The 72089-nt window shown below is 36.9% G+C and overlaps 6 protein-coding genes across 7 annotated transcripts; 4 read left to right on the top strand and 2 right to left on the bottom strand.

Annotated features, from left to right (window-relative positions):
• The first annotated feature begins 10726 nt into the window (after positions 1 to 10726).
• Positions 10727 to 11205, top strand: LOC125392578 (keratin-associated protein 20-1-like). The gene has a single exon (XM_048422403.3). It carries the CDS (start codon positions 10727 to 10729, stop codon positions 10895 to 10897), a length of 171 nt encoding a protein of 56 aa, XP_048278360.3. The 3' UTR covers positions 10898 to 11205.
• A 16819-nt stretch (positions 11206 to 28024) lies between these two features.
• On the bottom strand, positions 28025 to 28492 carry LOC125392533 (keratin-associated protein 19-7-like). 2 transcript variants are annotated; one of them, XM_085678237.2, is made up of 2 exons: positions 28358 to 28492; positions 28025 to 28315 (listed from the first exon to the last, which is right to left on the bottom strand). In XM_085678237.2, the coding sequence occupies exons 1-2, from the start codon at positions 28413 to 28415 to the stop codon at positions 28206 to 28208; spliced, it is 168 nt and encodes a 55-aa protein (XP_085534363.2). In that variant the 5' UTR covers positions 28416 to 28492; the 3' UTR covers positions 28025 to 28205. The 2 variants fall into 2 exon arrangements, with proteins under 2 accessions (XP_085534363.2, XP_048278278.2); XM_048422321.3 differs by having other exon boundaries at positions 28025 to 28492.
• Positions 28493 to 34041: 5549 nt separating this feature from the next.
• On the bottom strand, positions 34042 to 34209 carry LOC125392534 (keratin-associated protein 20-2-like). Its single transcript, XM_048422322.3, has one exon. The coding sequence runs from the start codon at positions 34207 to 34209 to the stop codon at positions 34042 to 34044; it is 168 nt and encodes a 55-aa protein (XP_048278279.1).
• Positions 34210 to 41603: 7394 nt separating this feature from the next.
• LOC125392584 (keratin-associated protein 20-2-like) lies at positions 41604 to 41774 on the top strand. Its single transcript, XM_048422414.2, has one exon. The coding sequence runs from the start codon at positions 41604 to 41606 to the stop codon at positions 41772 to 41774; it is 171 nt and encodes a 56-aa protein (XP_048278371.2).
• Positions 41775 to 47579: 5805 nt separating this feature from the next.
• On the top strand, positions 47580 to 47741 carry LOC125392598 (keratin-associated protein 20-2-like). Its single transcript, XM_048422446.3, has one exon. It carries the CDS (start codon positions 47580 to 47582, stop codon positions 47739 to 47741), a length of 162 nt encoding a protein of 53 aa, XP_048278403.3.
• Positions 47742 to 63565: 15824 nt separating this feature from the next.
• On the top strand, positions 63566 to 63730 carry LOC125392532 (keratin-associated protein 19-7-like). Its single transcript, XM_048422320.1, has one exon. It carries the CDS (start codon positions 63566 to 63568, stop codon positions 63728 to 63730), a length of 165 nt encoding a protein of 54 aa, XP_048278277.1.
• The last annotated feature ends 8359 nt before the right edge of the window (positions 63731 to 72089 follow it).

Raw genomic sequence — 72089 nt, 5'->3', positions numbered from 1 at the left:
ATAAAAACTCATTAAAACATTCATTCGGGTATGGCTCCTGAGAGCTAAAAAAAAAATCCTGCCAGAGGAGATATGCCCTGTAGCACCACACTGGTATAACTTTTACAGTGGTAACCATCTACTTTTGTACTGACTCAAGGCCCACTTCCTAGGAGGGAAATCATGCCTAGTTCCATACAACCTGATGAAGTACTCAGAACTGGAAATTCAAGGCACTAGAGAACAAACCATTACTGTTTTTGCACAAAGGTCACATTGTCAAACTGCTGCTTGACTTCTATGGTTACTCCTATTTAAGAACATTTAAAAAAAAAAAAAGAACAGAGCCAAAAGTTAGAATCTAGAATCTACATTACATGTGTAAAAGTGCATATTTCTTTCTGGGTCTGGGTTAGCTCACTGATAACATAATAAAAAATTGTATGGTATGGAACTAAACAGAGAGTTCTAAAAAGAAGAAATACAAAGGATCAAAAAATATTTTTTAAAATGTTCAACATCTATAGCTGAGAAAGTGGCTCAGTAGTTAAGAATTCTTGCTGCTCTTGGAACGGACTCAGGGTGAGATCTCACAGTGACATGGTGACTTACAGCTGCCTACAATCACAGTTCCAACAGCCCCGACACCATCTTTTACCTATGACTTCTGCTGTCTTATAAGCATGAGGTCCACATACATTCATTCAGACACACACATACGCACACAGATGTGTGCATGCACACACATATGCACAAATACATAAAATAAATAAATGTTTGTAAGTTTTCAACAACCCTAGCCATTAGAAAAATACAAATACTAATTTAAGATTGCACCTTATCTCAGTAAGAATGATTAACAGATAAATGACAACAATGCTGACGCAGGTGGGGGAAAGAAGCACACATGCACTGGTTGTGGGTTGCAAACTGATGCTGCCAGTATGAGAATTAGCATAATCTAGAGGCTCCTAAAAATTTAGAAGTAGATCTACCATATGAACCAGATATACCCTAAATATTCTATATCCAACCACAGATACACCTGCTTATTCATGTCCATTGCCTGTCTATTCACAATAGCCAGGAAATAGGGAAAGAAGTCTAGATGTCTATTCTCTAATACACGGATAGCGAAATTTGGTATGTTTACCCAGTAGCATATTATTCAGATGTCAAGAGAAATAAAATTTGCAGAGAAATGAATGGAACTGGAAACAATTATTTTGGGTCAGGTAGTCCCTACCTTGTCTTACTTCCCTCCCACTTCTGTCACCACCCTCTCTTTCCTACAAGGCCCCTTCTCACCCCCCCCCCTCTCTCTCTCTCTCTCTCTCTCTCTCTCTCTCTCTCTTTCAATTTGATTTTAATGAAGTTCATCTGTGTGACAAGGCTTTAGGAACTATCTGTCTGAACTTGATGGACTCAGTATTAAATACAGGAAGGAAGACAATGGCCAACATTCCTCTAGGAACCATCAATAGCCAATGGTTCATCAGGGAATAAGCATCCCACAGATTATTACAACTCTAAAAAGAATATAAAGATATATCTAAATGCAATATAAGTCCTATCCAATATAAAACCCTACAAAATATGTTTCTGAAACATTTGAGGAAAGTTGAACATGAATTAAATTGTATAGGATGCCAAGATTTGTTAAACATCATTGGTGTGGAAATGGAATTATGGCTATACATATATATGAAACTTCTTCTGTAATAAAACACTTATAAAAGTTCTGTCATGAAAAGCATTGATTTTAAAAATTTATACAGGAATATGGAAAGCATATGGCAGAATAGTGACACTTATTAAATCCTTAGGATATGTTTGTGAAGCTCCACAGTTTAATATACTGTTATGCATGCATGAAAGGGTTTTTAATAAAACAAATAATGGTACAAAGAAAGTCTGCAGTGTATAAGTATATGTGCATGTTTGTGCATACACATATATATAATTCAATGAGAAATATTAAAACTAATATATGTAGTGTTTATATTATCTTTTACCTCAAGGCCTTTTAGCAGTAACTTTCTGAAAAACCTTTCTTTCAAAGATACACAATCTAATCCTGTGAAGATAGTAGGCTCACAATAAAATATTAATAAATGCCTTAAAATCTTAATCTTTATGCTATATAATATGCAATATAATATGCTTTCAATAATAAACACTTATTGAATAAATTATGGTCTATCACAATGAAAACTTTTTCAGTTGAGATGATGGGTGAATTAGATTTCATTGATATAATTCATATAATTCACATAATTTATGAATTTATATTTATGAAATTAAATTTAATTTTATGAATTTCATTTATGTAATTCATATAATTCATATAATTCCTTTATATGCTTACAAAACCAGAACAGAATTTTACTCTAACACACAATGAAATGTATCTGTTTGATGTATACATTTGATGATATTGTGTGTCTGTTTGAGTGGTGATATTTATTCATCTAATTCAAGATTTCACAAAAATAATTTGGTGTGCCCTCTTTTGTTCATGGCATGCCTGGCCTTTGATGTGTAGGTCTAGAGAGGTTTCCGCAGAGGTTGTCTATAGTGGATTCATCTGGCACAGAACCTGGAGCATAGTTTTGTGGATAGAAGTTTCTGTCGTTCCCATTCCCTCAGCTGTTCAGTCCCAAAGATCCATACAGAGGCCTATATTATAAACTAGTTGGCCTATTATCTCAGGCTTTCTTATTAACTAATACTTACATCTTACATTGACCCATAATTCTTGTCTGTCTTAGCCATCTGGTTTGTTTGGTACCTTTATCAGTGAGGCATTCTCATCTTGCTTCCCCTGTGTCTGGGTTACAACTGCAGACTGAGTCTTTCCTCTTCCCAGAATTTTCCTATTCTGGTCACCCTGCCTATACTTTCTGCCTGGCTACTGGCCAATCAGCATTTTATTAGACAAATACAAGTGACAAATATGTACAACAGTGGGTTTGTATCTAAGTTAAGATTTGCCTTCACGGGACACAGTCTTCTTAGATAATATTGAGAAAGATCAAAAGAGGTCCACAGTCTTTCTGTGCCACCATCACACACATGAGCATACATGTGACAGTCAGAACAGCACAACTACTGTAAAGTCAAGATAGTGCCATAAAATACAGCAGAATCTCAACATCTATAACCTCAATTTGGCTTGTGATTTGAGAATTAGCTACAGACACAAGCACCTACAAGGAAAGGCTACATAATTTGAAGTTACTAACCTGAAGAAATTCATTTTTGTTTTATTTTATTATAGAAAAACTAGTTATATGTCTCAGATTAGGTTCTTTGGGAATAGCTTACACTTGTCCAATTTTGTGTATATTTGTGCTTTTTTTGTAACAACTCCTCCTTTTATATCTTCTCTAAAATTTATCATGAGAATTTGGATAGGTGTTAGTGAATTTCTCATTTGAATACTATTTATCATTTAATATATAAACAATTATCTTAATATATACTAGGCATTTGGAAGGTTTGGTTGAGCTAGAAATTATCATGAAGGACATGCCTTTGGAGGTCCTAATAGACTCCAGGTCTATTTCTCTTTTTTGGCTTCCTGCCTGCAATGAGATAAACAGCCTCTGCATAATTGTGCTTCTAGAACATTCTACTGGTGTAGCAGGTTCTTCTGTCTATGTGTTGCTTTCATTGGTTGAATAAAGAGACTGCCTTGGCCTTTTGATAGGGCAACACTTAGGTAGGCGGAATAGTCAGAACTGAATGCTGGGAAGAGAGTCACCAAAGTCAGACAAGCTGAATCTTTCCCGGTAAGCCACAACCTCATGGTGACACACAGATTACTAGAAATGGGTTGAATCAAGATGTGAGAGTTAGCCAATAAGAGGCTAGAACTAATGGGCCAGGTAGAATTTAAATTAATACAATTTCTGTGTGATTGTTTCGATTATTTCGGGTGTAAGCTAGTGGGGTGGCTGGGATGACAAGTAGCCCACTCGTTCATGTTACATTCTACCTAATGTCATATGGGCCACATGGCCATGTGCTGAATCATCTAAAAAATGTGATATACAATAAAAAAGTTCTTGAGATAGAGAAAGCTCTGCAATTAAGAGCAGATAATAGTTACTTCCCACCACCCACACTGGGCAGCTCTCAACTACTTATACCTCCAGTTCCATGGGGTCCTATGTTTCCTTCCAAGCACTGCAGGCAAATGCACATACTGACAGACACTCACAAAACCACACAATTGTACACAGAATAAAAATTAGAAAAAAACATATCCTCAACACAATGAGTTCCCTTTATTAAGTTGTTCTGTTAGGTATTTGGTCAAAAAAAAAGAGAAATTTAGCATTTAATAGTTTCTGCTTCAAATATCTCATGAAGAATACAAGCACTTCATTGTTGGTTTCTAACCTTTTTGTGCATTTCAGGTTCTAGGAGAATTAAGATTCTGTTCTTGTAATGCAAATATATTCGTGGCATCCATTCTTTTCCTTAACTTTGCATGTTTCTAATTAAATCATTTTAATATATACCTTGATATTTTTAAATGGCTATGTGACTTAGCTAAAATTTCTAACATATAGTGCAAGAGATAAAGCAAAACAATAAGAAACATAATCCTAGTGATAAATGTAAACAAACATATATTAAAGGTGACTGGCTTATCTTCAACATCAGTAAGTGCCACTGCTGAGAGAAAATGTGATCCATGATAGGTTGATCCCTCCCCACTTGGCACAACCAAGAATCCTTGGACAGCACAAAATTTGATTTGATAGCCTTTAATATTATTTTTTATCTTATTGAAAATATTTTATACAATATATCCACAATATGGTTTACCCTCCCCTCTCTCCTAATGCCCAGAGTTTATTGCTAAAGAAAGAATTCTTTCCAGTTATTCCCATGTCTCCTCTCATCTAGATCCACATCTTAGTCTCTCATTAGAAAACAAGCAGAAATATGAAGAAGAATAAGATAAAATAAAAGAAGATAAAAGAAGAAAACTCAAATTTGAGAAGATAAGAGAGGAGAAGAATTGAGGAGTAGATGGTAGAGATAGGTAAATTTTGACAAAGGTTTCTGTTCAGCAGTGTCCCGCAGACATTCAGTTCCAAAGAAACACACAGAAAGAAACTGTTTGGCCTATTAGCTCAGGATTCTTATTAACTCTTATATCTTATGTTAATATATAATCTTTGTCTGTGTTAGCCACATGGCTTGGTACCTTTATCAGTGATGCATTCTCATCTTGCTTCCTCTGTGTCCAGGTTACAACTGCAGACTAACCCTTCTTTTTTCCCAGGTTTCTCATATTCTGGTCACCCTGCCTCTACTTCTTGCCTGGCTACTGGTCAATCAGTGTTTTATTAAACCAATACAAGTGACAAATCTTTACCAGGGTATAAGACTATTGTCCCAGTGTCTGCCCCTCTTTTTTTCAAAATAAGAACTCTGAATCTATTCTTTATTTAGCTTTTTTTTTCCTGACCATTATTTATTACAACTTTTAAGCAACACTCTAAACAAAGACAAATATCTATAATCTATTTTTTGGGAATGTGGGCATAGTTTTGTAAGCTACTTTCTGCTGATTTGTGAGCAGTTATAATCTTAAAGGGACCTAAAAAATTATGATTATGGTCATGTTCTGACTTGAATATTCTAGGAGACTTTATCATCTCAGCCAGCAATCTAGAGGCTGTTCTGGATACAGAACTCAGAAGAAACTCCAATAGGTGTTCTCTGAAATGTTGGATCATCTGAGCCATCTTCTCTTATTGGAGACTTTTTCAGGGGGTCTTCCTTGATCAAACCTGATTTTTCTTAACATAGAATGAATCCACAGCCTCTTGTTTCCTGTGGAAAGAAAATCAAAACCTCTTCTCCAAAGTAATGTTTCTTTTGACTTTAATTTTGAAGTCAAGTCATTTTCAAAATATATAAATTGGATTAATCCATCAGCATTTATAATCAAATGTCTTTTAGCAACTATTGTTCTTTCCTCAGCCATAAAACAATTCAAATACAACACAATAACATACAGTATCAAGATTCTCTGTGTATTTTCCATCTTTACATGGAAGCTAAGCCAGGGCATATGGGAGCTGGGAGTGTTGATTTTTCTCCCAAACCCAGGTGGCTAGGTTTGGGTCTAGTTCTTATAGTTGTAATTCCAATCCCAATTCTGACCTGAGCTGGTGGCTAAAGAACCTCAAACAAATGGCATTTTTGTGAATTTATACCCCAAATTGTTGGGTGCCACAAGATGTACAATTAACAACAACAACAAAAAAAAAAAAACCAGAGAGAGAAATTGGGGCTCAACCTAAAACTCTGAGAAGCAAAACAGCCAGTCACTGGATCTTACCTTGTCATCAGTCTGAAAATGATGATTCTGCCTTCAGGAATCTCATAATGAGACTGTGTGTCTGAGAGCTATTTACCCCATCTTATATTCCACTCTGGGGCTGAGATAAAGGTGTGCACCTGATGTGGGATTCCCCTCTATATGCTGTGAATACCATTGGCTAATAAAGAAACTGCTTTGGACCTATAGCAAAGCTATAGGGGAACAGAACTGGGGGCAGGGGACTAAACTGAATGCTGGGAGAAGGGAGGCGGAGTCAGAGAGAAGCTATGGAGTCGCTGCCAGAGACAAATGTGCTGAAACTTTGCTGGAAGGCCATGTCCTCATAGTAATGCACAGATTAATAAAATGGGTTAAATAAAGATGTAAGAGTTGACCAATAAGCTAGAGCTAATGGGCCAAGCAGTGACTTAAATAATAGAGTTTCTGTGTGATTATTTTGGGGCTGAGCTGATGAGCAAACAGGAACCAACAAACAGGCCTCCTTCAACATGCACCACTGGGATTAAAGGTGCTTGTCACTGTGGCTACTGGGATTAAAGGTGTGTGTTAACATAACCTCATCTATAAGGCTGATTAGTGGGACTGTTTTACTTTTGGGACTTCAGGCAGCCTTTATTTATTAAAATACAATTGAAATGTTGCTATGGGTAAATATGATCAAAATATATTGTATGGAATTCCAAAAAACTAACAAATTTTAAAAGGGCCATTTATTTTCTAAAGGTTGAAATAACAGAGATTAAATGACATGACTAAAAAATACACACCAGCTAGGCTGTGGTGATGCACCACTTTAATCCCAGCACTCAGGAGGTAGAGGCAGATGGAACTTTGTGAGTTTGAGGCCAACCTGGTCTACAATAGCTAGTTCCAGGACATGCACCAAAGTTACAGAGAAATCCTGTCCAAAAAAAAAAAAAGAAGAGAAAAAAATACACACCAAACAAATATACACAGAACAGTAATTACTACTTTAAAAAACTCATCCATACCTCATCCATTCTGCATCAGGAAGGCACAAGAGACATTCATCCACATAAGACTCATCTTATAAAGCAGCATAAGCAAAAAGAAAAGAAAAGAAAGGAAGGAAGGAAGGAAGGAAGGAAGGAAGGAAGGAAAGAAAGAAAGAAAGGGAACAACGGAAGGAGAGAAGGAAGACAAAATCCTTCCAGTGGAACAGTGAAAAGCAAAACAATATGTGAAGGGAAAATATTAGTTTAATGATTGTAAGGTATGAGAGAACCAGGTCATATGTCTTCAATAAACAAAATGTAGAGTAATAAAGGATTAGACAGGCTCTCAAAAAGCCAGACATTTCATTATTTGGCCATAGAATTGTGACACAGAAGCACAATTATTTTATTTCTGTTCATTCACAAGTTTATAACACCTGTGTGCTAGTAGCTCTATGTCACTGGAAAGGAAGGAATCTCAGTTGAGAAAGGCCTGTGTACGATTCATCTGCAAGGTCTTTTCTTAATCAGTGATTTAAAAGGCAGGGCCACCCCATGGTGGGTGATGCTCTCCATCAGCTGGTAGGTTTACATTATGCAAACGTGGCTGTGCAGGCCACGGAGAGCAATCAAGTAATCAGCTCCCCTCCATGTCACTGCCTCAGCTTCCGCCTCCAGGTTCCTGTCCTGTATGAGTTCCTGTCCTTACCTCCTTTGGGGATGAATGCTGATGTAGAAGTACAAGTCAAATAAAACCTTTCTCTTCAAGTTGCTTTTGGTCATGGTATTTCATCACAGTAATAGAAACCATAACTAAGAAAACCCCCATTTTCTCTCTATAGCTGTTTACTTAACAGCTGCTGGGGACAGTCTCATTGTAATTTTGATTTGCAAAAGTGGTAAAGTAGAACTTTACCATTTGGCTATCTAAAGGTTTTCTTTTAAAAAATTAATCTAAAACTTGCCTTTTACTACTGGGTTTTCATCATTCTTACTAATACTCCATCCAGCAGCTACAAAGAGAGAGACAGAGGACATGTGCATGGCTTATCTGGTCTCTTTAAAGATCATATACAACATGACTTTATGAGGAGAGCACATTCAGGTTAGTAACTAATATTTTGTGCATAATTGACAAAGATTCTACCACAAAGCATAATTCAAGACCCTAAACCCTGTGTTTGTGTATGTACGTGTACGAATTTGCATGCAGTATGTCTGTGATGTAGGCACACTGTTGATAGAGGGCACGTAAGCTTGTGTAAAGTCAGAGTAAAACACTGAGTTCCTTGCCCTACGCTCTGTCTACCACCTAATTTTTTGACATAGGGTCTCACACTCGACATCAGCTTAGGCTGACAACCAGCAAGCTCCAGCAATTCTCCTATCTGTAACCTACACATCCCTAGGGTATAGGCATGTGGTTACATAATTCCAGAGGTTTTATCTGAGAGCTTCACACTTACATACCAAGTACTTTCACCCACTGGCTAGTCATCTCAGTAGATGCTGAGTAAACTTTTTAGATGGCATGACAGTGCTTTTTTGTCAAAATCATGTCTAAGGGCACATGTGGATCCTGATTTAAAATATATATAAGCTTAGAGTTGGAAACAGTACTCAGCGGCTAAGAGTTATGGATGCTCTTACGGAGAACCCAGGTACAATTCCCAGCACACACACAACAGTTCACAACCATCTGTAACTCCAGGTCCAAGAGATCCACAACTCACACCTGACATTTTCAGGCACTACATCCTCATGCCACGCAAGCATATATGAAGCAAACTTGTATACATAAAAAATATAAAATAATTTTTAAGATTAAATATCATCAAAGTAGATGTTGGATCACTGACTCAACAAAAAATGAGTTTCACAGTTACACCTACAATACCTTTATATAGTCTCACAAAGAAAAACCTAGAACTTGTACAGTTTTTCTATGGATTTGCAAATAAAATGGTATTTTATGTTCCAAAGGTTTTAAAACAACATTCAGGACAATAATGTGCTTAGGAATAAATCTAGATAAATTAACCATTATTGATGCTGTAAGCAGTCCTACAAATAAGCTCATGACTTAATTGCTCATATTCTTCCTCCTTCTGCTCCACATTTGGACCTTGGGAGCTCAGTCCAGTGCTCCAATGTGGGGCTCTGTCTCTATCTCCATCCATCACCGAATGAAGGTTCTATGGTGATATGCAAGATATTCATCAGTGTGGCTATAGGATAAGGCCTCTCCTCTGCTGCCCAAAGAACAAGCTTGGGACATCTCCTTGGATACCTGGGAACCCCTCTAGAGTCAAGTCTCTTGCCAACACTAAAATGACTGAGAAGCCAAGGAATATGGCACTGGGTTTTGATTCTACTGCATGGACTGGCCATCTGGGAGCCTAGTCGCTTTGGATGCTCACCTTCTTAGACCTGGAGGGAGGGGGGAGGACCTTGGACTTCCCACAGGGCAGGAAACCCTGACTGCTCTTAGGACTGGAAAGGGAGGAGGAGAGGGATTGGGGAGAGTGGGAGGGTATTGGGAAAAGGGGAGGAGGTAGAAATTTTTAATAAATAAATAAATACATACATACATAAATAAACAAAAGTTTTCTGTATCAGATAAGCATGCACAGGGACTGTATGAATTGGCAGGAGGTCTCTTTCAAGTACTGTATACTTATTAGCTGAGTATTTTATGAGAATCCTGAGTCTGATAACAAGTGAGACTCTGACTCCTGTGTCTGCTCTTGGGATTCTTTTGCTCATGTTGAGTTTCAGAGCCCAATATCAAAATGGCCATTTTTGTTTCATTTTATCTTGTGATGTTTTATTATTATCTCTTAGAGGCCCATTCTTCTCTAATAAGAGAAATAAATAGAGTGGATTCCCATGATATGGGAAGTGGGTAGGAATGGGAAGTGCTGAGAGAGAGGAAATGATAAGTGGTATATATTGGATGAGAAAAGAATCTATTTTCAATAAAAGAAAAAAATTTAAAAAAAACAAATAAGCTTATGATGTAACAACAGCAACAGCAAAAACATGAAAGGAAACATGAAGACCTTTCTGTGGAATAGTTGATACTAATAAACAACAGTAAAATGGAGAAAACTATTTAATGACATATCATCTGACAAAATCTTGTGATACATTCTCTGCTCTAGATGAAGAACAATCTAGGTTCTTGAAAAATAAATGGATTCCACATTTTGACCATTGGATGCTGATGTAGGAGCACAATTATCTCACATATGAAGCCTTGAGTACCCAATAAATCATGGAACTCGTGATGTCTCTGAAGCACAGTGGAGAGATGCCTGTGGCTTCCCCAACAACAGCCCAGGGGTATAAAAGGCCCTGGGCAGATGGTGTCACCCAGACTCAACCTACCTGTGGTTCATCACAATCTGCTCCTAACAACATGTGTTACTACGGCAGCTACAATGGAGGCCTGGGCTATGGCTATGGTGGCCTAGGCTATGGCTATGGCTGTGGTGGCTATGGTGGTGGATATGGTGGCTATGGTGGCTATGGATATGGTTGCTGCCGCCCACTGTGCTATAGAAGGTACTGGTCCTATGGCTTCTACTGAGAAGATTCTATAACTGCTCAGCCTACAAATTATAGCCAGCTCTCTAAGTTGAAATATCTCCAAGTGTCTTAAAACCAGAAAGATTTTAATGGCTTCAAAAGCACTATTATATTTTCAATTATCTCGGAAAATAAATGAAATTCAACTTGTCTGTATTGTTTCATTTTTATTAATAAGATAGTATGACAGTCTGCAAAAACTTTCTTCTGAAAATGTAATTAATCATATGTAAACTATATCAAACTTGATTCCCAACTTATATGTAAAATAGATTTATATTGTTAAATAAACCATATTTGTTTCAAGTATTGCCTTGTTCTTGTCTTAATAATTATCTACAACAGTCTTCCAAATATATTTTATATTTGTTTACCTCTGGGAATGAGAAAGAAAAGAGAAAAATGAACTGTCTTTTTGTGATCATTAGGATTCTAAAAATTATTGGATCAAAAATATCAATTCTTTTTAACAAGCCCTATCAGTTTGTATCTACATGTCTTTCGATATCCACCACTGTTCCTCAATGCCATGGTTTTGTTTTAAAAAAACAAGAACCTCCTTCACATTTGAGCAATCATGTTAGTGAGACTTTATGGGTGTTTTTATGGAGCAAGAATGACACTGACAGACATGTCAAAGTAGGCAAGGAAAAGCCCACGAGTTCTCACTCTTATCCAAGTACTACAGGCCGATGAGGAAAGCTGGACGAGGGACAGGTAGTTCTCCTGAGGAAAGTGCAAAATGGTCTGAAAACATACATACAAGCAATATTAAAATGGTTGAGCAGATTATATCTAGAGTTATACATGTGTGTATTGTGTAATATATACACAAATATATGTATATATGTATATATATATATGTGCATGCAATAACAATTAATGAAAAAGAGGCCATAAAATTGCAGGAGAGTAAAAAGGGGTGTGTGAGAGACTTTGAAGGGAGGAGAGGGAGGGAATAAATGTAGCCATTATGTAAAATATTTTTTAATTAAAAATCAATGTTTTCTACAATGGCTGTACTTCACAACATTGAGCTTCCTTGTCATTACATGTGCTTGTCTGCATTGTGCTTTTCACAGCACCTATATTTGGAATGCATAAACTAGAGCCTTATATAATGAAATGCTTCACACCTTTTAAACTATCTCAACCAGAGAATGGCCATTTGCTTCATCGTATTGACAAGATCAGCACTACTGAAAGCAGTATGTCTTATCAATGAAGCTAAAAGTATGACTTGTGAATATGCCATTTTATGTCAAATACTTAGAAAACCATATGTATTGTCCAGAAAAAAAAGTTTCTTAAAACCATGAGATAGTTTATCAGTTTCAAATCGACATTAGACTGTTTCATTTTTTTTCACAGAAGGCTATCATTTTCAAATATGCAGTCTGTGTGTACAAGTTTTCTCTAAAATCCAATCAACTTTTCACCTTTGAAAAAGTTATGTTTCATAGGGAAAGTGCGCTGTCAACAACAGAGCTGTGTGCGTCACCCAGAGGACTGTTGATAAGAATGCCGTGAGTGGATATTGATATGCACATCATCAGTTTTTCCCAATTAACCTCTCATTCTTCCTACCTACTTGATAAGCCCCCAAAAGATGTCAATCTGTGGAAAATTATAAACTCATCGAGAACGATTTTTAAAAATATCAGTCTGAATATTGGGTTAAACCTGATAATATTGGTCAAATTCAACTGACCCAATAGACATAAACTATCACTGTAAGTGCCTCACATGTAGGAGTTTCTCATGCTTGCATGCCAGGCCAGTTCCTGACTCAACAATCTGCTCAGCCATCTTCCATTCACTCTTGCTGGTCCTGAGAAGGTCCAGCATGGAGAGCTGCGGTCTGTTGGTGTTAACTCCCCATCTTCAACTGTGGCTCTAGAGCCGTGCTTCTTCAACACACACTGTATGCTGCCATTCCAGAAACTAGAGTTACAGTCATGGAGCCTGGACCACGCCTGAGGTGTCAGTGACTGTGCTGCGGTCTTTTCTTTCTGCTGCCAAACTCTGCAGTCCTATGAATTCTGGTGAGAAGTTGACAGACGGGTGCCAATGATTTCAGCACTCCTCTGAATTTTCATTAGTCATTATGGAACACCACCTGGTCCGCCCCCCAAGATCAGATGGGGAAAGAAAGCATTACGAAGTAACACGAATGCAAATGTGTGCACGCAAGTAAACCTACACCCACTGATAAAATATTCAGAATCCTAAAACCCTACCACCTTATGCTGATGCCATAACCAATAACTGCATTAATTACTCTGTAATACAACACTTTCACAATGTGAGCCTCATTTTTCCTGCCCATCTTTGCTGTCTTTGACTTTTGTTTAATGGTGAACTGGTTTAGACAGGATCCCACAGAGCCCAGGGTGAACTTCTATTGCCACATCCAGCTGTTGTCTCTGTTCTCAGCTTCTTCTTGGACTCTGAACCTTCAAACAGAAACATATTTCTTCGTTTCTGAATACCCTATTTTATTATGGTCCGTTTCAAATATTTTCTATTGAGGTTAAATATGCAATCATGGGGAACTTTTCATTTGGTACTATTCCAGAGAATTCATACTATTTTTTACTAAAAAAGAATAATTCATTTCTATTTGAACTTCAATATATTGCACATAAAATAAAAATATAAAGAGTGTGTGTGGAGTCCTTTATTGTGAGAAACATCTTTTCCCAAATGATATTTTAGCTGCATTAAGTTTATATTCATTTAAAAAATACCATCAATAAAGATCCAAGTTTACCAGACATTATGAAAAGTTAGGTGTTATAACCTCATTAATGCAGTAAAATAATTGTATTTCTGTTTTCTTTAAATTCCTAGATACTTTCCCAATATCCCCTTTGATCTCCAGTCTTTTGTGATATGGATTAGTAAACCGGTTATATTAATAATCAGTGAAACAGAAGCAGAATATACAGATAAGGATAAAATAAACAGAAATCAGATAGCAAACTGACATACTTAAATTCTCAGATATAAATAATTACTTAAAACATAAATGCTATAAATTCACCAATTAAGGTATAGCAATAAGCAGATTGGAAAAATATATCATCCAACTACATGCAAATTTTATATCACTCACTAAAGAAAAACAATTCCTTAGGCTTAATATAAGTAATACAAATACTATGGCATGTAGATATTGATAAAAATTGTATTAAAAAGAACTTTGGTTAAAGGGTCTATTTAGGAACATAGCTTATTGTTCTCCCATGTGAATTTCCCAGGAGGCACTTGTCTCATATTCAGACATTTGTGGTAGCTGCCTTTCAGTTATCATGACCAGGGCTGCTGCAACATTTCTGTCCACATTCTTATGAGTGTGTTTTTCTCCTTCTGTATTTGGAAATGCAGTCTCAGGTTCATAGAACTAAGCTTAGAAAATTATGTTACATCCTATTGCAAAAGCTTCATTTGTTCCTCACTGTAGTTAGCAGTTCAGTTTAAAGGGGGTTGACTCTTCCATGTCATTGTCATCTTCGCATGACTTGACTCAACATTTCTCTGACAAGGAACAAGGATAAAAAGCATTTCTTATATTTATTATTCATTAAGAGTGGAATTTTAGAAAGTGTGTGCTTTTGTCTTCAAGCAACTTTTAACTAGTTGTCTCTGATTTATTTAATAGATCTATTTAGATACTCTTGAATTAAATATGTATAGATTATATTCACCTCATTTTCTTCTTGAAGTTCTGTCAATGTACTCTTTTCAGTTCATGTTGAATTAATTTTACGTGGGTTAATGTAAAGAGAACTTTTTATAAATTATTGATGAATCTAGTCTTATTTAGTCACAAGATAATCCTATTAATTTTTTTTAATCCAATATAAACAATTTAGAAGCCTACGTGTCTCTATAAACATTGCTTTGTGGGGACTGAAGAAATGACTCAGTAAGAGGACCTGAGTTTGGAGGCCACCACCCACATACAAAGCTGTGTGTGGTCTCCAGCCCCAGCAGGGCTAGAAACAAGGGATCACTGGCACCTGCCATTCTAGTTCCAGGTTCAAAGAGAGATCCTGCATCACAGAAAAAGGTGGAGAGAGACAGGGGCAGACTTGGCACTCAGCATCCTCCTCTGAGTGTTTTAAGATCACCTCATGCACACTTATACATGCATGTGCTCCCTCTCTCTCTCTCTGTCACATGCATTCACATTTACACTCACTATCTCACAACATAAATACACTCACACACACTCACACTCTCACACACACTCTCACAACAGAAACACACTCTCACACACACTCTCATACTCTCTCTCTCTCTCTCTCTCTCACACACACACACACACACTCACAATACATACATGCACACACTCACACTTCTTTGCACCCTACATACAATATCAACAACATTATTAAGTTTTAAAAGTTTGATAGCTTGCATTGTGACTGTGTTTTATCTGTCTCGAGGTTAACTCTTTCAATTTGAAGATGTGGAGACTTCCTTGTTTTATTGTTTGTATAGCTTTCTAAAATTGATTCTTTGTGAGTGAAATTCAAACTGCACCTTTAAGAGCATTATAGTGTTTAAAGTTTGCTTAGTGCAGCTTTTCCTCAGCTTTAGAACTAACTACTTCTTGCTCACTTGAAAACTATACCTTCTGATTTTGGATTCAACTTTCTGTTGAATTTGATTTCTGTTAAATAAAGATTTATTTTCAACTTTCTGTCAACTTTCACAAGTGCTGCATTTTTAAACTCTTTATATCCTTGTTTACCTATATTTGGATTACCTATTAATATAGCTATTAATATTCATATGTATTTAATTTTATTAATATGGCAAGAGCATTGACTTAATTCGATAACTACATTATTTACATAATGTTGAAAGTTATTAGATTATTTTTAATAGTTTTATCTATGCATGGTTACATTGCATTTTTTACTTGTAGAGTTTTATTGCCTTAAAGTCTATCCTACCTGTTATTAATGTGATGCTTACTATCTTCATATTAATGTTAGCAGATTATATTTGATTAATAATTAACTTTCATATACCTTTGACATACTAGGAAAGTGTCTCTTTTAGCAGCATGTACTTAACACTATGTTTATCCAAGCTTTGATTTTCTGAATTTTCATTGTTATATTTAGCTTATTTACACTATTTACCAATATACAGATATGTAATATATGTGTAAGGGTTTATCATAACATCACTGTTTTGTCTTTTTTCAAGGATTTTCCTATTCCATTTTTTTGTTTAATCAGATATTTAAAATCCTGCTTTTCTCTCTCCAACCTACAATACACAGCCTCAGAGACTGGACAACAAGGAAGACACAAAGACGAATGCATGGATTTCCCTGCGAAAGGGAAATAGAAGGGATCTGCAGGGTAAACTGGGGAAGAGGGTTGGGAGGATGGAGAGATGGAAACTAGAGGGAGGGCCTGGTGTCTGAGGCAGGATGGAGAGGGAGAGTAACAAAAGAGACTTCTTTTTTTTTTATTTTTTTTTTAGTAAATCTTATTAAATTATAAAAGTTTCCATTTCCGCCCCCCCCCCAACACCCTCCCACTCCCCCCACTCCCCCCCTCCTTCCCCTCCGTCCCCCAGGGCAGTCAGGGTTTCCTGCCCTGTGGGAAGCTCCAGCTCCCTCCCCCTCCCTCCAGGTCCAGGAAGGCTAGCGTCCAAACAGACTGGATCCCCAAAATCCAGCATATGCAGAGGAAACAGGTCCCAGTGTCATAGTCAATGGCTTTTCAGAAAGACCCCGGGCCAGCCACAGTCAGAGAATCCGGCCAAATTCCGAGAATCTGGCTAGATCACGTCCTCGTTCAGTCCCAGTCCGACTGGCCCTGGTAAATTCTCATCAGATCCGTTCCCTTGTATCAGTGGGTGATAGCATCCCTCGCAGTACTGATTTCGTCTTTCATGTTCCTCCTCCTTCCGCTCCCCCTCCGGACCTCGGGGGGCTCAATCCGTTGCTCCAATGTGGGCCTCCGACTGCATAGCCGTCCTTCGCCAGACGAAGGATCTATGGTGATAAGCAAAATATACATCAGTATGGTCATGGGCCACGGCCGATTCAGGCACCCTCTCCTCTGTCCAGAGAGCAATCTGGGGGATTTCTATATATACATTAGAGTTTTACTCGGCGGTTAAAAACAATGACATCTTGAATTTTGCATGCAAATGGATGGAAATAGAAAACGCTTTACTGAGTGAGGTAAGCCAGACCCAAAAAGAGGAACACGGTATGTATTCACTCATAAGTGGATTCTAACCATAATTAAAGGTCTTTGAGCCTATTATTCGTGATCCTAGAGAAGCTAAATAAGAAGATGAACCTGATGAAGATTATTTAGCTATCCACCAGGAGGTAGGAAATAGACAAGAGTCCCAGGTAACCTCGGGTGCATGGGGGGGTGGGAGGGTCGATGGAGGGGGAGAGGGCTAGAGAAAAGGGAGTAGGGGAGGAACGGGGAAAGCTTGGTGGCCGGGGATGGGGGGGGAAGGAGGTAGGATGAATATGGGATCAGGGAACAATATATTTCAACTAAGGGAGCCATTTTAGGGTTTACAGGAGACTTGATTATATATGGGATCCCAGGTCCAAAAGAGACTTCTTTATAGAAGGAGCTATTATGGGGCTAGGGAGAAACTTGGTGCTAGGGAAACTTCCAGGAATGCACAAGTAAGACTTCTAACAGTGAGAACAGAACCTTTCTGACTCTTAGCTGGGTTTTGGTAACCTGTTCCCCATGCTGGATTACCTGGCCCCGCCTCAGCATTAGTAGAGGAGCTCAGTCCATAGGAGGCCTGTCTGTTCCTGAGTGGAAATAGAGGAGGAGTGGATGGGGAGGAGGTGTAGCTGGGAAAGGACAGGAGAGTGGAGCAGAGGAGGGAGGGGAAACTGGTCGGAATGTAAAATAAATGAAAAATGCTATTAAAAAACATTATATTAAGTGAGGTAACCCAGACTCAAAAGACAAATCTCATATGTACTCCCTCATAAGTGGCTTTTAGACATAGAGCAAAGAAAGCCAGCCTACAATTCACAGTCCCAGAGAACCCAGACAACAATGAGGACCCTAAGAGAGACGAACATGGATCTAATCTACATGGGATGTAGAAAAAGACAAGATCTCCTGAGTAAATTGAGAGCATGGAAACTTTGAAAGAGGGTAGAAGCGGAAGGGAGAGGAAAGGAGGGGAGCAGAGAAAAGTGTATAGCTCAATAAAATCAATAAAAATATTTCAAAAAAGAAAGAAAATATCTGTTGCATCTTGTTTGCCAAAAAGTAACCTGGACTGAACTAGCTAAAGAATTATACGTCTCTTGTTAAAATAGTGACTCTTGGGCCTACCCTAAATCTGCTCTCTATATAATGATATTTAAAACATCTGTATTTAACAAGTATAGCAATTGATTATGAAACATGTAGCATTTTGAAAATTACTGCTTTGTATCGCCAAATTGATTCATTATCAAAACTTCTAATAAGGACAATGTCCTATATTTAATTTGCCACATTAATTGTATAGTTGTGCTGTTCTTATAGCCATCTAACAGAAATTCCATAGATAATCTCATAAAGGTTGTCGTCTGCACTTGTTGAGGCTCAGCTACAGCTCCTTAATACCTTGAATCTATTTTTTACAATTTTCATCGATATATTTATGAATTTCTCCAACCCCATTCTTATTTAGAACCTGCATATTATGATACCAAGGAGAAGCATCTCTGTTATCTAAAAAGTCAACTGTGGACCAGTAAGATGGTTTAGCGGGTAAATACACTTGCTGATAAGCTTGAGGAGCAAGTTTGATCCTGGAGTACTCATGGTAGAGGGGAAAAAAAATACAAGTCCAGAAAATTGTTCTCTGAATTATACACACAAACACAAACACACACAGAGTGAGAGCAAGAGAGAGGGGAAGGGGGTGATAGGACCAGTATACATTGTACTAAATGCTCAAAGAATTAATAAAAGCATTATTTTAAATAGTTTTAAAGTAAGATTTAGTGTGACACTCTGGGATTCTCATTTAATCACATATTCATGTTCTAAAACTTCCTTCAGTTAAGTCTGAAATGATGTTCATTTTAGATCAAGGTATTTGTGGGTGCTCTGGAGTTTCTGGTTTTGGGACAGAATAAATCTCTATCCTAACCCAACAGACTTCTTCCAAGAGATGAAAACCCAAAGTTTTGGTTTTCTTTCTGCTTCAAGGAGTAACAACCAAGTACAACATGTCAAATTTCCATGTCTCTCAATCAGGCGGGAGTTCTCATGACACCTGAATTTTACGCATTTCTTTTCCATAAAGTATGGTGATCTTGGGAATCAGAAAATGGGACTAAACAGCATAAGTGGCAAGTTCTACCAGAAATACATATCCCTAAAGTACTCATATTAATAAAAGAAACAAATGTAACATATTTAATTCTGATTTAAATAGTGAAAGTTAGTGTTAAACACTTTCTGCTTTGTCTCAACTACAAATGATAAAAACTTAGCCACTCTTGGTGGCTTTTCACTTGCTTTATAAGAAAAGATAAAGATTTCTCTCTTCACAACAGAAGATGCATGCTGCTGGTAGAATCTAATGACGCCTAGAGACCTAGGTGAGAGACTCAACTAGACCTGGATGCTATCAGGAACTCAGAAGGAAATGGATTCTCAGATTGTCAAAGAAAATGGCATTAGTTAGCAAAATCTGAACCTGAGAATGAGAATAAATATGAGATTTGGTAAAATTCAGTTTCAAAGAAAAAAAGGCATGTTACTATATTTAGCTGTGTCCCTGGAGACTGATTATAGACAGTTTTTATACCTTGTCAAGCAGTTTTCTGTATGGAAGAAACTTTAGGGGCTCATAGAGACCTGATTAATATGTAAAGTAGAGCACATATTTTGTACTTGAGAATTTTTCTTTCAGTTATTACTGATTCCTTCATTTTTATAAAACTACTTCCTGAAAAATATAGAAATGTAGATATTCCTAATGCGATGCGAAAAGACAGTCAGAAGTTCCTCCATCTTGTATTCTTCCTGAGGTCATTTCAGGTTTAACTAGAATTTGATCTTCTCGAAGGAAAATTCCATGGGAATTTACCTAACACTATTCCAGGAAACTGAAGTCAAGCTAATTTCTCTTAGCTTCTGTTAAGCCACCTGTTTGTGCAAACTTCCCCCTCTAGCTAACCTCTTATCTTAGCTTTTGTTACACTGTTTGCTTGTGTGGATCCCATCCTAACCCCCCACAGATGCAGAACAAAATGTCAGGTTTTTCTGGATTTTGAAAGCTAAATGTGGTTTTAGCCTTCAAAAATCCCATGTCCTGGATACTCAGTGCTACATTTAGGTCTGTATACCCAAATGTAATCCCAATCTGCAAAAATAAAGACTTTCAGTTGCAAAAAAAAAAATTTTAATTTCATAATTTCATTAATTTGATACGTATGTGTGTTTTTGTTTGTGTATGCTGCCAGTGTATAACTATGGCGCGCGCGTACACACACACACACACACACACACACACACACACACGGAGGTCAGAAGACAACATGTAGCAATCAGTTACCTGTTTCCACTATGTGAATCCCCAGGCATCAAACTCAGGCTGTCAGGCATGGTAGCAAGTTCCTTGACCCACATGGCCATTGTGTTGGTTTTAATTTTCTCTCCCTTGACTTGAAAATTATATATTGTTTTATTATAGATTTTGTCATTCTATAAATAGTAAATGTTAAAGAAGGCCATTTGTTTGTCTCCAGCTGCTCAACCCCAAAATAATCACACAGAAGTTGTATTATTTAAAACAGTGCTTGGTCCATTAGCTTTAGCTTCTTATTAGCTAACTCTTACATATTAATTTGATTCTATTAATTAGAATCTATTAATCTGTGTATTGCCATGTGGCTGTGGCTTACCCGTCAAAGTTCTGGTATCTGTCTCTGGTGGGGTTACATGGCTTCTCTTAACTCAACCCTTCTTTCTCCTAGCATTCAGTTTAGTTTTCCCCACCTACCTCTATTCTACCCTATCAGGCCAAGCCAGTTTCTTTATTAACCAATGGAATTCACAGCATACAGAGGTGAATCCCTCATCAAACAAAATACAGCTTTTTAAGATTATATCTTAAGTTAAATTGGTATTTTGTCATCCATGTAATCCTAAAACCTTAAAGTACTTAACTAATACTCTAAAATTTCATCTTTAGTTTTATTATTTCAGGCAGTTGATCCTATACACACCTTGGTATTTCACAAATATGAAAGAGGATAATGTTGATGATGCTCAATATTTATTGTGATAGTCACTACCCCCTTATTCCTTAATCTTAATTGTGTTTTCAAGAAAAATATTATTTTGTTCATATGAAAAATTCTTCATAGACTGTCCATTAATATTTCTAATGCCAACAAATCCCTTGTATATGTATGCCTGGCTTGATTGTTAATTCTTTTTACCACATAAATATTTTCACCGACAACTATTTAACTGAGCACTTTTAAAGGCCATCTCTAAAGGAATCAAACAATTTTGACTTTGCAGCATAATTAAAATTTTGACATTAATTTCCACAGTTTTATAAATTGTATATCCACAAAACTAATGTATACATGTTAAGATGATGTTAATTGAACTTTGAAGAAAATAGAAAAACATTTTCAGTAATCTGGGAAAGAAATGCTTCAATTACAAGAAATTTTGGAAGGGAAAAAAGTAAAATATGTCTCCTTCCCTGATCAAAAATCCTCCACCTCAGTGCTTGAGAATATGGAAGAGCCACAGGGACTCTCGGGAGTAGACAGTGATTTAAGTAAAGGCTAATACATCCCAGAATCACATGTGGTCCCTGTTCTCCTCTGGGATAATATAGCTTTCTCCTCCTTTAGCCAATCTTCTTCAATTTTGACCAAGAGCCTTTTATTGGAATATTTATCATGAAATGCTTCTAAAAAAAGACCTTAAGAAATGTAATTTCTAGTTCCTGTGGGAAATGAAAGAAAGTAGAAAGAGAAAATAACATGGAGTTGTTTGCAGAAAAAGCTGTGCACCAAGTTTTACTTGGAGACACAAGAAATGTAGCCTTTCAAAGACATATCTCAGGTCCTATTTAGATAAGTCTTTGTCTTATTATAACATAATATTTTAAAGATATGTATATGTTTATATCATAAAAAACTTAAAAACTTTAACTGTACCTATAGATACACAAGAATGTGTGACAAAATATATCATTATCTAAAATGTCATTTTCAGGAACATTTACACAAGCAGAAAAGATGGAATTATGAGATAATGCTCAATAAAATTAAAGACAGAAAAAACTCTTATTTTCAAGTACTGAGAGAACTAACCTCACTAAAATGACATACTACTAAAAGTTATTTGCACATTTACGATTTCATGGTTCCATATAAATTTCCATGCTTTTTCTATTACTATAAACAAATAATATATAAATAATCAAACAAAATAATTCAGAATGAGAAGAAAATCTATACAAAGGAAAATATAGATACATCATATAAACAATTGTCAATTAAACACATATGAAACAATATAAGTAAAAGGTAAGATGAAAAGAACCTAAATTAAAATGAGAAGAGAATTAGATATTTATTTGTCAAAGAAAACATAAAAATATAACACGTGGTCCCAAGGTTCAAGGATAACCTCCGCAAATGAGAGTGAACATAAATGTCTGTCTTCCCCACTCTAAATTACCTCATTCAGAATAATTCTTTCCAGTTTTGTCCATTTACCCAAAATCTTCATAATTTTGTGTTGTAATATCTGAATAATATTTCATTCTGTAAATATAACACATTTCCCAGTATATTAATAAGCTAATAGATGTCTAAGTTATTTCCATTTTCTAGCCATTGAGAGAAGAGACGCAATCAACTTGGATGAGCAAGTGTCGCTCTTATGATATAGAAACCTTCCAGTATGTGCCCAAGAATTACATAACCAGATCATGTAGTAGATCTGTTTCTATCACTTGAGAAATCTTCATCCTGAGTTCCTGTTGGCCACACTAGAATACACTTCCATCAGCAATGGATAAATATTCTTCATTTACTACATCCAAACTGTCAATTGACATTATTTGCTCCTTTTGATCTTACCTATTCTTATTGGGCAGGATGAAATTTCAAAGAAATTTTAATTTGCATTTCCATATCAGTTGTGGATATTAGACAGTTTCCCTAGGCTTCTCAATAATTTATTTGTGTTTTGTCTTTTGCAAATTCTGTTTAGTTCCATCTCCAGATGTTGAACTATATTGTTTGTTTTCTTAATGTTTAGTTCTTCAGTTGTATGTATACTACAGAGAATTACTTTCTTTCAGAAACATAGCTGCTAACAATTATTTTACCATTTTGTAGGCTTCCACTCCACATGAATGATGGTGGCCTTTGCTGTACAGAAGCCTTTTTTATTGATTTTATTGAGCTATATATTTTTCTCTGTTCCCATCCCCTTCAACCCTCTCCCATGATCCCCATGCTCCAAATTTACTCAGGAGATCTTGTCTTTTACTGCTTCCCATGTAGATTGGTCCATCTATGTCTCTCTTTGGGTCCTCATTGTTGTCTAGGTTCTCTGTGATTTTGATTTGTAGGCTGGTTTTCTTTCTTTATGTTTAAAAACCAATTATGAGTGAGTACATGTGATATTTGTCTTTCTGGATCTGGGTTACCTCACTCAAAATGATGTTTTCTAGCTCCATCCATTTGCCTGCAAAATTCAAGATTTTGTTATTTGTCTCTGCTGTGTAGTACTCCACTGTGTAAATGTACCACATTTTCCTTACCCATTCTTCAGTTTGGGGAGCATTTAGGTTGTTTCCAAGTTCTGGCTATGACAAACAGTGCTGCTATGAACATAGCTGAGCACATTTCCTTGTGGTACAATTGAGCATTCTTTAGATATATACCCAAAAGTGGTATTACTGGGTCATGAGGAAGGTTGTGTCTTAATTTTCCGGGAAATCACTACACTGATATTCAATGGGGCTGTACCACTTGCACTCCCACCAGCAATGCAGGAGTGTTCCCTTCACCCCACATCCTCTCCAGCATAAGTTGTCATTAGTGTTTTTGATCTTGGCCATTCTTACAGGTGTAAGATAGACTCTCAGAGTTGTTTTGATTTGCATTTCTCTAATGACTAAGGATGTCAAACATTTCCTTAAGTGTCTTTCAGCCATTTTAGATTCCTCTGTTGAGAGTTCTCAACATTTTTTCATTGGATTATGTGATCTTTTGGCGTCCAGTTACTTGAGTTCTTTGTATATTTTGGAAATCAGACCTTTGTCCGATGTGGGGCTTGTGAAGATCTTTGTCTCTTCTGTAGGTTGCAATTTTGTCTTGTTAACCATGTTAACTTTTGCTTTATAGAAGCTTTTCTGTTTCAGGAGGTTCCATTTATTGTTTCTTTTAGTGTCTGTGCTACTGGGGTTATATTTAGGAAGTGGTCTCCTGTGACAATGCATTCAAGTGTACTTCCCACTTTCTCTTCTATGAGGTTCAGTGTGGCTGACTTTATGCTGAGGTTTTTGATCCATTTGGACTTGAATTTTGTGCATGGTGATAGATATGGATCTATTTTCATTCTTCTATAGGTTGATATCCAGTTATGCCAGCACCATTTGTCTCAGAGTAACTCTAACCAAACAAGTGGAAGACTTGTATGATAAGAACTTTAAATATTTGAATAAAGAAATTGAAGAAGACAACAGAAAATGGAAAGACCTCTAATCCTCTTGGGTAGGTAGAATTAACATAGTAAAAATACCAATCTTACCAAAAGAAGTCTACAGAATCAATGCAATGCCCATTAAAATTCCAGCAAAATTTCTCACAGACCTTGAAGGAATGGTACTCAACTTCATATGGAAAAACAAAAAAAAACAGTATAGCCTAAACAATCCTGTACAACAAAAGAACTTCTGGAGGCATCACAGTCTTTGACTTCAAACTCAACTATAGAGCTACAGCACTGAAAATAGCCTGGTATTGGCATTTAAAATAGATAGGAGGACCAATGGAACCAAATCGAAGACCAGGATATTAATCCACACACCTATGAACACCTGATTTTTGACAAAGAAGCAAAAAATATAAAATGGAACAAAGAAAGCACAAATGGTGCTGGCAGAAGCCTTTTAGATTCATGAGGTCACATTAATTAATCATTGGTCTTGATCTCTGTGCTGCTGTGATTCTGTTCAAAAAGCCCTTTCCTGTGCCAATGAGTTCAGATTTATTCTCAGCTTTCTCCTCTATCACGCAGAAAGTTAGTAAGAAGACATTGAGTAGGGCCTGCTGTAGGTGGGACAAAAGGTGGGTATGTAATGGATTAAAAGGGATTAATGATATGGGCAGATTTTAATGTGAAAGAGAATGGAGGGTCTGGGAGTAGCTAGAGGAGATACCACAAGGAAGGACAACAAGCATTAAAGATATTTCAAAAAAGTCAGAAAGAAATGAACTACCTGGGGAAGCCTCCTAAAATATATATGCACAAATATACAGTCTAAATGTAGTTCAAGGACAACAGTGTCCTTTCCGGACACCACAGGACAATAAGAAAAAAGTCTAATTCCAGACAAGTGTTTCCTATTTTGAAGTTATTAGGAAACGAGGTCTCAAAGACCACCAAGTACTATAGGTTACTGGCAATGCTTTTGGTCAGCCCCAGAACTTGACCGTAAGATGCTTTCACTAAAGACACCATACACTTGAGTTAGACCTTGGAGAAATCAAGCTAACTCCCACCTGAAAGCTTCCTCATCCTAGCTAGCCTTCACAAGGTGAATGGAGGAGAAAGGGAATGACAAATCTTACCCAATTGTGAACTAAACCTGTGAGCTACAAGAACTAATCACCTGCAAAGACAAATTCACTGATGCAATAGCTCATAAACGTCTTGGCAGCAACCAACCACTTTCTGATTGCATCTCAGTTCTACTTCCCAAGATGAAGCACATACTTGACATTGTTATTGTGTTTAATAAACCTGTGGCTAAACCTTTCATAGCCTCAAAATAAGAAACTAGTACTATTACTATGCTAAATGACCATAGTATTAAATGGACTCTTGAAAATATCATTACATCCATAATTTAGTGCATCTCCAAAGTCTTATCAGAGAAGCTGCCTCTGACAGTAGATAATAGCACAGAGAACCATGAGTGATTAAGGTCAGCAGATAACACACTGCAGAATGCACCAGTGTAAGTGAAACATCTATATTACATATCCTGCCTTCAAGGTAAAGGATTACTATGGAGATAAGAGAAAGATTCTAGAAGCTAAAATTTGTAGGTGATAAAGAGGAAATCATGCTTTCTGGACACAGAAGAATAGCTGCACATATCAGTCCATAGCAGTTAAGACAGCATACACAAAGTGTGTCTGTGTCTCACAAAAACATCACAGAAAGCAGAGGTAGGCATAAAATTTCTTCCTCCACTTAAGAAGCTATTGGCAGTTGATAGCTGCTGGTATCAGGAGAGTCAGTTTTCTTTAAGGGTCCAGACCTTGCCCTCCAGAGAAGCCCATACAACCATGATTATATGGGCAGCACACATTGAACTTAAGTAATTGTTTTTTAAAAAAAATAAAATTGAGATTGAGAGAAGAGGGAAGCCTAGATGTGGGAAGACTTGGGGAGATGACTGTGAGCAAAATATATTATATGAAATCCACAAAGAACCAATGAAAAGGGGAAAGAGCTTTGCGAGTGACACCAGCTGACTCATCATATTGAAACGGCTATAGGGGGAAAATGTGGTAGAGACCATATGAAATAAAAGGAACTCTGGACACCCCTGAGAACATGCATGGTGACAGTCATTGCAGAAAACCCTGGTATAGATTATCATCAACATGGTCATATAACTTTCTTATTGTTCTTCTGAAAATTTAACTGACAGACTAAAGAATGGGGTCGCAAAGATAGGACTGTGACTACCAAATTCATTGTGATGTTCCTCAGAAGAGGAAAGATGTGGATTTAATGACTCATAATGGCTTATCATGATATCTGAGTGTTAGGAAATAGTGATTGCTGGACAAGGCAGGGCAATTGTGCATGTGAATTCACAGCTTCTGAGACAGCATTCACAAAGCTGACAAAATTCTAGCTTGGAAATAGAAGCGGGCATGAAATCCCACACCCAACTAGAAAGCTATTGATGGTCAATGACTTCTGGAGGAGGAGAGTCAGCTTTCTTCCAGGATGCAGTTCTTGGTGGGCAGACCAAACTGCAAGGGATGGCCATCTAGTCAAGAGTGCATGTGCAACACAAACTATTTTTTTTTATTTATAGGGTTTTGGCTTTGTTTGGTTTGGTTTGGTTGAAAAGAGCATACAAAATTGGGTGAGTAGTGAAAGGGGTGTGGACTGAAGAACAGAAGGCTCAGGGGTAGATATGATCAAATTATATCGTATGGAATACTGAAAAACATAGAATGAAAATGGGAACAAAACTGAATTTTAAAAAGTAGAGAAGATGATACTTTATCAGCCTCGGTTCTATTTAATAGCAAAATCAGACTGATTTAATTACAAATGAAAGGCAATTTGATATTGTTTAATAAAAAAGAAAGACCATGAGAACAACCCAAATGTGTATCAATAGATGAATGTTTAACAGAAATGTCTCCTTCTCCTTCTTTCTTTACTTTCTCCCTTGTCGCGCAATCGCTGGTACAAAAAGCCCTCCTTTAGTAGCACCATGGAGGCTTAAATACCCTGCAGTCAATGGCCAACAGGTGAAAATCCCATCCTCTGATCCTCTAGGCAAAGCACAGCTTTTAGTAACTTCAATTAGAAGACTCTAGCAGGGAAGAGCAGCTGAAGGTCAGGACTCAATTGGTTCCAACACTCCCGCTCCCTCCCCTATACCTTTTCCATTTACCCACAAACAGCCTCGGCAAAGTAGGTACAGACACACAAGCATATATCGAAAAGTGATGGAGAACTTTAAATATAAGAAAAGTATTCTTAATTAAAGAGTTTATTGAAAAGCATGCATTTTTACACAAAAGCTGAGAGTCCAGCAGGCTCACATTTTATAAGGCATTGTGTAGACAGTGAAGGGACTCTCTATAAGCTGTCATCTAATCCACTGAACGAGACAGGTAAGATGGAAGTGTTGTATTTCCTTTGACTTACTCAGGCACTTTAATAAAATGGGTGAGGTTAGAAATTTCTGATGTGGGAAAATTATAGACACTTCTGTTAAAATATCAGATTATGGTCAACAGGCTGGACAGCTGTAGAAATTCATCAATAGAAGCCATAAGACCAGCATCTTCTATAGCACAGTGGATGGCAGCAGCCATAACCATAGCCACCATAGCCACCATAGCCACCACAGCCACAGCCATAACCACAGCCATAGCCACTGCCATAGCCATAGCCTAGGCCACCATAGCCATAGCCCAGGCCCCCATAGCCATAGCCCAGGCCTCCATAGTATCTGCCACAGCAGCACATGGTTTCAGGAGGTTGGATGAATTACTGGTGTTCTGTTGAAGACAACAGTAGGTTTCTTGAGTCTGGGTGTCAGCATTCATCGGCAGCCTTTTATACACCTGGGTAGCTGTTGGCAAAACCACAGGCATTATAGCATCACATGTCTCCTCTGTGTTTCAGAAACATCACGATTGTGATTTATTAGTACACGAGGCTGCATAACTGGCATAACTGTGTTCCTACGTCGGGATCCCATAGCCAAACTGTGCATCCTGATCTGAAACTCTGAGCTGCTTTTTATGTAGTGGAGTGAGATCATAATATAATTCTGACAGATGATATAAATCATTAAACAGGTTTCTGTTTTTCTCCCCCTTACACTTGCCTGGTTTTCATTACCCCACTGAAAGGCTTCTGTGTTTTCTTTCCTGTTATTTTGTTTTGTTGTCTGAAATCAGTATTTGCTGGAAGAGTACATTTCTGTCATTTTCCCTGTGAACAGTAAGCTAACTATCAGTTACATTATTTGTAACTGGTTGGCAAGTGTCAACATATTCGGGTACATCCCTGGCCACATTGTCTCCCTGCACATTGTTTTAAAATCCCTGGAAAATAAAATACCATTTGTGCAGAAACTGCATATGCTTCATGTTTCTCTTTGTGAGCCCAGGTGATGATGCTGAGGATGACGTGACTTTGAAATGCACTCTGATTGTGTGAGTAATCTAAAGTCAGCTCTGATTAATGTGCTATTGTTGTGTTAGCAGGGCATGCACATGCTCTCACACACATGGTTTAGCAGGAGAGCAGTGATATCAGTGTACCAGACATCTGGAGAGATATCTCAGTAAATAAGAGTACCAGCTGTGAAAACATAAGCTCCTCAGTTCAAATCCCATAAACCCATATAGAAAGCTCCATATGTCACATCAGTGCTGTTAGGGTTAAGAAACAGTAGAACTTCCAAGGATTGCTGGTTGCCAGGTCAACTCCATATGGAGTAAGAGAACCTGTCTATTGGGAATAAAGTTTGTTGAGAGAGAACAGGACCAATAATTTCTTCCCTGGACTCAACCACCCACTTACATATGTGTGCCCACTACAAACATACACATGCAGATACATACACATGCCCACACACAGGAACATCAATTTCTGTGAATAAGTTCTAGTGATGGGACCTTTGCCTTCTATGCACAAAACATCAAATATATGCCTAAGCATTGTCCCCTCTAATTATCAACTGTACAGACTCCTTACAATTAGTCAAAGAAACCACATGCACTTTCTTTGGCTCAGTTTGTAGGTGAAGGCTGGAGTATTCATATTTATGGTACAAAGCAATCATTGGAAGGCATGGCTTTGTTTGGTTTGAACTTTTCAAAAATGTATTAAAATATATGTTGTATAAAAATAAAATGTATCTACTAAACACATTGAGTTCAGGGAGTATAACAATCATAGAAACAAATATATGTAAATGAGATCACATCATGTTAAATATATCTAATGAATGATTTCCTAAGTAGACATTTTCTCTCTGGTTTTACAGTGCCTAACCTGAAATTCTTAGAATCCACAAACACTTCCAGTAATATAATAATTATATATCAAAACTAGTCTTGCATATATAGAAAGAGCCTGTATATGAAATCAAGCAATGTATAGAAATAAAATTTTAAAAGAAAGGAATAAATGTAAACTTAAGCCAATTTGTGTGAAAATGCCAGGGATATTCCAAATTAAACTCACATATATGAAGAATCAAAGCAAACATTGAGGAGTATGTTGTGAATATGTTTGATTACCATTGGTTAATAGACAAGCTGCTTTGGCCTATGGCAGGGCAGAATACAGCAAGGTGGGAAATTCAAGCAGAGATAGTGAAAGAAAGAAGGTGGAGTCAGGGAGACCCCATGTAACTGCCCAAGGAGAAAGATGACATAACCTTACTGGTAAGTCAAAGTCTTGCGGCAATATGCAGATTAATAGAAATGGGATAATTTAATATTTAAGAGCTAGGTAGAATATGCCCAAGCTCTTGGCCAAGCAGTGTTGTAATTAATACAGTTTCTGTGCGATTATTCAGATCTGGGAGGCTGGGAAATGAATGCTCAGTCTCTGACTTCAGTAGTCAGTAGTGTTTTTCATCTTAGCCACTCTAATTAGGGTAAGAAGAAATATCAAGGTACTTTTCATTTGCATTTCTCTGATGGTTAATGGTGCTGAACAGTTTTATATGTTTCTCATGTGTTTATATTTCATCATTTGAGATATGTTTGTTTAGTTCCATATCCTGTTTTAAAATTGCTTATTTTCTTGATGTTTAGTTTTTTAGTTATTTGTGTATTTTAGATGCTAGGCTTCTATTGGAAGTATAGCCTTAAAATATTTTTCTATTACATAAGATGTTATTGTTGAAAAGGGACTGCTTGTTTGGTTCCCAGCTGCTCAGCTCCAAAATGATCACACAGAAACTTTATTATTTAAATCATTGCTTGGCCCATTTGCTCTAGTTTCTTATTGACTAATTCTTACAGATTAATTTAACCCATTTCTATTAATCTGTGTATCTCCATATGGTTGTGGCTTACCGGCTAAATAGCTGGCATCTGTCTCTGGTGGGGCTACATGGCTTCTCTCTTTCTACACCTCCTTTCTCCCAGCATTCAGCTTAGTTTTCTATGCCTAGCTCTACTCTACCCTATCAACTAGCCAAAGCAGTTACTTTCTTAACAAATGGTATTCACAGCCTACAGAGGGTAAATCCACACCATGTTTTGTCGCTCAAATGATGACATCCTTTGCTGTACAGAATCTCTGGTTTTATGAGTTCCCATTTATCGGTTGTTGGTTTTAACAACTGTACTTCTGAATTTCTAGTCTGAAAGTCTCGCCCTGTGCTAACGGGTTCTAGTGCTTTGCCTGCATTCTTATCTATCAGGATCCATTATCACTGTGTCTATTATTATGCCAGCACTAAGCCATTTTTATTATTATAGGCTTGTACAGGTCAGGAAATTACAAAAGGGACATGCGAGGGGCAGGGCTTTGAAGAGAGTAAGGGTGGAATGGAGTGATTTAAATGTGTAAGTCAGAAAGCCAGAACAGGAATTAGTACAGGAGGGCAGGAAAGAGGAGTAACTAAAGGCAAGATACTACAGGGTAAGATATAAAAGGCCTATTGCCAAGAATAAGTTATCCTTTCCAAAAATGTTGGCTACAAAGATCTCATAGACACCTTCAAAATGGCAGACTTTTGCCACTCTTCTTATTTACTTCAAGACTTGTTGGTAAGACCTTAATGCTGAAGACGAGAAACTCGTGAGTCACAGAACATGAAGAAAATCAATCAGGTAATACATGGGAGATATGGTCCAGTTAGCTAGATTCTTTATTTCTGAAAACTTCTCTGTATGATGCATAAGAGGGAAAGTAGCCATGGGTCTTATGTAGCCATATAAACCCTGCAAGCCACAATAACATCTCATCTGGCAAGACTCACCCCCTGGTTCAATAGTTGTAGGAACAGCATGGGAATAAAAAACCAGTTTCTAAGTAGGGCATACTTCATAATATAAAAACCATACTTGGCACTATTCTTAGGACCAGAACCTGTGGCTGGACATGTATTTGGACTTAGAGGAAACTTGTCATTACTATACAACTAGTGGACACAATATTAAAGATTAACAATATCTTGCAATAATATCAATATCAAAGACTAACAATATTGTATGTCCATTGATTGGTGAATCACTAAATCATCTTCAAAAAAGCTTATTTTTACAGTAGATGTTGATTCTTTGCAAAGGCCCATGACTGGTCAATGAGCAGAGTATAAGAGATTGCAGAGCACTCAGCCACAAATGGAACATCTATATCATATCCTATTCTCCTGAAGATCTGGTATCATTGTTTACAGAGGAGGGAGAAGAAGATTGTAAAAGCAAGAATCAGGGAACACTGCTTTCCAGACCCAGCAGGAAATGTGAACTTGTGAACTCACAACAGTTGTGACAGCATACCCCATATCTGTGTAAGCTCATACCACACAAAATCCCAACTTGAAGGAAGGAGGCAGGCACAAAATCGCACTACTAGTTAAGGAGACACTGGAAACTGGTAGCTGCCAGAAGATAGTTTCTTTAAGCAGGTGACCCTGGGTATGTGCCATAGATAGCCCTACATCACAGGGTGTATAGACAGCACAATTCAAATAAGTATGTTTAATAAAATTTTATTACTATACCAAAAAGAAAAGAAAGATTTTTTTATCTCAAAATGCTAGCTCAACATAAAAGAGACTCAAAGTAGTATGGTCAGGGAAAAAGTAGGGGGTGCTCTGGGAGAGAATTGGGAAGAAGGGTAAATATGATCAAAACGCAGTTTATGAAATTCTCACAGAACTAATGTTTAGTCTCAGAATCAATTTGGTTATGACTTTCAAAACAGATAACAAAAATGAAAAGTCATATTGTATCCAACTAAGACGCTTTACACAGCAGAGCAATCCATAAAAGAAAAGAAAATCAATATATACAAGAAATGGGAGATTAATAACCAAAATGAGGTAGTATCTCCAGCTGAGCAGCAGGAAGACAGCAAATATGTTAACAATGTCATAGACTGGAATAGACAATTTTCAAAAGGAAACCTCAGATGGCCAGAGGGAGAAATAAGGGTCTATTTCACTAATATCTCAAAATTGCAAATCCAAGTCACAATAAGACTGCAGCTGCTAATAGAAAGTCTCTTAGGAAGCACATGGGTATCAGAGGACGTGTGAAGAAAAGACAACCCTCTCTTCTGCGAGAACGTGTGTGATGGCAGCCATTATAGAAAACACTGTAGGCTCTTCCTCAAATATTCATAAAAATAACGTGATATTTCTGACATCTTTACTAGAAGACAAAAGGATTTGACCTCAGAAAATATCTGTACTACCAAATTCATTGGGACATTACTCACAACTGGAAAGATGTGAGAACATCCCAAATGTCTATCAATAATAGATGAATGTTCAAAGGAAGCGTCTCCTTTTCTTTCTTACTCTTTTGCTTTCTTCCTATTTACTCACAAAAATCCACACAGTTGTGACCAAGCAGACAGGAGTACACAGACATACATCCAATGTTGATGGAGACCACTAAACAGAGCCAAAAGAATCAATATTTTTAGTGAATAGTTTATTTAAAAGGAAATTATTTTAATAAAATAGGTAATAATTTAACTAAGTCTCATTTTTCAAAGATGTTATGAAAACAATGAAGAATTTCCCCGCATTTCATATTTTTTGCTTCTTTGTCAAAAATCAGGTGCTTGTAGGTGTGTGAATTAATATCCTGGTCTTTGATTTGGTTCCATTGGCCTCCTGTATGTTTTTATGTCTGCTTTCAGTACTGCAGCCCTGTAGTAGAGTTTGAAGTCAGAAATTGTGATGCCTCCAGAAGTTCTTCTATTGTTCAGGATTGTTTTGGCTATCCTGGAAGCTGACACACTGTCAAAATGCAGATGAGGAATATGATATTCTTGCTGTACTTTGTTTACTTTTTCTCAGATAGTTTAGAATAAGGATGGAATTTATGACAAATTTTTAAGAACTTCTGATATGAAGAAAGTTGGAGCAAGCAGCTGTTGATTCTCCTCAGTAGAAACCACAGGACCAATACCTTCTATAGCATAGTGGGCGATAGCAGCCATAACCATATCCACCATAGCCGCCATAGCCACCATATCCACCATAGCCACAGCCATAGCCTAGGCCACCATAGCCATAGCCCAGGCCTCCATAGTATCCGCCATAGTAACACATGGTGTCAGGAGTGGGGTATTCAGAGGATGATAAGCAGTAGGATCCTTGAGTCTGGGTGTCCCCATCTGCCCAGGGCCTTTTATACACCTGGGTTGTTTCTGGAACAAAACCACAGGCATTAGAGAGTCGCATGTCTGTGTACTGTGCTTCAGAAACATCACGAGTTTGATGATTTACTGGATACACAAGGCTGCATAACTGAGATGATTGTGCTCCTATGTCAGAATTCCACAGTCAAATCATGGGGCTTTAAGGTGGAGGTGAACATGGGAGAAATCAGAGTTGTGGGGAGAGAGGTTGGAATGATGTAAATACAGTATCTACTTATAAAATTCTCGAAAGACAAATGATTTAAATTTATGCTAAAGAAGTAAAGTCCTTGTTCATTTTTCAGCACTCTATTCTGTATTTATTCGAGTGAATTTATGTGGCCTGATTTTATTATGTGCTACACATCAACTTACAAGGAGCTAAGATAATTAACTCCCTTTACCCTTTTTTGATATAGGGGAGGGCAGTTCCACCACTGCACTCTGGAAAAAAAAAATACTTCCATTAAATATAGACCTATCCTTTGGGACATCTCTTCCGTAATTGCAATGGAAGAGGCTTATCTTTTAAGAGCAAGAAATTAAATTTTAATATAATGAAATTGTTTGTTGCTGTAATCTGTACATATATGCTTCCATAAGTCATAGACGTATATGTTCTATGATCAATTTGGGTATCACTCTCCTGTCTAACATTTGTTCTGTTGCTTCATACAGGTTACCCTTGGGCTGCCACTCATTTTCCTGTGCAGAAGAGTTTCAGTGATTCCTCACACATATGAATACATTGTTAATAGAATTTTTAAAAATTGGTAAAAAAAAAAAAGAGATTATTTTGTCTACTTTTGGAAGATGGTGGCTTAATCCAGACAAACAAATGCATATGCAAACGTGTGTGGGGTGGCTTATTTGATTTATCAAATCCACTGTGGTTTAAATTGACTAAGGAAGCTTTGGGAACCGTATTATAACTTCCACAGGAATCCAAATACATAGCTGTTAAAGGTATACAAACAAACTGATTTTCATAACATATTTAAAAAGCAACAGTTGCCAAAGTTCATGTAATGTTTACTAATAGAAATGAAATAATTTAGCATCTGCCACCCTTCTAGCTCTGAGTCTCTCTCAGAAACCTGTCACGGAGGAATCATCCACAGATACTCCCAGCAGGTAATTGGGGGCTACAGCTACCTGTCAGTAGGCACACATGGGAGAAAGGAAAAGGAGGAGAAACAGAAACTGTCAACAGAGAATACAGTATGTAGACACTTCACACACATCATGTTACTACTTTTGTTTCACAAAACAGAATGCTTCTGATTGCTGGGCCTATGAAACTTAGGCTTGGAACATTTCATGAATGAATTTATAATATTTGTGACATTACTCAAATTAGATATGCACATATAAAACTCACTAATGGTAACATATTTTTCCCTCCTAACCAAGATTTAACTCAAAGAGGAATCAAAGACATAAATGTAAAAAATCCTAATGATTTTTTATTAGAATATACAAATATAACAGAACTATATGTTTAAAATATTATACTCTTTCTCCAACAGATAGATTTTCTTCATGAAAATCAGTTAATCATAAATTACTGGACGTACAATATTATACATCCACACATATGGGATTGAATTCTAAGACAGTAATATGTGCATTGTTCTAATTCTAAACTTGCAAGACGTCAACTCTTGTAGTTTGTACTGTTTTATAGCTGAGAGCTGCAAAGCCTCTGAGTTTATTACTTTTCACCATTGTCTCAGTGCTGTTTATCTTAAATATTCAAAAAAATCTTAAAGTCATATGCAACATTCCTACAATACCAGCTAAGATTATGGAATAGATTAACTAAAAACTACAGATCATCTGAGGAATCCTGCAGCTTACCAATATTAAATTCTACCATAGGCAAGGAAAAGATTGAATCTCTTTCAGCATTATTTTATACTTTTTACTTGTCTCATTGAATGTCTTCTTTGATTATTATTTTTGCATTAAATTCATATACAGGTTATCCAATGTCAATGTATAACATAAAATAAATACTTCTATATTCATCCTGAGAAGAAAGTATATGCACCGAAAGAAGAGCATGGAAAATAATATTACTTAGGAGACACCAGACCTTGAATAGCAGGAAACTAACATCTCTAAATAGATACCGCTTACTCACAGAAGCGACAGTCTATCAACTCTTACACTGGGTCATAGCTTGACCCTTGTTCTCTTCCTTTAACATGCTATTGCCCAAAAGTATCTGAACAGGCCAAATAAAGACACCAGACCCATGCAGGGGGAGCTGGGGAAATCTCCTATCAGTGCTTGTATTGGAATTGAGACATGATCAAATCTCAGTCTCGAACAGAGCAGACAACAATGTGGATTTCAAATTTTAAAAGTTATATATTTACACAAGGGAAGACACTTACCCATTTAAGGGATCATTAACAAACAAGTACATTGAAAATTCCATAGTTCAGAATAAAGTCACCAAGATACCAACTAGGAAGGTACCGCCTAACAAATTTCAAGGTGAAAAAAGAGATGGCAGTAAAACAACAAAGGACTTACAGACATTCTACATTAAATATTCATGGGCAGTGCTTATCTAGAGGACATAATTATTTTCATATTAATGATGGATAGATATTCTGTTAGCTTTGTAGCTACTCTAATGTCTCCAGTCATGAACTCCGCACAGAGACAACTCACTAATAAATCCTAAATGCTCATACTGCTGTGGAATGAAAAGTGAATAACAAAGTAGGGTAAAAAGCTCAAAGACAAAGTGCCTCTCGTGAATACTCGTCACAGACATTAAACTAACAAAAGCATAGTGTTTCATGATTGAACATTCATATAGCACAAATTTTCCTGCTAAAGATATCTGCTTGGGTTTTTGGGATCCTGACATAATGTCAAAAGGATTCTTAACTATGAAAGCGTCTGTGTCCCTAATAAACTGTGCTTCCTAAAAGTTTAAAATATGAATTACAGTCAAGCATGAAGCTAACACCTTCCTGTGGCTTGCCCTTCCCATCACGTAAATTGTTGAAAAATTATGGGCAGCTGGTGACATTCACAAAGAGGAAACTGCAATCTGCTCAACTGAACCCTTCCGCTCTCAAAGCCATGAGCTATTTATGGCTGCTATTATGGTGCCCTGTATTATGGCTATGGCAAGTTTGGATACAGCTGCTGTCCCCATGTTGCTGTTGGAGTTACTAGTCCTACAGATTCTACTGAGTCTGGAGCTGATCGGCCTGTAGAACTCCTTCTCCCACTACCCCCTACATTTTCCAAATGTCTGTCCATGACATAAATAATTTATTTGTCTTACAGAACAGTAAAAACAAGAACATCATGCTGATGTTTAATCTTTCAATGTATCAGACTTAGCAAGCTTCACATAAGAGATTTCAACATGCATAAAGCATGTTTTATTTCAGGAATTATTACTTTGGCATTTGTTAAAAATAAATAGCTTCAAAGAGAAAATTCTCTTTCCATTACTTATTATTATTATTTTTTGCAAAACATGCAGCTTGTTTGTCCAGTTTTCTCTGTTGTTTAAGGTCCATTTCTCTTTATGTGTTTTTTCATGATTATGTGAAGGGAGTGGTTGAAGTCTTGAATAAATATGTATTAAGGTAATAAGCACACCCAAGTCAAGGATACCAATGCTTCAGACCCATAGGAATGGCAAAATCTCCCTTGGTCAAGCTAAGAGGAATGATAAGAACTTCCACTGTCACAATAACAGATACTGACAGTGTGTGCAGAAAGCATCTCTGTTGCCTGCTGCTAGACACCATTCCCCACCAAGATTATCTGACCTACCTCCTCTCTCATGCTGTCTCTGATGCCTGCAGCTGAAGACTGGTCCCCACCAAGATGACCTAAGCCACCTCCTCCTCCTCCATGCTATCTCAGCACCTGTTGTTGAGTCTCAGAGAACAAGTCCCACCTGATCCCAGATCTTCTGTATGTGTGACTCTATGCCTTTAATGGTTTCAATCTCTTCACCTCAGTTAAGTCAATCGTAAGCCTTGCAAGTCACAGCACTCAGAAGCAGATTTTCTACAAATAAGTGCACACATTTAGAGAATGCATATTTTATTCTGATGCATGGAATCAATTTGTGTGACAGGTAATGAGGTGAACTCAATTCATCACCACACAGCAGAAGGCTCAGCTCAAGCATGGCCTGTCCTTCATTCAACCTTCCTGTCACTCTAAAAAAAAGTGATGTTGTTTGATTTATATACATCACTTTATTTAGATAACTTCCTTCAGTTAAAAGTAGATTAATGAATAAATTATCCTGAGTCCAATATAAAACACTGATACCTTTTCACTAAGATAAAGAGAAAAACTACCTGCAGGAGACTTTGCATGTGCCCTCATTGTAGCTCAACCTTGGTCATTATGACCTTTATATTCCAACCATTTCTTCTTCAACCACCTGATCACAAGTCAGACAGAATGACATGCAAATTATTATAGTTGAATACATTCCATCCTTCTCTTTCTGGGTCTGGGTTCCCTCACTCAGGATAGATTTTTCTACTTTCATCCATTTGCCTGAAAATTTCAAGATGTCCTTGTTTTACTGTTGAGTAATACTCCATTGTGTAAATGTACCACATTTTCTTTATTCATTCTTCAGTTGATGGACATCGAGGTTTTTTCCAAGTTCTGGCTATTACAAATAATGCTGCTATGGACATAGTTGAGCAAATATCCTTGTGGTATGATTGTGCATTCTTTGGGTAAATGCCCAAGAGTGGTATTGCTAGGTCTTGAAGTAGATTGATACCCAATTTTCTGATGAACAGCCATACTGATTCCAAAGTGGCTGTATAAATTTGCACTCCCATTAGCAATGAAGGAGTGTTTCCCATACTCCACATGACCCAACCTAGAGAAAGTTCACAGACTATGCACTGACAGCTGGAAACCTCCATGGGATCAAACTAGAACCTCTGAATATGGGTGTAAGTTATGTGGTTCGATCTGTTAGGGAAGGGTAGTGGCAGTAAGAGCAGAACCTATCCCAGGCGCATGAACTTGTTTTTTAGAGTCCATTGCCTATGGTGGGATACCATGTTCAGCCTTGATACTGAGGAGAGGGGCTTGGTCTTGCCTCAAATTGGTATGCCAGACATTGTTAACTCCCCAAAGAAGAACTTAGCCCCTCTGAGGAGTGAATGGAGAATAAGAAGTAGGGAAGAGGGAAAGGACAGGAGAAGGTTGGAATTGGGTTGATATATATATATATAAAGTAAAAAAATGAATTTTTAATAAAAAAGAAAATATATAGTTTTTTTAAAGGAACAACTTTAAACACATTTTTTTCTAATTGCTGGCTTAGATTTTCTGTGAATAAGTATCTTTCAGTACTTGGATCATATACCTCTGTTATCAAATGAGAGAAGAAAAAAATGAAAAGTAGATCAAATCCTCTCTTCTTAGAAAGTAATTTCAACATCACAAAATCAACCAGAAACAAGAGGAAACTTCAGAGAATGAAGCTGTGTTGGAGAAGTTACCAATCACACAATTAGAAAGTCAATGTGATGCCTCTATGAAAGTCACAAGAGGGACAGTTACATTTATAGGTTTGTGATACATGGTTACATCGGTCACATGATTGAAGTGGTAGAATGGGGAGAGATATAAGAGTGAAATGAACAATAGATGTCATAACTGGAAAAAACTGGAGAACTTGAGAAAGAGAACTTATAAATTATTTTATGTTTTTAAACCTTTCTTTGCTGATATATATACATATTTATATATATGTGTTTATCTATGTGTTTATTTATATATATAACATTTGTGATTAATTTCATATTCAAAGAAAACAAGTTCTACCACTGACGGAGACGGTATCTGGAGAAATGTGATCCTCAGCCATTGTAAAGTAAGAGGGAGAGGTGCTACTTAAGAAGTCCTCTGACATCTACCCTTATGTGAATTATGCCTCATCTGTATAGATATCCCTATTTTACTGTCAAACTTATTATACTACATTTTTATGAGACAGGATCACTCTGTATCTCAGCTTGGCCAAGAACTATGCAGCTCAGAACAGTCTCAAATCTTTTAGCAGCAGCTCCTGCCTCAGCCTCCCGAAGGCAAAGCAGGGAAGAGCAGCAGTGTTGAGAGGAGGCTGCTGTGGGAGAGGGAGGTGTGAGAGGTGAAGAAGGTGTGTGAGAGAAGGATGAGAGAATGAATGAGTAAGAGAGAGTGGGTAAGCAATGAATGATTGAGATCGAAGAAACACAAGTGTATGAATGTGTGTGAGAAAGAGCTGTGTGAAAGAGCTGCTGCTACAGAGGAGCTGTGCCTCAGGATTGTGTAAAGTGCTGTACGGTGGGAGGCTATGTCAATGAGATCTATAGCTATGGTAGTATGGGGATCTGTGACTGTGTGGAGGCAGGAAGAGGAAACTGTATAGAGAAGAGATACAAAGGAGAAAGGTATGGAATAGAAAGGTGTGCAGTCATGCGGGAAGATACGTTGTAACTGAATATTGAAATATGTAACTGGACAGGAGAGGAAGGTCTGTATGTTAAGAGAGATTGTCAAGAAAGAGAGACGATTTAAGTTAAAGAAAAGGAGAAAATTACCATCAGGAAAGTGTGTGCTTGTTCCTTTTTTTTTTTTTTTTTTTAGGTTACCATCAGAAAGTGTGAGTTTCTAGAAAAGCCTAGTCCCTGCTGCCTTTGTGGATTTTCTCACATACTCTGGTGCTGACTTCTGGGGACTGCTCCCCAAAAAGTCAGCAATAATCATTGAGTTCAGGATAAATCTGAATTTTGCATTTGGAAGATGTACACAGCCGCTGAGTTAACAATAGCAAACATAAGATTCAGAAAATAAATTCTTCAAGATATATTTACATTACATTAACAAAACAATAAAGACTGTCTTCCTATAGAATATTACAAAATAAATGAATATTAAAAACATAAAATATCTTACTTATTTAAATCGTATCACAGAGTACATTTATAAATATTTAATAAGGTACATATAAAATGAGACAGTCTTAAAAATAGAACCAGGATTTCACATTAGAGTCCCATGGTTTGACCTTGGGACCCTGACATAGGAGCACAATTATTTTAGTTATGCAGTCTTGTCTGTCCAGTATAACATGACACTGAATGTTTTCTCAAGCATGGTAAAGAGATGTATAATGCCACAGTGCCTGTGGTTTACCCCAGCAACAGCCCAGGTGTATAAAAGGCTCTGGGCAGATAGGGACACCCAGACTTGAAAAACCTACTGCTTATCTTCTCCGAACAGGCCACTTCTGACAACATGTGTTACTACGGCAGCTACTATGGAGGACTGGGCTATGGCTATGGTGGCCTAGGCTATGGCTATGGTGGCTATGGTGGCTATGGTGGCTATGGTGGCTATGGTGGCTACGGTTATGGTTGTTACCGCCCACTGTGCTATAGAAGGTACTGGTCCTGTGGCTTCTACTGAGGAGATTCTATAACTGCTCACTCCAAATTTCTTCACCTCAGATGTTCTTAAGCATCTTCATAAATTCCAACCTCATGATTAGCTATTTGAGAAAAAATAAATGAAATACAACATGGCTACCAAATTCCTTATTTTCAATTTGAAGGCATGAATATTTGCAGAAAGCTATTCTTTGTCACCATAATGCCTGAGAAAAAGAGATTCTCTTGCATTCTAATCTTTTCCCTGAATATATATGTGTTTAAATAAAATTTTTTTCTTGAAATATAGTTTTACCAAATGTTGAATGTATGTTTACGCATTTATATCTGATGGGTAACATATGTGTAATTGTGTATAAATGGGAGAGGGGTTGAAAAAAAAGAGAGAGAGAAAAGGGAGGGAGGGAAGAGAAAGAAGGCAAGAGGAAAAGAGAGGGAGGGAATATGGAAGGAGAGAGAGAAGGAAGGACAGAAGGAAGGGAGGGGTGGAAAAAAGAATGAAAGAGAAAAAGGAAGGAGGAGAAAGAGAGAGAAAGAAAAAGAAAGAAAGAAAGAAAGAAAGAGAGAGAGAAAGAAAGAAAGAAAGGAAGGAAGGAAGGAAGAAAGAAAGAAAGAAAGAAAGAAGAGAGGTAGGGAGGGAGGGAAAGAGGGAGGGACGGAGGGAAGAAGGGAAGGGCAAAAGAGGGAGGGAATATGGAAGGAGAGAGAGAAGGAAGGACAGAAGGAAGGGAGGGGTGGAAAAAAGAATGAAAGAGAAAAAGGAAGGAGGAGAAAGAGAGAGAAAGAAAAAGAAAGAAAGAAAGAAAGAAAGAAAGAAAGAAAGAAAGAAAGAAAGAGAGAAAGAAAGAAAGAAAGGAAGGAAAGAAGAAAGAAAGAAAGAAAGAAAGAAAGAAAGAAAGAAAGAAAGAAGAGAGGTAGGGAGGGAGGGAAGGAGGGAGGGACGGAGGGAAGAAGGGAAGGGCAAAAGAGGGAGGGAAGGGAGAGTGTGAGAGGGAGGGGAGGGGACAGAGGGAAGAGGAGAAAACAAGAGGGAGAGAAAGGGAGGAAGCAAGAAGGAAGGAGGAGGAGAGAATGAGGAGGGAGGGAGAGAAGGAAGGAAGGAAGGAAGAGAAAAAAGAATGAAAGAGGAAGGAAGGAAGAAGAGAGAGAAGAAAAGAGAAAGAAAGAAAGAAAGAAAGAAAGAAAGAAAGAAAGAAAGAAAGAAAGAAAGAAAGAAAGAAAGAGATGGATGTTCTCTTTAAGCATTCTTCTACTGGTAGATTTTTTAAACATCTTCATAGTTTTGCTAATGCAGAATGTCTCTAAGAACAAACCTTTTGTTTGCTAATTAAATGTTACTTCTCCAAATATGTTTGGAATATCCCAAATGCCTTCCATGGTTGTCATAACATAATCCTCACAGTGCACAGGCTTCCCTTAACTGCACAAGATCTGCAGCACCAGTCTTCTTTCTAATGTCCATTTTATTAACAACTATAAAGAAGGATCTCATTGTAATTTTTACTTACAATTTTGAAAATGCCCCCTTGGCCATTTGTGGACTTTCTTCTGAAGTGTGTTGGTAATAATTCTCTAACAATTATAACATCAGTGTATTTGTAGATATTCCATGTAATTTCAGTTATGGAATTCCCATTCTTTATATAGAGCAGTGCGTGAATTGCCCTGCTATGCCAAATCCCTTAGATGGGTACAAGCAGCCATTTCTATTTTCTTTCTGTTGCTTGTGCTTTTAAAGTCACAGCCAATCATTTATGAGACTAAGAAAAGAAAGGTTTCCACTATTTATTCCTTTTTGTTACTAGTTCTTGGTGAACCTCATAAGATACATTTGGATAAAAGTAATGTCTTTCCATATCTCTTCTCAGACCTCCCAATTTATGTCCAACCAGCATTGGGTCCTTTTTTTCTTAAACTAGTCTAGTCCAATTTAGGATGCCTATACCCTCTAGGATGGGTAACCAACCATCTCCTGGAGTGTGGCTGACCTACTTGGGGCCACAACCCTAAAGAGGCTGACTCTTCACTTGCTGGCAGATACCAAATAACAACAGCTCCTGAGCTAAAAATAGAAATTCATATCCGCCTCACAACTTTGAGTTGGGATTTTATCTGGCTCAAGCTTTCATAGGTCTTATGCAAGCACTCACAACTTCTGTGAGTTCATACATTGAACTACCTTCTGTGTGGGAAAAATCTGTTTACTTATAGTCATGAATTGTCCCACAACTATATTAAATCTATCCATACCACCACTGTGTATGTGTGGTGTGGTGTGTGTGTGTGTGTGTGTGTGTGTGTGTGTGTGTGTGTGTAAGTGTGTGACTCTGTGATTCTCATTATGTGTATTTTGTCCAGTTTGTAATCTCAGAGTTAATCATCATCCACCACAACAAGGCATGGCTCTGATAAAAGTTGAGAGGTGCACTAATCTACAAATATAACATTGGAACTCTGTTTAATATCAAGACTAGTTAGCAAAATACTTCTAGCAGGCACTGCCATAGGGCCTTTGACCTATCTAACTTCAGACTCTGAGGCCTAGTAATGGTGCCATGTATGGGTTACATCCTTTGAAATAAAACTTAGATTCAATCGGAAAGGAGTTTATTACACCCAAGGTCTTCAAGTCTTTGCTACAGCTGTGTGCATATATTGACAGACCAGTCCTTTTTGAATCCCACAAAGCTCACAGTTGGTTAAAACTGATAACATTTTATCTTACAGTAGTATGTATGACAACTTACAATGCTAAGAAAGTTACATAGTAGCTATGAAGCTTCCGAGTCAGGACAAGCTTGATTTCTCCATGTTCTGTAACTCAACTATATCTTCAGCAACAGGATCATAATGTCAGGTTCTGGATGTAAACAATAGGATTGGGAATAGCCAGTAATATTCTGAGGTCTATTGGAGCCCGTTGGTCAAGAATTCCAAAAGAGGTAACCCATTCCAGGCAATGGGCTTTTTACTTGTCAGCTTGTGATGTCTATTATGGATATTGCTAGCCTATTATAGGGTAACCCCATTTGAATATGCATACACATGTATAGGCAAATATAAAATGCACATTATATATGTATGTATAATTTGTATTTATATATACATGTACACTATACATATATATACATATACACATATGTGGAAGCTTATATAGTGGAAAGCAGGCTTCCATACAGTATTCCCATAAGGTTCTTAGTGTTAGTAATTCCTCTTTTCCTGCGTTCCCACCCACCAACCTTTATAACTTTTGCTGTTCCATTATAACTTTTACCTCTTGATACTCCAGCATTCAATTTCAACTCATTTAAGAATACTCATACACACAGAGAAACATGTGCATTGCCCCTTACTAATATCTTGTCCTCTGCAAAGCTATATTAACAAACAGCATGGTACTGGCATTAAAAATAGATGCACTGATCAATGGAATCTGAGAAAGTGTAATACATGAACTTTGAGCCACAGAGAAGTACTTTTGAGAAAGAACCACAATCAGACAGAGCTTAAGAGTACAACATATAAATATGACCTCATAAAGCTCAAAATTTCTGTAAGCAAAGAACACCATCATTCAAGTAAAGAGAGGCCCTAAATTATGGGGGGAAACTTTAACTTTTCTATATTGAAGAAAAGGCTAGTATCTAGAATATAAAAAGAACTCAAAAACCTAACATCAAGAAAACAAACTATCAAAATTATTAAATAGAGGAGGATGGAACTAAACAGTTGCCTCACAAGTTATGAAATATAAATGCTTGAGAAACACTTTTAAAATATTTAGCTTCACTAGCCCTCAGGGAAATAAAAGTCAAAATGACTTTGAAATGCCTTCTTCCCTCACGGCTAAGACGAAGAGCACAAATGTCTGCAAATGCTATTGTGGATTCTGGGAAAGGAAACATTTGTTTGCATCTGGTAGGAGTGCAAAGTGCTGCAGCCATGGTGGAAATCAGTGTGGAGATCATTTTTAAAAAACACAAAAAAAACCTAGAAATAGATCTAGTACATGATCCAGATATACCATGCTTGGGCATAAATACAATGGTCTCAGTATCATAGTATACTTTCTTATTCATGATCATTGTTGCTCCATTCAACATATCCAAGGAACAGAGACAGCTGTGTTGTGTAGTCTATAGATAAGTGCGTATAAAAACTGTGTTGCTTTTACACAATGGAACATGATCCAACTGTTAAGAGAAGTGAACTGTGACACTTGCACTTGAATGGATGAAACTAAAAGACTGAGTGAACTAAGACCTGAAAGTCAAATGTCAAATACTTTGAGGATGTTCGCTTTGATTCTTCAAATATGTATTCCATTTGAAGTACCCCATGGAATGACTCTGAGGATTGAAGTTCGTATACATTCCTTTCACTAAAAATTTTATTTTATGCATGTTTTCAAATGTAGGCACTTTCTTCATACCTCTCTATATAAGACTGGTTTTCATATTTCATGATCAAATCTCTACCACTGACAGCACTTGTGTGTCCAAAGAATTTCAGGTTGGACACTCAACATCAGAGAAAAATCTCATGAAATTGTCCAATAGCTACATTTGTCATGAAACTCCCTTGTTTACATAGATTTGTCTCTTTGTCAAACTCCTTGACTGAATGCTTAGCTGCACATATTTTATTTTAGAAAACATATATTATTGTAAATATGTAAAAATAGAATTTCTCTGGGTATGCATGTGTGAAATGTCTGTCTGTATGTGTGTATTTTTGTGTTGTATGTGAGTGTGGTATAAGCACATAGGTGTTTGAGTAGATGAATGAATGTGTATACTTGCTAAATGAGCACATTATGTAATTTCTTTACTTTTTCCACCTACTCTATACCCATGAAATGTGTTTTCAGTGGGACATGGTGCCAGACTGACAATCTGTTCGTCATAGTATCCTTTTGTACTTTACACCATAACACCGAGGTGTAGGAATCTGAACACACACAACTTCTTACATGCGTTTTGGAGATTTTCAGCTATATTCTCATGCTGACACAAAAAGTACTTATCTACCTGACTATTAGTTAAACTCGTAAAGCTGTGTATCTACAGTTTCTCAGCAAAGCTCACGTGACCATTATTTCAAAAAATTATAAATATTGACCTTGGCTCAACAAAAAATCCATAATGCCTTTTACAGTTTCACCTTCAGGACCACATGGGCTCTTTAAAGGAAACACATAGTACCTACAGTTTATACACATTAAATGGTCTTGTATATGGGGTTGATTTTACAACAACATGCAATAAAACAAAGTATTTAGGAATAAATCCAAATACATCAATGTAAGATGGCAGCTATCCACCAAGTAAAAAAAGAATATAACCAATACTTAGTTTATGATTCATGTGAAAGTCTCAAGGAACATATTCCTCCAGATGAAATTAATTCCAAAATAGCAAAACAAAAGGGGAAAACTGATCTTTCTATAGGGTAATGAAAATGCAGCATATGTAAAAAGTAGAAAACTATGTAATGATTTATATCATCTGAGAGAACCCTGTGATGTTCCATTAAACTGTGTGAAGAATTATGACTTCAAGACTTGAAAATTACATTAGATCTAATATTGGACTATGGGACCTGAGTTAAGAGCACAATAATCTTAGCTATGCAGCCTTGTCTGGCCAGTAAATCATGGAACTCGTGATGTTTCTGAAGCACAGTGCACAGACATGTGACTCTATAATGCCTGTGGCCTTCCCCAGGAACAACCCAGGTGTATAAAAGGCCCTGGACAGATGGGGACACCCAGACTCAAGGATCCTACTGCTTATCATCCTCTGAATACCCCACTACTCACACCATGTGTTACTATGGCAGATACTATGGAAGCCTGGGATACGGCTATGGTGGCCTAGGCTATGGCTGTAGCTATGGTGGCTATGGTGGATATGGTAGATATGGTGGTTATGGTTATTACCGCCCCCTGTGCTATAGAAGGTACTGGTCCTGTGGCTTCTACTGAGAAGATTCTGTACCTGCTTACTCTTTCTTCACTTCAGATATACTTAAATCTTCATAAATCCCATAATTATGAATTATGAAATTCACAATTCAAACTCTCTGAGGAATAACAAATGAAATACAAACCTACATATTATTCTTCTTTAAATTGCTTGCATATGTACAGCAGCAACCTTGTCATCATAATGTTTTGTAAAATGTAGCTCTTTGAGTCTTTCCTCATTCTATGAAAATAAATGATTTTAAATAAAGTATTTTTAAAAAAACAGTTTTCTTAAAGTCTTTCTAAATGTGAATTGTGCATTTGTGTGTGTGTGTGTGTGTGTGTGTGTGTGTGTGTGTATGGTCATATATATATATATATATATATATATATATATATATATATGGTTACAATTGTGTAATTGTGTAAAAATGGGAGATAAGCAAACAAAAGAATGTGAGAGAATATGGAAGAGAGAGAATGGGGGAGGAAGGAGGGAAGTAAGAAAGAGAAAGAAGAAAGAGGATGAAGCAAATAGAAGGAAAGGTTCTCTTTAAACATCCCTCTAGGTGTAGACATTTTACTACATTCATATTCCTGCTATTGTGATGCCACAATGAATTTATTAGTGCAAATATTTGTCTGAGAATGAATTCTTTTGACTGCTAGTTAAATTTTGAGAATGAAAACAAGATAATTGTCTGAATATCTTGGGTGTAGTGTTGACATTACCTTCTAGAATGACCATAACCACTCACATTTAACTGTTTACAAGGTTCCCAATGATGTGGGACAATTCCATATTCTTCCAATTATATTTTAAATAAATACTGATTGGCCAATAGCCAGGCAGGAAGTATCAGCAGGAAAACCAGACAGGAAGTAGAGGTGGAACAATGAGAACAGGAGTATTCTGGGAAGAAGGAAGCTCTTTCCCCAGTCCTGTCTCATCCACCTAAGAAGCAAGATGTGATCTGCCCCACTGGAAAGGGTACTGGGCCATGTGGCTAACATATATAAGAATAATGGATTAATATAAGTTATAAGAGCTAATACAAAGCCTGCGCTAATGGACCAATCAGTTTTATAAATTATATAGACCTTCTGTGTGATTCTTTGGGACCTAATGACTGTGGGAACCGGGTAAGACAGAAACCCCCACAAGCAAGGCCTACATGTTACATCCTTTTACTTCCCCTGTTCTCTAATACCCATTTTCTTCCTAATATCTGTTTTATTAACAACTATGTGGAAATATCTCATTGTGACTTTGACTTAGAATTTTGAAAATTCACCATTGATCATCCATTGATTTTCCTTTGGAAAATATTTATGATAATTCTCTTATTTTCATGTCATGGAACATAGTGATAGGCTGGCAATCAGTATGCCTTAGTGATCTGCCTGCTTTCTAGACCTCCAGCACTAGAGTCTAGGAATGTGAATACACCCCTCTTCCTTTTTCTATGGGTTCTGGGGATTCTAAATCACACCACCATGTTTGCACGGTAAGTATTCTTTTCCACAGCTGTGAGAGAAACTCATAAAGTTACCTGTCTACTTTCTCTGCAATGACTATATGACCATGATTTCAAAAGAAGTTCATAAATATGACCTTGGTTCACTTACAAAACCATAATGCCTTCCATTAAACTTCAAGACCTCTAGATGGGGTCTCTAAGGGAAACATACAGTAGTACCTACAGTTTATGAACACTAAATGGTCTTGTGCTTTTGAATGATCTTAAAGCAGCATGTAATAAAGCAAAGTGCTTAGGAATAAATCTGAATACATTAACAGAGGATGGCAATTACCCAGCTAAACAGGATGCAACTATGTAATAATTTAATTCGTCTGACAGAATCATGTCACGTATTCACTAATCTACAATGAAGAACGTTGTGGAGAGTTGAAAATTAAATCAGATTCCATGATTTCACTAAGGGACCCTACAGGAGCACAATTAGCTAGGTAATTCAGCACTTTATGTCCAGTAGATTATGACATTTATGATATTTTCTGAAGCACAGGGCAGAGATGTATGACAGTGCAATGCATATGGTTTTCCTCAACAACAACTACTCAGGTGTATAAAAGTCCTTGGCAGATGGTGACATCCAGAATGAAGAAACATATCGCCAGCCTTCAGGTGAGTGGTCCTCGCCTGACATGACTATGTCTTACTATGCCAGTTACTATGGAAGCCTAAGCTAAGGTGATGGCGGCCTAGACTGTGGCTATGCCTGTGGTGCCAATGATCCCTATGGTGCCTATAGTTATGGCTGCTGCTGCCCACTGTGCTGTAGATGATACTGGATTTATAGTTTCTACTGAGGAGATTCTACAGCTGCCCAGAATGTTCACTGCTATTTGCTATCTCACTAAAGTGCCTGTAAATTTTTTCACTTCAGGAACTCTTAAATAACTTCAAATATTCTAGCTTTATAACCAAATGTCTGAGGAAAATAAATGAAATTCAGCATGCCCAGCTTGTCCCCACACCTTCAGCTGGACTGTGCGAGCATTTTTGGTCTTTTCACCATCTTCAAAATGTTGTCATATGACTCTCAACTTAGGTATACAAATGTAAGAATTATCAAATAAAGATTACCCTGTGCACATTGATTTATTGTAGTTTATTAAACATAATTGGCCTCCATATGTTGGCACATTTGTATCTGTTTGGTCTCACATATGTAGTCACATAGGAGAGAAATGAGTGAAATAAAGAGGAGGGAGAGAGAAAAATAAAAGGGAGAGAGAGAGAGAGAGAGAGAGAGAACAAAGGGCTGTCACCAACAGTGGAGAAGGGTTCTCTTTTCTCTACATACTCGGTGACATTCAACTTTCTTCTTTCTATATTAGTCATTTTACAACGGAGGGCTGCCATCTCTTCTCGATCTGTATTTGCTTCTCTAAGATATTAGTGTAATAGAACACTATTGTGCCTTTCTGGCCTTTTTCTTTCAGTAACGATCTTTTCTAATTCTCTGTTCATTTTAGCAACACTTTTTTTGGCTGATTAGCATTGAGCATCTTATACATATTTTGTTTATTAATATATTACCTGATGTATTTGTTTTTTTCCCTAGTACAGTGAATTATTTGTTGTACAAAGAATCCATAGTTGGATAGATAAAAAGTTGTCTATTCATGGTTTTTCCACTTGTGTGTGTAGCATGCCCATCACCAACTAAAACATCTCCTGTCCCCTTGAAGTAGTATTTCAATGTAAATATAGTCTTATCTAAACCCAAAGTCACACTTGTGTTGGTGAAGGCTATTTGTTCCTGATCATTCAATCTGTAGTCGAAGGCTTCTCATTTGTTCCCTGACTCTCAGACCTGAAATAATCACACAGAAACTATATTATCTTCAATAATGTTTGGCCAATAGCTAGCTAGTTCTTATATTCTAAACTAACCCATTTCCATTAATCTGTGTATCACCACAAGGTCATGACATACCAGCAAAATTTCAGTGGGCTCTAGTGGAGGCATCTGTCTCTTGTGATAGCTGCATGGCTTCTTGATGCCTCACCATACTCTCTCCCTCTACATCCCTGTTTGGATTTTCTACCTGATTCTGCTCTGCTAAGCCATTGACCAAAAGCAGCTTTATTTATTAATCAATAAAAGCAACACATATACAAAAGGACCTCCCACACCATACTATGTTAGAGGAAGCCCAAATGCATGCTATGCAGTTGTATTTTTGTAATAATTAATTTTTCCAGCTCTCTGCCTCCAACCACTCTTCTGAGTCTCAAGTGTGTGGATTTACAAAATTTAATTTATTCAAGATATTAATCGTTAATATGATGAATAGTTAGCAAAGAATTCTTCCACATTTCATTACTCTGATAATGGCTGTACAGCAGGGTTTATTTGGTTTGTGTGTGTGCGTATGTGTGTGTGCATATGTATGTGTATTTCACTTTGATTTGTTTACATGCTATTCTGTATTACCATGCTGTCATGCTTAGCATTATCTTCTGTCCCATTGCAGCTATTTCCTGAAAATGCATTTTAGAGAATTTTACGTATATTTTCTGCTAAATTTCTCAAATTTTAGTACTAAAATTAACAATTTAAGTCCATTTTTAAGTTATCTTCTTGTTCCCTTCTTGTACACATAAATGTTATATTTTCTCATCTCTATTTACTCAAGAGGGATTTAATTTTTTGCAACATAGCTTTTTGATACCTATGTCAAAAAATAAGTAACCAGGGTCCTGAGGATTTCCCCCAGACTTTCTGCTTTTTTCCATTGGACCTCATACCTGCTTTAATGCTAGCAGCATTTAGTGTCATTAGCTGTGTTTCTGTAGAGTAATCTGAGATGGGCTATTACATTGCCTCCAGCATCGCTCTTTTTTTTTTAGTATTCTATTTTTTGAGTATTAGAGTGCTCTTAGTTTTCACATTCCTTTTTGTATTGTGTTGTCTACTGTTAAGAATGTAATTAAGATTTTGATAAAGGCCACACTAAATACATCTATTAATTTAGTAAATAAAATTCTTACATTATTTATTCTGACAATCTACAAGCATGGATTTCATTCAATTATTTTCTGTCTTCTTCAGCGTTTTTTTCAGTTATTTAAAGTTTTTATTACAGAGGTTATTTAACTCCTTTATTAGATTTAGGCCATGATAATTTGTAAACTATTATGAGTGAAATTGTTCTTTGTTTTTCTTTTTTGAGTTTTTTTGAAGATTTATCATTATTTTTCTTTATTAAAAACAATTTTTAAATTTAAATATTTCCATCATATACTTCCTCTCTCCCAAATCTTCCAGATTCTCTATCCAATCCAACATTAAGTTCTTTCTCAATAAAACAAATAAAAGTCTAATACAATAACAAAACTCCCCCAAACAAAGGAAACAAAATAAAACACACATTCAAAAGAACCACACACACATACACACATACACACACACACACACACACACACACACACACACACACGAAACCAAACCAAAACAAAAACCTGTAGAGTCCAGTTATACATTGGTCATCTATTGCTGAGTATAAACTCTGTCCTACTTGATATACTCAGTGTCACTCTATTAGAAAAAACAGATTTTCTCTCTCCAAGCAGGTAGAAGTGGCAGTTTTGTTGTTAAACTTTGCCATAGTGGCTAGGATTTCATTCATTCAAGCATTCACTTTTTAAAAATATAGCACCAAATATAATAAAATAAAACAAAACTATCACATCAAAATTGACTGTAACAAACCAAAAGAAGGAGAAAGCTCTCCACAAACTGACAGCACGGCCTCATTGCTGAAGACAACACCTACACAACTGTTGTAGGGAGACCACTAGTTTCCCAGCCACCCAGCAGTTCAAACCTGAAATAATCACACAGAAACTATATTATTCAAATCACTGCTTGGACCATTAGCTCTAGCTTTTTATTGGATAACACTTACATGTTAATTTAACCCATTTCCAGTAATCTGTGTATTGCCATGTGGCTGTGGTTTACCGGGTAAAGTTCCTAGCGTCTTTCTCCAATGGGGCTACATGGCTTCTTTCTCTGTCTCTGCCTCCTTTCTCCCAGCATTCAGTTTAGTTTTCCCTGCCTATCTAAGTTCTTCCCTACCAACAGGCCAAGGCAGTTTTTGTATTTACCAATGGTATTCACAGCATACAGAGAGGAATCCCACGTCACACAGTCCATTAAAGATGGAGCTGTCAAGCCAGTCTCCCATGGAGCCTTCACTCCTACACTACAGCATCTTTGGTGCAGGGGCATACTATACATACTCACAAAAGAGAAGAGTAAACACCAGCCCATCTACAAACCCTTTAACTACATTCATGTAGTGCCTGCATGATGAGCTAGGACAGTGACAGCATCAAATCCTTTCCCTGAGGGCTCAGGGAAACTCACAGAAGAGAAGGCAGAAATAGTGTAAGAGTCAGAGGGGATGGAGGACACCAGGAGAAAAAGTCTCCCTAAACCAACTGAGAAAAGCTCATACAAACACACAGAAACTGAAGCAGTGTGCTCAGGGTCTGCACAAGTCTGCATGAGGTTGTGTGTGTGTGTGTGTGTGTGTATTATGACTTCCAGTTTAGTGTTTTTATGGGATTCCTGAGTGTGTCAACATGTGGAGCTCTGATAATTTTGCCTTCTTTGGTTTCTTGACAGGCTCATTAGTGCTATGTAACTATGCTTCAAATTTTTATGTTGATTTTGTAGTGTGTTTCTTAAGGCTCAAAGTGTTTACCAATTTTCAGAGTTTCTTGTGGATTCTTTTAGCTCTCTTAAACATAGCACTATGCCCTCTAAAATTTTTTGACGTATTTCTTTCCTACTTGATATGTACTTATTTATAGAGCTAGCCCTGTAAATTAAGAATGAAAACCTCTTCTGGAATTATTCAGTTCCTAGACTTAGAGGCCTGGTACCTCCCTATATATGTGTTTGTTTGACTGTCAAACTCACTCTCTGCTTTTATATTTCTTCCATAGTTTTTTTACTATTTCTTTCATTTTTGAGTTATATGATTGCAACATTTCCTCATTCTCTGTTATCACTCCAAACATTCCCATATACCCATCCTTGATCTCCTTCCAATTTATAACTTATCTTTCATTAATTGTTGTTATATGAATATAGCTATTTGTATATGCATATGTATTTAAACATACAACTTACTCAGCCTGTATAATATTACTTGTATGTATCTTAAGAAGATTATTATGTTTTGTTTAAATGTATTTCAATGAATGTTATTATAGGTCTCTTGGTGATTTAGTTTCATTGTTTACACCACCTCTTCTTCCACCAGCTACAAACTGACAGACAAAGAAAGAATCCATAGATTGTTCCCTTTTAATGAATTCAGACACATTTTTAGGGAGAACAGTACTGTGGGTGGCACCTATTATTTTGTTCATGCTAAACAAAATCTCCAGCACTGATATAATCCCAGGACTTCTAAAAAATTTTTGAAGGGACATGATACGCTGTAGCTGCAGTGCCATTTTGAAAACCAATGCGACTTCTAATTTAAAAAAAAAAAACATCTAAAAGTTGATGTTGGAAACCAAACTCATTGATAAATGTTTAAGAATAAAGTCTAAAATACTACCATATGAGGCATGAGACAAAGAAAACCATGTCTGACACTTATTAAATGGTCACTAATTTTTCCAGAAAATAAAAATCAACATGTATAAGAAATACACTAACAACAACTGATGATATGTTTATATAAGACGTAGATCACTAACAACAACCAGATCATGCTTCATTAGCGAGTTCCAGGAAATTTATTCACTGAGATACAATGTATTCTATAATAACAAAACAAGCAAAAACAAAGAAATCAGAAAGAAAGTTACCTATGAAATTCTTAAAGAAAACAGATATCAAAAGCAGACAATTACTTTATGTGCATTATATAACAGGATCAGGTCATATGTACACAATAAGCTAAATATAGAATAAGCTAGAGTCTTGGAAATATACCCGGACCCTCATTTTGACACCCATGATTTGATCACAGGTTCATGACACAGAACATAATTACTTCAGGTATGCAGCTTTGTAAATGCAGTAAAACATGCACTGTTTCTCTGAAGCACAGTAGAGAGATGGATAATGTTGCAATACTTGTGGTTTTCCCCAAAGACACAGAAGTATATAAAGGCCTCTGGCAGATGGGGACACACAGACTTGAGAAACCTACTGCTTAGCTTCTCTGAACACTCCTGACACCATGTGTTACTATGGCGGATACTACGGAGGCCTGGGCTACGGCTATGGTGGCCTAGGCTATGGCTGTGGCTGTGGCTATGGTGGCTATGGTGGATGTGGTAGATATGGTGGCTATGGTTATGGCTGCTACCGCCCACTGTGCTATAGAAGATACTGGTCTTATGGCTTCTACTGAAGAGTTTCTGACTGGAAGAGCTTCCAAGTATTTTCACATCAGAGACTCATGCATGCTTTCAAAACTTCTAAGTTTAGGCCAAAATACCTGAAAAATCATTGAAACATAACCTGATCATCTAATTCCTCATCTTCAGTCAGACTGTGATTATCTGCAAAAATGTTTTATCTGCAAATTATTTTCAACTTTAACTCTCAATCTTTGTGTAAAAATTTTTGTATTGTCAAGCAACTAAAAGATTAAACAGTGTAAAATAATTTCTGTATGCTTTGTGCTTTTGTATCTGTTTGTCACATGTGGAGCAGTTGTGGAAAAGTCAGAGAGGAGTGAAGGAGAGGAAGATGGAGGGGGAGAAGAAAAAGGGAAGAAATAAGGTTTGAGGAGAGGACATCAGAGAGAGAGAAACATATCCTTTCAGGGGTCTTGGATGGATAGTTGGTTGTTTTTATAACTTGAATATTGTAAACAATGGAACAATAAAGTTGGCAATGCACATATTTCTTTAGGATCCAATAATTTAATCTGGTTAAAATAACAGTAGTGTGACCTCTAGATATATTCTCTCACTTCCCTCTAGGCTTGCAAGCATGCTAGATGCTATTTTCTGTCATGGCTGCACCAAGTTATATTCCCATCAACAATGGAGAAGTTTTATCCATGTGCTCTGTAACATTCATTTTTTTCTTTTATTTCTCTTTTATATTATTTATTTTATTTTATTGATTTTTTTTAATTGATTGAGTTCTACATTTTTCTCTACTCCCCTCCCTGTCTCTCCCCTCCCCTTCAACCCTCTTCCAAGGTCCCTATGCTCCCAATTTACTCAGAAGACATTGTCTTTTTCTAATTCCAATGTAGATTAGATCTATGTATGACTCCCTTAAGGTCCTCATTGTCATCTAGGTTCTCTAGGATTGGGATTTGTGGGCTGGTTTTCTTTGTTTTATGTTTAAAAACCACTTATGAGTGATAATCACTCATGTGATAATTGTCTTTATGTGTATGGGTTACCTCACTCAAAATGATCTTTGCTAGCCCCATACATTTGCCTGCAAATTTCAAGATATCATTATTTTTTTCTCCTGCGTAGTACTCTATTGTGTAAATGTACCACATTTTACTTATCCATTCTTTGGACAAGGGGCATTTAGGTTGTTCCCAGGTTCTGGCTATGACAAACAATGCTGCTATGAACATAGTTGAGCACATGTCCTTGTGGCACAATTGAGTATTCTTTCGATATATACCCAAAAGTGGTATTACTGGGACTTGAGGAAGGTTGTTTCCTAATTTTCTGAGAAATCACCACACTGACATCCAAAGGGAGTGTGCCAGCTTGCATTCCCACCAACAATGCAGGAGTGTTCCCTTTACCCCACAGCCTCGCCAGCATAACATTCATCTTTTTTAACAAGAGTTATCTAATGGTTGTTGGGTGCAATCTCATCTTGATCTTGATTTACATTCTGCACTATTGGTAGAACATTACTAGTTCCACTTGTCCATCTGTAGCTTTTCATTTGAAAAATGTCTGTTCTAATTCTTGTCTCATTTTGGCATCAGTTTATATTCTTTTGACTGTTTAGCTTAGCTATACATAGCCTATATTAATTTGGTTTATTCGTCTCCTGCCTGATGTACTTGTTTTCTTCCTCTGCATAAAGTTTCTTTGATACAGTTAATGGCTCTGTTCTTCAGAACTTTCTTAGTTGGTATCTGAAAAGTTGTCTGTTTTCATTTCATTTTCTTATGTGTGTGACAACTCTGTGTGTTTTACAGGTGTTCATGTGAATGTGTGTACACAGGTACATGTGTATGAGTGTGCTAATGTGGAAAGGTTCAAAGTTCAGGTCTTTCTCAGTTGCTCTTCAATTTACATATCGAGTTAGAGTTATTAGAACAGGAATCTGGCATTCTAGCTGGTCTGGCAATCCAACTTGCTTCAAATGATATGCAAGGTGAACACAGGAACTGCTGCACTCAACTGGCCTTAAGAAGTCTGTACTTGGTTTCATGTTGTTATTTCATATGCACTGGGCATTTGATTTGGTTCTCATTCATCCCACTATAACCTGCCTTCCCCTGCCTCTCTTCTGCTTTCATGGTTCATGTATTGCAATATTCTCTTGTTTTCCCATCCCTCTGATATGTTCTTGTCTCATGGTGCCCTTTCTGATTGAAAGATTTATCATGTCAAAGTGTGCATGGAAATACACCATAAACACACACAAACAATGTAAATATAGATTCTGTTCATGGCACAAGTTATGCAGCATTTGCCTTTCTTCTTAAACTTTTAGTATAAAGACTTTTTCTAATTTAAAAATGCATTAATTATAAAATCCATACAATTTTTAAAAGATAGTCATCCCCTCAATTTCTACCCTTACTGTATTTATTTCCACCCAACTTTGAGATTATTATTTTTGTTTTACTTTTTTTCGTGAAGTCCAATCTGTGTTGCCCAGCTTGTCTTGGAATTGAGGCCTGCTTTGGTGTGCAGCCAGCCTATCATAGGTTACATCACTAATGAAAATTGATCTTTCAGAAGATGTCAAATCCTAATGACCCCAAAGTTATTGGAAGTCCAATTCTCTCCTCCTTCCAACAAGGAGGAGGTTGAGGGATGTACTGATCTAAGGGTATGACAATAAGTCATTAGTAATCATCTTAATGGTATTTCCATTTAACAGAATAATCAGTATTGGGTTCTCTACAAGGACCTATTAAAACTTTGGCTTTTTATTTTTATTATGATTTTATTCATTTTATCCTTTCTGAATATGTTGGGATGGGAGATATGCATGTGGCATATCGTGAACCTGGAAGTCAGAGGAAAATATGAAAATGGGTCCTCTCCTTCCACCTTATAGGATGCTTAGTGAAAACACAGATTCAAGCATGGGTGTCATGTGCCTTTAGGTACTGAGCCATCTCATCATCCCAGCATTTGTCTTTCTCAGTCTGACTTATTTTGTTTAACATAATGAGCAGTTGAACCCAAACTTTGTAAAGAAAATGATTAGAAGAAAACACTGGGATATGGAAGGACATTTCCTGTTCATGGAGTCACAAGAATTAATTGCATGACAGTGGTTGTGTTTGCTTAGCAACTGTACAGATGTCATGCAATTTTCATCAAAATTCCAATCATGTTCTAACAGAACTAGACAATACAATCCTAAAGATCATGTGAAGGCACAAAACAAACCTAGTATCCAAAATAATACAAAGCTGAAAGGAAGATGCTGGACCTACCACCAAATCTGATCTCATGTTAAACACAGAGCCATAGTAATAAAAGAGAATTGACAATAGCCCAAGAGACAACATACAAAGTTTGAAAGACATGTATAAAAGGAATACATTCAGAATAAAACTAAAATGAATTTATGTAGATATTAACTATCATTAAGTTACCAATAACCAGATCATTTTTTAATTAGGAAGACTAAGGAAATAAATACCTTTCTCCTGATAGAATTACTCTATAATTAAAGAAAGAAAAGAAAAGAAAATACAAAGACCTTTTACCTGTGGAGAATTACAAAACAAACAGGCATAAAAAGAGAGAGTAATGCTTCAATGACTGCCATGGAGACACAGTAGAATTTCCTAAGTATTAAATAAACTAAATACAGAATGAGAAAAAGTCTTGAAAACAGGAACAGAATCTCATGTTAAAACCTCATGATTTGACCATGAGACCCCGACATATGAGCACAATTATCTCAGTTATGCTGATTTGTTTGTCCAATAAACCATGGCATGCTGATGCTTTCTGAAGACAGAGGAAGCATGTATGACATTATAATACCTGTGGTTTCCCCGCCAAAGACCCAGGTGTATAAAAGGCCATTGACAGATGGTGACATCCATACTCAAGAAACCTTCAGCTGCTCATAAGCTAAGCAGTCTACTCCTGACACCATGTGTTACTATGGCAGCTGCTATGGAGGCCTGGGTTACGGCTATGGTAGTCTAGGCTGTGGTTATGGCTGTGGCTATGGTGGCTATGGTGGCTATGGTGGCTATGGTTATGGTTGCTATGGTTATGGTTGCTACCGCCCACTGTGCTACAGAAGGCACTGGTCTTATGGCTTCTACTGAGGAGTTTCTGCAGAGGCCCAGCTTTTCTTACTGAAAATGCTCAGCCAGTCCAAAATATCTTCACAAAAGTCTACCTTTCTACTAAAATATCTAAAAAATAATTGAAATGCTACATAGCCATCTAATTCTTCATCTTCACAGTTACACTGTGATTATGTTTTATGCTATTTTCATCATGCTCTGTAAAATTTTTTCAAGCTTGACTCTCAACTTTTGTGTTAAAATACATGTACTATCAAATAACTAAATGATTAAACAATCCAACCAATTTCTATATACTTTGTGCTTTTGTATCTATCTGGTCACATGTGGTGTGATTGTGGAAAAGTGGAAGGGGAGTCAAGGAAAGGAAGATGGAGAAGGAGAAGGAAAGGAAGGAAATAAGGGTGGAGGACATTAGAGAGAGACATAAACTTTCAGAAGTCATCTACAGATGGACACTTGGTTGTTTTTATAACTTGCTTATTGTAAACAATGTAACAATAAACTTGGTAGTGTACCTATTTAAGATCCAATAATTTAACATAATTATAATAGCAGTAGTCTAACTTCTAGATCTTCTGTTGTTTTCCTTTGTATTTGCAAGCATGCCATATTCTATTTACTGTCATGGTTGCCCGAGTTACATTCTCACCCAAGAAGAAGGGTTCCTTTTATCCACATGCTCTGTATCATACATCTTCCATTTTTAAAGATTAATTATCAAGAGGCAGAGCCAGGAACTAGTCGACAGAAAGTAGCCATAGAGAATTAATGAATCCAGAAAATGGATAGAGCAACACAAAGGAAGCAGTAAAGAGAGCTGTTTTGGTTTGGAACAGCAGAAGAGCAGCTGTTTCAGAGATGCCAGCTAAGGAGGAAGGCCAATTGGTTACTCTTTGGCTTCTCCTAGGTGGCAGGTTTTTATCCCAGAATCTGATGCCCAAGTCTGTGTAGGTAAAATTGTGATATTAAGATTTAGTTTAGAAAACATTTGGCACTCCAATATGTGGCAGGACCACAAGGACAGAGGTCATGCCAGCACGTAGTCCTGCCTCTGCTGGCACTACTGGAGACAACCTGAAAAGTCAGCAGATTTGGTGAGAGACCTGGGAAGTCCTTAAGGGCAACATTAACTAGTACTAAAAATAATTTTTCCCATGTTAAGAAGGGGAAATATCGCAATGCAAGGCATTGGGATAGCATGAATAGTGCCACTTTGGACGGCTTGAAAATGGCAGCAGTAAATGGGGGGTGAATGACCTAACTGGGATTGACGTAATGCTGATTGTAATTGCTGTGAGTCTGGTAATTCATATTTTATCCTTAAAAAGTTGCTTGACAACTGTGTAAAATTTGAAAAGCTGACTGATTAGATACAAGCCTTAGAAAGACTTATTAATTAAAATGAGAAAAATACTTAGATACAGACAGAAGAATTGAGACAAGAATCTGCTGTGCCACTGCATGAAGAAACTGAAGAGGGTCAGTCCAAGGTTATTAGGAAACCAACCTTAGCTTTTCCAGTTACTATAAGAGAATGACCAGGAGATGATAGGTACCCACAAGGTTGTGAAGACGTTAAATAGAATCCTATAGAAAGATTAGATTTGAGAAGCTTTAAGGAAGTGGTCATTTCATATGGTGTTCATCCCCCCATGAGAAGCAGAGAGTAAATTCAGGGACAACTCAGGATATAATTATACCCCAAAATGGAAAGATTTAGCTACAGCAATATTGGAAGCTGGTTCTCAGTTTCAATGGTGGACATGGAGTAAGCCATGATGAGCAAGCCAGTAAACAGACCCACCATAGCCTCTGCAACAACTCCTGCCTCCAGGTCCCTGTCTGTTGGAGTTTCTGTCTTGACTTCCTTCGGTGATATATAAGTCTGACCCAAATAACCCTATCCTCCTCAACTTGCTTTTTATCATGGTGTTTCATCACAGCAATGGGACATAAACTAAGACACCATCTCTCTTCCCACTCAACTTTGAGATTTCTATTTTTTTTCTGATTCCCTCACGTTGTCCGGTTTGTGTCACCCAGCTTCCTGGAAAAGGAAGCCTCTCTAATGTCTGGTCAGCTTACCAGAGGTCACATCATTAACAAAAACTGATCTCTCAGCAAGTATAAAACACTAATAGCACCTCAGTTACTAGTGCTCTACCTCCCTCCTTCTGCCATGCTGGAAATTTGTGTAGTTGGAGCATGCTTGTCTCTTATGCATAATGGCAAAACCACTGGGCTTTCAAAGGTCTGTCTGCCCTGTCCCTTGAAGTCATTCACCAGCTCTTAGTTTTACAATCTTTCTGTCCCCTCTCCTACAAAGATCTCTGAGGCTTCTTGAGAAGTATGGTATGAATGTCCAATTTAAGATTTAAAACTCCATTTTCTTTTGCTATCTGAAAATTTACCACTTGTGGGGAATATCTCTTTGTTAAGTGACATGTATTGAAAGAAACTTCTCTGATGTGAACTGAGGAATATATTAATCTAGGGGGATAAAAGTAAGTCTTTAGGAGTCATTTTAATAGTATGTTTATTTAACTGAATGATTAGCACTGGGTTCTCCCTGGAGACATGAAAATCTGTGACTTTTTTATTAAAATGTCTTCATTTTCTTTTTTCACTTGCGTTGGGCTGGAGGACAAACATATGCTGTATTTCACATCTGGAAATCAGAGGAAAATATGTGAGACTGGCTTTACTCTTTGGGACTTTCAAATCCAACTCAGGACTTCAAGCACAGTGGTGTGTGCTGTTATCTAACGGGCCGTCTAACCAGCCCAGCATTTGTCTCTCCCAGTTTGGCTCATTTTTCTAGCGTAATTATTAGTAGCATCCATTTTCTGTGAAGAAAATAATTGGAAGAAGAAACTAGGATATGGAATGACATCCCAGTAGATTGGGAGAATTAACAACATGAAAATGGCTATGTTTGCTGAAACAATACGAAGATTTCATTCAATCTCCATCAAAATACCAACTGTATTTTTAACAGAGACAGACAATACAATCCTAAAGGAAATATGGAGGCATAAGATGATTCTAAGAGCCCAAACAACAATAAACATAAAGGAAGATGCTGGACCTATCACAAAATCTAATTTCAAATTATACCACAAAGCCATAGTAATAAAAACAAAATAACAAAATAGGCATATAAGTAAGAAATTGAAGAAGTTATCAGAAGATAGATAGATCTCCTATGCTCGTGGACAACTAGGATTAGCAAAACATAGTAAAAAAATATGTGACAGAATGAATATGAGTAGAATACATTTAAAATAAAACCAAAATATGCTTATTTAGATATTGTGTCACCAAGTTAACAATAATATAACAATAACCAGTCCATCCTGCATGAGGGAACTTAGGAAATACATTCCTCCAGATACATTTATTTTATAATAGCAAAGCAAAGCAAAGAAGACATAAAAATCTTTTATGTATTAGAGTACTGTGAAACAGACATAAAAAGAAGAGATAGCTATTTAAATTATTTGTATTGTGTCACAGTGGAGTTTCATATAACTATTAAATAAACTAAAAATAGAATGAAGCAGAGTCCTGAAAACAGAACCAGAATTTCATGTTAAAGTCTTATGCTTTGACCATGGTATCCTAACAAATGTGTATGAACACAATTATCTCAGATATGCTGATTTGTTTGTCCAGTAAACCATGGCATGCTGATGTTTGTGGAAACATTGTAATACCTGTGGTTTTCCCCACCAAACACCTAGGTATATAAAAGGCCCTTAGGAGATGGTGACATTCAGACTCAAGAAACCTACAGCTTGTCCTAAGCTAAGCAGTCCTTTTTGACACCATGTGTTACTATGGAAGCTACTATGGAGGACTAGGCTATGGCTATGGTGGTCTAGGCTGTGGTTATGGCTGTGGCTATGGTGGCTATGGTGGCTATGGTGGTTATGGCTATGGTTACTGCCGCCCACTGTGCTGTAGAAGATACTGGTCTTATGGTTTCTACTGAAGAGTTTATGTATCTTCCAGAAAGTGTTTCTAAGTATTTTCATGACAGCAACTCAAAAATATCTTCTAACTTTACAACAAAGTTATCTGAAACAAAACTGAAAGACAGCATGGTCATCTAATTCCTCATCTTCAGTTGGACTATGATCATGTTTATGATATCTTCATAATACTCTGTAAAATGTCTTCAAGATTGACTCTCAACTCTTGTATAAAACATTTATATTATTAAATAATTAGATGATTAAACAATACAATTCAATTTCTGAGGGTTTTTTGCTTTTGTATCTGTTTGGTCAGGCAGACAGTGGGATGGAGAGGAGGCAGGAGATTCACTTGCCTTGGCAGTGGAGAGGGAGATTGGGAGTGGGCAGGGCTAGTCTCTTAAAGGGGCAGGGTATCCAGGTGACAGGCCAAGCAGCAGATTATAACAACAACAATCAATAACCAGATCATTCTTTATTAGGTAGATGTGGGAAATACATTCTTGCAGATAGAATTACTGTACAACAACAAAGCAAACAAAAGAAAATAAAATACAAAGATCTTTTACCTGTGGAGTATCACAAACCCAACAGATATAAAAAGAGAAAGAACTCTTTCAATGATTGGTGTAGAAGCACAAAAGAGTTTCATTAAGTATTAAATAAAATAAATACAGAATGAGGCAGAGTCTTGACAACAGTACCAGAAATTTATGTTATAGTCCCATGATTTGACCATGGGATTCTGGCCTATGAACACAATTATCTAAAGTTACGCATCTTTGTCTGCCCAGTAAACCAGGGCCCACTGATGTTTCTGGAAGCAAAGTGGAAACAAGGATGACATTCTAATACCTGTGGTTTTCCCCACCAATCACTCAGCTGTATAAATGGTCCTGGGAAGATGATGACGTCCAGGCTGAGGGATTCTACTTCTTTCTCTGAGCAGTCTACTTCTGACACCATGTGTTACTAAGGCAGCTACTGTGGAGTCCTGGGCTATGGCAATGCTGGCTTAGGCTATGGTTATGGTGACTTTGGCTGCTGGCACCCACTGTGCTATAGAAGGTACTTGTCTTATGGCTTCTAATGAGGAATTCTACAGCTGCCCAGAATTTTGACGTCATCTGCTGTCTTACGAGAAGTATCCTCAAGATGCTTCACATAAGGAATTCTTAAATATCTACATAATTTTCAACTTTATGCTAAACTATCTGAGAAAAATAAATGCATGACCATCTTCTTTGTCATTTTCATTTGGAAAATATGTTAGATTGCAGATAATTTTATTAGTGCCTTTGTAAGGATCTGTGAAATGCAATCCAGTGCAAAATCTCTACTATTTCATTAAGCTGCATATATTAATATTTAAATGCATTTCATTGTAGATTTTGACTTTGTATAGTTTTAGTAAATAGTCTCTCGGTTTTTCACATTTTTATGTATTTCTGTGTAATTTTTCAGATATATGTAGGTTTTTTTAAATGATACATGGAAGTAAGAAAGGAAGGAAGGGAAGGAGGAAGGGAGGGAGGGAGGGAGAGGTAGAGAGAGATTAAACATATTTAACTGCCTAAATTTAATAGGGGAAGTATGTCATTTCTTACTAACTCATTAAAAATATTTCCACTCTCAGCTTTGCTTAGTTACCTGGAGTTCTTTGCATAGGGTTGAGGCCTCATGAGCTTCCCCTTCTACATTAGCATGTCCATTGGTGCTGTCCCTGTTCAACTTATATTTAGACAATCATGTTGGTGAAAGTTTACAGGCATGGATTCTGAGGTTTCTAGTAATTTCACATAATTTCACAGTGAAGTCCCTGCCCCCTGGTTTTGTAGCCTTTCCTGTCCTTTTGCAATGATTCCTAAGCCTCGGGTGCATGAGTTGTCATTTATAGATACATATATAGGGATGTATATGTGTGTGTGACCCTATATATATTAACTTTCTCCAAAATTAAAATTATTTCCATTTTTAGTGTGCCTTGTCATTAAGCTGATAAGATGAAAGGTAATGAAATACTGGTATATATGACATGCATGGTGTTGTATGAGGCTGCTTGTTTGTTTCCCGGCCACCCAGACTCCCGAAATAACTGCACAGAAAACTGTATTAACTAAATCACTGCTTGGCCTATTAGCTCTAGCTTAATTGGCTAGCTCTTACATCTTAATTTAACCCATTTCTACTAATCTGTATATTGCCATGTGGCTGTGGCTTATTGGCAAGGTTCTGACTTGTCTGTTCCTCATGGTGGTTATATGGTGTCCCTAAACTCTGCTTTCCTTCTCCCAGCATTCAGTTCAGTTTTCCTCAAAAATCTCTATTCTGCCCTGGGCAGGCTCAAGACAGTCCTTTATTAGCCAATAGTAATCACAGCATAACGTTGGGAATCCCACATCATGAAAAACTAAAGGACTACTATTCTGGAGAACACTATGAAAAAGAAAAATGGGATTTCTTTGCACTTTGTTTTACTTTGTTTTCCAGAACTATCAAACTACATTTGGAGAAACAAGTGCATACATCTGTGCTAAGGCTATGCTAGTGGATGCAGAGCTGAGCACAGGGCCTGGCTACTCTAAGGTTGGTATTTTTTTACTTCAAAAGTTTTCAAGATTAGTTTCCTATGAGACAAAACTGAATTACTTGAAAATTTAAAAAATTCCCATATCAATGTAAGGAGAATTAATTAACAAAATTCAAAATCTACTAGGAAGCATAATCTTTAATTAAAAGAGATGAGGGAATACTTACTATACACTGAGAAATTTGGACAGATTCTTGCTGGAATATTAGCAATTGTATTTGATTTTAGCTTTTTTTTGGATAGGGCAATATTCTCCCTCCCTGCCAAACTTCTCTCTCTCTCTCTCTCTCTCTCTCTCTCTCTCTCTCTCTCTCTCTCCCTCTCTCTCACTCCATGTATGTGTTGTTGCTGCTGCTGTTCTGTATCCTCCATAATTTAAATTCAAAATGTTGAACTTGTAGAACCCTACAGAAGGATACAAAAGAAAGAACAGATTTAAAAGCTAACAAAAATATCAGCCACAGTTTGGAGCTTTCAGGTTAGTAATTTCAAATTACTTATGCAGAGCATCAAGGGGTTTTACAAACTCTATGTGGAAACTGGAAATTCACCATAAAAACAAAGTTAGGTTCAAAATCATTAAGACAAGTCAATAGTAGACTTAGCAACTCAGTAGACTGAACTAAGTTATCAAACTTAAATTTCTGCAGATATTAAGTTAAAGCAAAATGATTTCAAAATGGAATACAAAAGACCAAAGACAACATAAAGGAAATCTCAGCCCTCATGGATGAGAAACACATGTGCAATCACAATTCATCAAGAGACAAAGACATGCAGCAGAGTCATTTGTTTAAATACTTTATGTTTTTTTCGAAATTGTTAAAGAAATCCTATGCATTGTTCAGAGAGAGAAATCCAATTAAAAACTTAAGCAAGAACAATATAATCACTGAAGATTAAATTCAAACCCCAAATCTTATTTTAGCCAGACAATACAAACTTGTTATCTGGCAAGAGCAAGGAAGGTGATGATAAACAGTGCAACAGAGGCAAAGGGAGTTTGGAGAAGATACGATGATATTTTAAGGCTGAATTATAAATAACTGCCAGTTTAGAATGCCTTATAGTCAAATTGCCTGTATAATTAAAAACAAATATGCTAATATAATATAACCAAAGAAATAATTAAGATAAAAATAAAAGCTTCCAGCATATTGTTTAAAAAAAGTGATTTTGCCAAGGGTTTTGGTAAAAATAAAAAAATAGTATAGTCTATTTTAGGCAATGAAAAGAGATCCAGTGAAGAACATAAAAAGTCACACAAAAAATTAATTGTTAAATATTTATAAATGATGATTTTGCATGAATAGCAAACAAAACATTTTTAGGTAAGTATTTGAAAATGTCATGCATACAAGAAAGAATATAGTATAAGTGTAGCTTGTGTCAAGGTCATAAACTTACTAGAAAAAAGTGGCATATAATACACCAGGCTACAATAAACTAATAAGTCTGGAAAAGTAAAAAACTAGAAAGTATTAAGTTCAGTGATGATGGAAAACTGACGTTAGGAGATCTCGCCCTCTCATTTGTCGCCCAGAAATCCTGGGTCTAGGTTTATATCAGCATCCATGACTATTTTGATAGACTAGGGAGAGAATGCACACTTCCATAAAGCAATCCAGAGCCAGTAGTTTGTATTTTGCAGGGCTTGTAGTTTGTCCTTGGTACCTAACTCCAGTACCTAACCGTAGTGTGGAGAGCCATATGTGACATAAAAATGATTAGCTTGGATGTTTCTCATATAATGCTTTCCTGTTTAAGGGTTCCTTTAAAAGTAGTCCATTGCTTTTCAGTTACTTTTTTGTATTTACTTTGAATAAGAAACAAAAACATAACACCCTTTGTTTACTGTTCTTTTAAAAATTTCCATTAAAATAAATACTAGTAAGTGTCTACTTAAATCTATCACTGATTTTAAATTCTTTGAGAAATTTTGGCATTCTTTTCATCCCCGTCATCCTCCCACATCCCTATCCCTATGGCTCTCTTCTTCCCAGCATGCTCTTCTACTTTCAAGCATCTCTTTCATTGTAACCCACAGAGGTGAACTGGGTTTGCTGGCACCAGCTTCGGTGTGAAGTTATTTATTAGAGGATGGGCATTTATTAATGGCTACACCATGGAAGCAAATGACAACCCTTTTCCTATCAACCATAACTGTAACATGAAGGGCCTGCTTGTTTGGGTTTCTTTCTGTAACATGAAAAGGCCGGGCCTGCTTGTTTGGGGGTTTTTCTGTCCTACTGCCCCTCCCCCCAGCTGTTTAATCCCAGAGAAAAATCACACAAAGGACTCTGTAAGTTATAATGCTGATTGGCCTTTTAGGTCAGGCTTTTTATTAGCTAACTCTCACATCTTGATTAACCCATTATTCTGATCTATTTTAGCCATGTGGCTCAGTACCTTTTTCAGTGGGGCAGCTTACACCCTGCTGCTTCGGTGATCTGGGCAGGAGTGGGAGGAATCAACTTCCTCCTCCCCAGAATTCTCCTGCTCTCCTTGTATCATTTCCACTTCCTGTCTGGTTTTCCTGCCTACACCTTCTGCCTGGACAATCAGCGTTAAAACATGATTGACAGAATACAGACAATTCTCCCGCACCACTTAACTGCCCATAATCCCTGATGGAGGGACAGGTGCTCAGCAGCTCTACTCATATCTGTAGGTGAATCTTGCGCAGGTCTTCCGCAAGTAACTACAGCCACCTAGCATTTCTTAATGCAACGGCTCTGCCACAAGGCCATATCATAGCTCTCCTCCCCAGATGGTTCTTATACTTTCTCAGGTACCTCTTTAGCACTGTTCCCAGAGCTCTGTAGATAAAGACATTATGATTGATCATTTAGTATTGATCACTCAACATTTGTTTTTAGTACAGTAGCCAATTTTGAGTCTGCATTAATTGCTGCTCAGTGGAAGAAAAAAACTTCCCCAAGGAAGGTAAAAAGTAATGAGTAACATGTCCATTTAGGAAAGTAAGAGCAGTACCAAGGGTTATTTGATACTCTTTCATAAATGTGAGAGAGTTCTCTTTACATTCTGGAATTATGAAATGTATGTGTGTTAATTAGTCTGTGTTTTCTTGACAGTTTCACAAAAAACAGTATGGTTACATTCATCACTTTTTTCTGTTTGGTTGTTAGAGCTTCTTGTATTTTTTTTATTTGTTAAGGTTTATTTATTTTTCTTTGTTTTTTTTAATTTTTTAAATTTTATTTTGCATTCCAAACACAGTTTTCCCTGTCATCCCTCATCCTGCCCCCTCTCCATCTCTCCAACCCACCTCCATCAACTCCTCCCTATAGGTAAAGACTCCCATGATGAGTCAACAAAGCCTGGCACATTAAGTTGGGGCAGGACCAAGCCCCTGGCCTCTGCATTAAGGCTGAGCATGGCATCCCACCATAGGGAATGGGCTCCAACAAGCTAGCTCAGGCACCAGGGATGGATCCTGGTCCTCTTATAGTCCAAACGTCAACACTGTCTCCCACATATGGAGGGCCTAGTTTGGCCCCATGGAGCCGCCACAGCTAGAACTTCTTACCTTCTTAAGAAATTGCTAATTAGTTTATGGTTATCAGTGCAGTTTCTATACTTTGCTAAGTGTTTTATTAATCCTTTACAATAATATTTATAATCAATTTTAATGATTTTTATGTGATTTGATATAGAGCTAACTCTTTATACATGATTAACCAACCAACCTAAAACTATTTACTAGGAAGAGACTCATAGCTACAAAAATTTTAATTTCACATTTGTATTGTATTTTTCTTAGTCTTATTGAGTGCAGTCATACCCACAGAGGATCAATTTGAAAACCATCTACATATATTAAAAATACATAAACCAGCAACACTTTAAATTAAATCACATAGCATGTAATCTGCCCACATCATCCCTTAAACTTTAAGACATTTTTAATTTACTTCTAACACCTACTGCAATATATATGCTGTTCACAGGTGCGGTATTTTAGCAAATAATGGCAAGAAAGACAGGTGCATGTTCATTAAATGAGGACATTTTCCCCAGAATATTTCCAGTTCAAGATGTTGAGTCCACGAAGCTATATGTGGTTTCCATGGAAGGTAGACTACAAAAATAAAAATATTTGTGTTTCTGAGTGTACATTTCTATCTACCCTGACATATTTTAATACAGCATATCTTCACCATCACTTACCCTCGACACTTTCCTAACTTCCCCTGTGTTCTTTGTCTTTGATGTTCTTAAGGTCAAATTTCTCACTGAGTTTGAAGCATTCAAGGATATCTTTTTAGTATTGTGAGATATGAGCTCATCTCAGCTTGTGTTCAATTTTATAACAGCTCATGTATTCCAGAAGAGGTTTCTTTTAATCTGATCATTCTCTGGATTTAGTTTTGTCCCTTACTTTTATTCTTTTGTGAAGTTCATTTACTGAATTGTTAGTTTTTTCTACATCTTTGATCATTGTTAAGCCCTTAGCTCATTTTTTAAGTTGTAAGATATATGTTTTATTTTGTCTCGTTAAAATTTTGGCAATATTTTCCTAAGCATATTTCATTTATAGAGATTTTCATATCATATGAAATAATAGGTTTTTATTTTTATTGGTTTTTCTAGAGGAATGTTCTCTATATGGATATAGTGAATTATTCTTTATTTCTAGCAACTTTTATCACCTAAAATTCTCCATGTTTGACATTAATGTAGCTATATTGTTTTCCTTTTGTCTAACATTTACTGTATAATTCTCCTAGAGTTTGGTTTTCAAACATCCTGTTACTTGATAATGGAGTTACAATTATTTTACCACTAAGTCACTAAACATGTTACTTTTCTGGGTTTATAATTTCTGTGCTTTTATTGAATCATTTAATTCGGTTATATTACTGTCCTCTTTGGTATTTATCCCACCATTTCAGTATTTGAATAATATTTACATTTTTTCCCATTTCTCAGATTTATTAACTTCTTCAAGTTAATAAAATACTTCATTCCACTTTCCCTAACTGGACTAGAGAATTATTCATCCCCTTGTTATTCTTGCAGTGGGTCCTTTGAGAATTCGGCTTATTTTTCCTTATTGTATTCCATCATAAGTTGCCGTTTGAACTACTTATGGAGCAGAAGCTTCAAACAAAATTGTACTAGCATATTAGCACATCTTTAGCATAATTTCAAGCATGGCAATTTCATGTACATTTCATAATCTACCTATATGATGATGATAATAATTACAATACGTATACACAGTAACCATTTGTATTTGCTCTCACACATGGAAACATGTGTGATAAACTATCCTCTTGTTTCTTATTTCTCCTATTTTTTTTGTATTTCCAAATGACATAAATTTTCTTCTGCCTAGCATTCCCTTTAACGCTCTTCACGTGCAAACCTTTAGAGGGACATTTTCTCATGCCATTATTTTCAACAGAGTTGTAATAATATTTCTTAGGCTGTAAATATTTTTACTGAGAGGTAATTAAGCACTTTAAAAATGCCATTATATGTAAGAAAAAAATCAAGATTTTATTTTGCCACATAATTAACACATAGGCATTAAATTGGACATAATCCTAAAAACTACATCTTTGATGATATTCTATGAATATCAAGACTATGTTAAACATTTAAATGGAAATTTCAGGTAAAACAGAATGATTTCCTATTTTTTTTAAGTCAAGGAAAGACTTACTTCAAAGAATAGTAGCTTTTTAAACCAGTGGAAGTACAGAATGGGGCATGCTTTTCTCCTCTGTTCAGCATTCTGCTTCTACCCCAGGGGGTGG

The sequence above is a fragment of the Myodes glareolus genome, chromosome 2 (genome assembly GCF_982192425.1).
Source record: "Myodes glareolus chromosome 2, mMyoGla1.1, whole genome shotgun sequence".
In the NCBI taxonomy this organism is placed as follows: Eukaryota; Metazoa; Chordata; class Mammalia; order Rodentia; family Cricetidae; genus Myodes; species Myodes glareolus.
Note: the sequence above shows the minus strand (reverse complement) of the source record. Positions and strands in the feature narration are given on the sequence as shown.

Excerpts from the sequence above, each read along its gene's own strand:
- LOC125392532 (XM_048422320.1), top strand. The coding sequence starts at position 63,566 with ATGTGTTACTATGGAAGCTACTATGGAGGACTAGGCTATGGCTATGGT.
- LOC125392584 (XM_048422414.2), top strand. The coding sequence starts at position 41,604 with ATGTGTTACTACGGCAGCTACTATGGAGGACTGGGCTATGGCTATGGT.
- LOC125392533 (XM_048422321.3), bottom strand. The coding sequence starts at position 28,415 with ATGTGCTGCTGTGGCAGATACTATGGAGGCCTGGGCTATGGCTATGGG.
- LOC125392598 (XM_048422446.3), top strand. The coding sequence starts at position 47,580 with ATGTGTTACTATGGCAGATACTATGGAAGCCTGGGATACGGCTATGGT.
- LOC125392534 (XM_048422322.3), bottom strand. The coding sequence starts at position 34,209 with ATGTGTTACTATGGCGGATACTATGGAGGCCTGGGCTATGGCTATGGT.
- LOC125392578 (XM_048422403.3), top strand. The coding sequence starts at position 10,727 with ATGTGTTACTACGGCAGCTACAATGGAGGCCTGGGCTATGGCTATGGT.